The sequence below is a fragment of the Hemicordylus capensis genome, chromosome 8 (assembly GCF_027244095.1).
Source record: "Hemicordylus capensis ecotype Gifberg chromosome 8, rHemCap1.1.pri, whole genome shotgun sequence".
Taxonomy (NCBI): domain Eukaryota; kingdom Metazoa; phylum Chordata; class Lepidosauria; order Squamata; family Cordylidae; genus Hemicordylus; species Hemicordylus capensis.
Window position 1 is genome coordinate 15,060,009 of NC_069664.1, and position 72,089 is coordinate 15,132,097.

General features: G+C 45.5%; 1 protein-coding gene across 1 annotated transcript; it reads left to right on the forward strand.

Moving 5' to 3' along the window:
- The first annotated feature begins 29,413 nt into the window (after positions 1-29,413).
- LOC128333821 (uncharacterized) lies at positions 29,414-49,798 on the forward strand. Its single transcript, XM_053269833.1, has 4 exons — positions 29,414-29,456; positions 31,346-31,477; positions 31,921-32,120; positions 49,156-49,798. The coding sequence occupies exons 1-4, from the start codon at positions 29,414-29,416 to the stop codon at positions 49,408-49,410; spliced, it is 630 nt and encodes a 209-aa protein (XP_053125808.1). The 3' UTR covers positions 49,411-49,798.
- Positions 49,799-72,089: the final 22,291 nt, after the last annotated feature.

Sequence of the window (72,089 nt, forward strand, 5' to 3'; positions counted from 1 at the left end):
AGTGGATAGTGTTTGATATTCTGCCTTTGGCACCCTGAGGTCTTGAGCTGCCATTGATAGAATGGATTTGGAACCTGTGTCAAACCATTACAAGACTAGCTAAAGCAGAGATTCTCAACCTTGGGTCCCCAGATGTTGCTGGACTTCAACTCCCATAATCCCCAGCTCCAATGGCCTTTGGTTGAGGATTATGGGAGTTGAAGTCCAACATCTCAGGATCCAAGGTTGAGAACTCCAGAGCTAAAGACTTACAAAGCCGCTGAAGCAGTCAAGGGACTTCAGTACATAGTAAAAAATGGTGGTCTAAGCATGTCCTCGATTATTCCTTGCCAAAAGATGTATTTTGGCAGCAGAACCAAGATGGTAGTAACATTTGTAGGAAGTTGCCTTAAACCAAAGTGTATTTCAGGGTTCCTCCCATGAAGAACTTGGGGAGACTTTTCTCAGATGGTTTTTCTATAACATTTCCCAGCCCTACCTGTAGATGCCAGAGATTGAACTGGGCACCTTCTCCAGGCAAAGCAGATGCTCTCCCACTGAGTGATGCTTCTTTTCCATTGGCCTGGCTAGTTCAGCATGTCTACACCAGGGCTGCTCAACTTCAGCCCTCTTGCAGATGTTGGCCTCCAACTCCTATACTCCCTGGCTATTGACCACTGTGGTTGAGGATTATAGGAGTTGTAGCTGAAAAATGTCTGGAGGGTGTAAGTTGGGCAGGCCTGAGTTAGACTTTGGTGAGAAGAACAGCTGGTGAAACCAGACCTTAACTGACTCTTGGCATACATCATAGACTTGCAATGCCTAGAAATAACTGGCAGTAGCTTTTTGGGGTTTCATGTGGGCAGGGCTGTCCTTAGTGGGATGCAGGACCCAAATGAGAAGTGGCGATGATGGGATGGAGTCACTACAGCAGTGCCGCATGGGTGGAAGGTAGCATTGGAGAGTGGGGTGGCAGATGCAACCAACCTCCATTGCGTCTCTCTCTACCCACCCTGCCACGGCAACCCCCACCTCTCTCTCTTTTCACCTTCCCATTGCTGTAACTGGCTCCAGGCTGGATCATGAGTGGAGTGGAGTGGTCCTGATCAGCGAAGGATATTAATCTGCTTGCAAAATAATAGGAACATAGGAAGCTGCCATATACTGAGTAAGACCATTGGTCCGTCTTGCTCAGTATTGTCTTCACAGACTAGCAGCGGCTTCTCCAAGGTTGCAGGCAGGAGTCTCTCTCAGCCCTATCTTGGAGATGCTGCCAGGGAGGAAACTTGGAACCTAGATTCTCTTCCCAGAGCAGCTCCATCCCCTGAGGGGAAGATCTTAACAGTGCTCACACTTCTAGTCTCCCATTCATATACAATCAGAGTGTACCCTTCTTAGCTAAGGGGACACGTCATGCCTGCTACCAGAAGACCAGCTCTACTCTCAAGAGATCGGATCGGATCTGTACTTCTGGGGGAAGTGGCAGTTAAGGCTTTAGCCCTGTGCCTGTTTCCTGATGCAGATCCCACACCCAAAGCAACTATTTGCCCTGTAGAGGAGAACATACAGTGATAAACATGATACACAAATCATGTTGAGGTTGGCCCTCAGCCAACCCTGGTGGTGTATAGGCAGGTCTAGGATGGCGCAATTCTGATTTTTTTGCTTCTGTCACCTTATAAGGCGGATGATCCTAGACTTTAATCTTTTCCGCCACATAATCTTTGGAGAAGAAGCATCTTGTTCCAAGCAATCCCAGGGAAGAACTGTAGGTCAGTGAAAACTCACTGCTTTGCATGCGCACAGTCCCAGGTTCAAGCCCTGGAAGACTTTTACACCCGGCTTTTAGTTTGAATCTCCTCCAGAACAGAGATGTGCAATCACATATCGGCCAAATTAACCCAAAGTCCCTGCGAGCTATCAGGGACTCCAAGGGACTTCCCATAGAATTCGGGTTTTTCATTGTATATTAGAGTGTAGCCCGATTTATATCTGGGGTAAAAAAATAAATCCCACTTTTTGCATCAGGTTTTTTGGGCAAACTTTGGGCTTGCAGTAAAACCTCGTGGAAAACCTGCGGTCAAGACTGCTGTCTGGGAAAGGTCCTGGCATCTCTAGGTAGGGCTGATAAAGACTGATCTGAAACCCAGGAGAGCTGCTGCCAGTCAGTGTAGGTAATACTGAGCTAAATGGACCAAGGGCCTGACTCAATATAATGCAGCTTGCTATGTAACCTATGCAGTCAATCAGGTTCTCATCCATCTCGACGATGTTGCAGGCCAGGTGAAAAAATGAAAGTGGAGTTGATCCTTGCACAGGATGAAGGGATAATGTGATTACTGAAGGGGTTATATGATTACTTCACTGGTAGGCACAGCTATATTCACCACACTCCCAACATAGTTCCAGGGGTGGCCGGCTGATGTGAGCTGAGTCAAAACACATTTTATTTATTTAATAATTAAAGGAGCTCAGGAGGGCAGCAAACAAGGCTTGCTGCCTGCCTCCCCATTTATTCTCCTAACAACAGTTGAGAGATAGCAATTGCCTCAATGTCACTTAGTGAGCTTCATGGCTAAGTCAAGATTTGTACCCAGGTTTTGCTTAGAATACGGGAAGCTGCCTTCTACAGAGTCAGACCCTTGGTCCATCTAGCTCTGTATTGTCTACACAGACTGGCAGCAGCTTCTCCAAGGTTGCAGGTGGGAATCTCTCTCAGCCCTAACTTGGAGATGCTGCTAGGGAGGGAACCTGGAACCTTCTGCATGCAAGCTGGCAGGGCTCTTCCCAGAGCAGCCCCATCCCCTAAGGGGAATATCTTATAGTGCTCACACATGTAGTCTCCCATTCAAATGCAAACCAGGGTTTACCTACTTAGCAAAGGGGACAGTTCTACTTAGCAAAGGGGTCTTCTTCGCCATGAACCACACAGTCCATTGAGATCATCAGGAGAAGTTCATCTGCAGTTGCCACCAGCTCGTCTGGTGGCTACTCGGGGATGGGCGTTCTCCATTACTGCCCCGAAGCTTTGGAACACACTTTTGGAACACAAATAAGAGCCTCCCCATCTCTTACAACTTTTTAAAAGGCAGTCAAGAGACATTTATTCACCTTTTAATTAGGTACTGTTTTCATTGTGTTTTAAAGAGTTGTAATGTTTTAAGTTTTAAATTGTTGTAATTTTTTAACCTTTTCATTTGTTGTTTTCATGGTTTGGTTGTAAACCACCCAGAGACTTGCATTTTGGGCTGTATACAAATGTGTTAAATAAATAAAATAAAATAAAATAAAATAAAATAATGCTTGCTACCACAAGACCAGCAGTCTTCACTGCGAGCTTCCACTTTATGTGTACAACACTATTAGCAGCAGTACTATGAATATTTACCCCTACGCATATGAACCCTACCTTTGATATTGCACTTTTCCTCCAAGGATATGTTTATCCTCACAGTGTTGCAAGACAGGTTAAGCTAAGAGATAACTGAATGGCCCAAAGTCATCACGTGAACATTAGGCCAGAACAGCGATTTTAACTCAGGTTTCCGGGGTCCTAGTCGGACAGTGGAACCATTGCATCAACTTGGCTATACTGTTGTAGAACCTTACTGCAGCTAAAACTGCTAGGTCTGGTTAGTGCCTTGATGAGAGACCACTTGGGAATTCTATGTATGCTACCTTGAGTTCCAGAAAGATGGGATATAAATAATATAAAGACTGTCAAACAATGGGCGAGGACTTTGGCATTCCTAGTTTGCAATTCACACAAGCTGGTGCCTGCTGAACAAGAGTTAGGGCACTTGCACACGATCCGAAGGAGGTGGTTTGGGGCTGTGAGGAGTCCTTACTCCATCTTGAACTGATGCTGGGTTCTGCAACCCTGGGTCTCAGACAAGTGCTGCAGGGGTGAACATAGAGCAAGGAAGGCCACCAAGAATTGGGAGAATCTTCCCACAATGAACTGGCGACCTCTGGCTCACTAGGCAAGTTACTTCCCCGCTGCGCCATTAGGTGGCCGTGGTGTAGGAGTGGCCTATGTAGGATGAACAGGGCGGGGGCAGTAAACAAGCCGCAGGCAGGGTTAAAGCATTAAATTCTCACTCCATTTCATTCCATTTATTTATTGTATTGTTAAATTTATATACCGCCTTTCATTAAAACAATCCCAAGACGGTTTACACAAAAATTAACAACAAGACTATTAAAAATTGACACTATTAAACTACTAAGATAAAATATAAACAAATCTGATTAAAAAGATTTAAAATACAAGCGTAAAAACTGTACAAAATAAAAGAAGCAGCAGTAGAGACAATCATATAAAAGCCTGGGTCAAAAGTCAAGATTTAATACGCATTCTAAAAATGGTGATGGAGACCGAGGAGTGAATAGCCACCGCTGGGAGTGCATTCCAGAGTCCGGGGGCAGCAACAGAGAAGGCCCTGTCCAGCATGTATGACAACCGAGCCTCCTTCATTGTTGGCACCTGGAGCAGAGCCCTCTCAGATGACCTCGTCAAGTGGGCAGCAACCCTTGGGAGCAGGTGGTCCCTCAGGTATCCTGGGCCCAAACCATTAATGACTTTAAAGGTCAAAAACAGCACCTTGAATTGGACCCGGAAACAAACTGGTAGCTAGTGCAGCTCTTTCAAAATGGGTGTGATGTGCTCCCACCAGGCAGCTCCAGATAAAATCCTAGCTGCCACATTTCACACTAGCTGCAGTCTCCGAATAATCTTCAAGGGCAGCCCCACGTAGAGCGTGTTACAGTAATCCAGCCGTGACATGACTAAGGCATGAATAACTGTGGCCAGATCTGCCTTCTCAAGAAAGGGACGCAGCTGACGCACTAGCTGAAGCCGTGCCAAGGCACCCCATCCCAGCTGCCATGTTAACCCCCAGGCATGTGGGTTGCTCATTCGTCCAGTTCCCCAGCCCAGATAAATGAGCAGCCTGGAGTTAACACTGTGGTGAGGAGGAAAGGCAGAATGAGGCAGCCAGGGAAGGGAGAGTTGAGTGGGAGTGAGTGGCACTTGCGCCTCATTTACCACCCCTCCTCCACCTGTATGGGTTCCTACTGCTGTGATAATGTAGTGGTTAGAGCAGAGGTAGGCAACCTTGGCTGGCCAGCTGTTGAGGAACTACAACTCCCATCACCCCCGGCTGTGATGGATTGCCTCTCCCTGAGTTTGAGTGTCAAACTAGGCGCAGGGAAACCAAGAGGTGTGCTACCTACTGGCTGGCCATTCATCAGGTAGAGCTATGAAGGTGCACTGCCTCCACAGGAATGAGAGCCCTGCTGCCTGCAGACTGGCCATTCTTCAGGTAGAGCGGCTAGAGTCCACACTGCTCTTCCTGATGGATGGCCAGCTTGCAGGCAGCACGGCTCTCGTACATGCAGAGGCGGGACAGGATGGGAGAAACAGGTGCAATCGGGCTCCCATAGAGAGGAGAGGTGGTCTTGTGGTCGCAAGCATGACTTGTCCCTTAGCTAAGCAGGGTCCACCCTGGATGCATTTTGAATGGGAGACCACATATGTGAGCACTCTAAGATATTCCCCTCAGGGGATAGAGCCGCTCTGGGAAGAGCAGAAGGTTCCAAGTTCCCTCCCTGGTTTCTCCAAGATAGAGCTGAGAGAGATTCCTGCCTGCAACCTTGGAGAAGCCACTGCCAGTCTGTGTAGACAATACTGAGCTAGATGGACCAAGAGTCTGACTCAGTATACTCTTCCTATGTTCCTATGCTCTTAACCAGAAGCAGCTGTGCCACATTTGGTGCCCCCTGCCACCCCAGCTTGTTAGGATGAACCATTGCTGCCTATGCCTACAGCATATACACAGGTTCCTAGGCAATCACGTCTATCCACACATCCAAATACACGCACAGAGGCAGGAGTTTACAAGCCTGCCTTTATGAGCTCCCAGCCCCTGAGCGGGTGTGCACGAGGTTTTCTTTCCTGCACACATGCTGAGCCCTCGGAGCTGGCTGGTCTGTTTTATAACATTGCTGTTTCCTGGCTTCACTTTATTACATCTGTTCTTTGGGGTATGGTGTTATAAATTAGGTATGTGATGATGTGTAATCACTAACTGGAAAGCCAATACATTTTCACTGCCACAGCAGTGAGACAAAGCAGGGGAGAGGCAGAGACTGCCGCGGCTTTGACAAAGGGGGATATATGGAAAAGTGGGTTGCAAATTGAAAGCAACGCTCCCCTAATGTAGGTGGTTTCATCAAGCAGGCTGACACTTTCTGGAGGGGGCGGGGGGAAGGCCTGAACTTTCAAGAGCCATTTTGATTTCCTTGATCCCCCTGTTGAAAACCTTATAGTTCCCATCACTTCTCCCTCAGAGCTCAAGTTACATTGGCAACTAGAAGGTGGGGAGAGGGGGAGGGAGTTGAGCCGGCAAGGACCAGCATGCACCAGGAGATCCGTTTCCCCATTTTTCCTTTGAAACCGCCCAGCGGATGCAAGTCCAAGCTGTCTCCCATTGTTTTGGACGGCTCAGCACAAAAGGTAACTGGATAGCATCACTGTAATTCCTGAGCATCGGTGAAACACCAAGGAAGGATAGAATCCTTTTCCTAACAAACGTATTTCAGTGGACCTTTGCCTTCATTAGAGAAAGGAGCTGGCTTGTGTCACTCTGGCTTAAGAACAAATTATTTGTGTCCGACCAGTCATGCCGAGTGAGTTGGAAATGTGAGGCAAGCTTCATTATATGGTCATCTCTCACCAACTGCGATTTCGAGTATCCGCGATGGGGAAATTGTGTCTGGTCTCGTCACCCTTGACCTGAGTATCCATGTTTGGCAGGGTTTTAAAAAAATGTTTTTGGGGTTTGTTCTTTTTAAAAGTGATTCTGAGGGTTTCAGAGGTTCCCTCTTGGTGACCCGTGGGACCACAGGAACATTGGAACATAAAAAGCTGCCTTCTACCGAGTCAGACCATTGGTCCATCTAGCTCAGTATTGTCTACACAGACCGGCAGCAGCTTCTCCATGGTTGCAGGCAGGAGTCTCTCAGCCCGATCTTGGAGATGCAGCCAGGGAGGGAACTTGGAACCTTCTGCTCTTCCCAGGGCAGTTCCATCCCCTGAGGGGAATCTCTTCCAGTGCTCACACATGTGGTCTCCCATACAAATGCAACCAGGGAAGACTGTGCTGAGCTAAGGGGACAAGTCATGCTTGCTACCACAAGACCAGCTCTCCTCATTCCATCCAGCAGTTAGATGGCAAGCAGCACATTTCACCTAGGTGTATAAGCCCTATCCACGCATTATGTTCATCACCTGTGTAGTCTGTGCCCAGTGTACACAGTACAGTTATTCACATGCTATGTTGAATGATCATCCGGGACAAGCTGCAGTGGGAGGATTGTGCAGGGCAACGACCGTGGAAGGACAGGTTTCCTTCCCGACCCATATGTCATCAGAGTGAAGCTGACAGTCGGACATTATGCTGTTCCTGAAACCCAGGAACTTGAAGCAATTCTAGCTGAACTTTTGCAACGGCGAAACAAATAGCCCTACTCATGTTAGAAAGCAAATAAATCACACCCAAATGAGAGCTGTAATTCCCAAAAGTACACAAGGAATTGATTTTGCTATGACAGTCAGCATGATGAACTGGTGCCGCAGCGTGCAGGCATGTCTTAAGCTGCAGTTGGTTAGTTAACTCCTTCCCTTTGTCTTCTTAGAACCTCTCTGCAATAGTATAGAATAGCAGGGAACAGCTAATGAGTTTTAATCCCAGCGAGCTCAGATTCCATGCCGGAACAGCTGCCAGGTAGGGAGGTGCACGGATGGCTCGGGCAGCCATGGAAGTGGTGGGGTGGGGGTCGGTTCCTTTAAAAAGCAGGTCAGCAGGATCTTACCTGCTCCTCCGCCTCCCCACCATTTTCCCGGGCGTGGCTCTCACTGCTCAAAAGGCTGTGCGTGGCTGCAGTGCTGCCCCCAGCAACTTGTGCACGGCGTCGGCATGTACATGGCCGCCGTGCATGCGCTGCCCTCACCCCACCAAACTGGTTCGAATGCCAGTGCCTGAACCGGTTTGAATGCCAGTGCCCCAACCAGCTCGAATGCCAGTGCCCGAACTGGTTCGTATGCCAGCGTCCGAACTGGTTTGTATGCCAGCGTCCAAACCGGTTTGAATGCCAGCACCCGACCAGGCTTGAATGCCAGCTCCTGAACCAGTTTGAATGCTAGTGGCCAAACTAGTTTGAATGCCACTGCCCAGACCGGTTCGTATGCCAATGCCTGAACCGGTTTGAATGCTAGTGCCTGAACTGGTTCATCATGTGCATGCAGACTGCTGGGAGTAGCATTGCAGCCACGTGCAGCCTTTTGAACAGCAAGCTCCGCAACTGGAAAAGTGGTGGTAAGGTAAGGTCCAATTTACTGCTTTTTAAAGGAACTGACCCCCACCCCACCGAACTGGTTCAAATGCCAGTGCCCAAATCAAAAATCAGCACCCAAACCGGTTTGGCACTTTCCCAAGGAGGCACCGAACCAGTTCGGGCACATCCCTACTGCCAGGGGTATGGATAGGGCTTGTGTGCTGAAATCCAGCAAATCAAGCCGTACAATCATAGGGTGGGAGAGGTGTAAAGGCAATCTAGTCCAACCTTCTGACCAGGGGGGTCGTTGAGGGTGGCCAATGGGGCACAGGCCCCCAATGAATGGCTCAGAGCTCCAAATCACATCAGTCACTTTCCTCCTGCATGGCCTCTCCCAGAAAAAACGTGCAGTAGTGGAAGCACCTGCATGGAGCCTGGGAGAGATCTCCGAGCCTCATGTAACTCTCTGCTGCTTCCACCTTTGTAGGTGCGGTAGAGACTTAAAAACCCCCCAAAACATATGTGATTATTCTTGGGGGGTGGGATATGAACCAGAGCCATAATTCCAGCAAGAGAGCCATGAAAAATGACATTGTAGTATGAGGCACCAATGACCCATCTACATAACAGGCAGAGATTTTCTGCTCACCTTTGATCCTATAGGGAGCTGTTAGGTGCCCTTTGCACATTGTGGCATTGTCATGGGAGCCACTTCTCCATGGGTTCATTGCATGGTGCTGATGTATCATATAAAGGCCCAGCCCCATATGAGTAGGGTCAACGGTGCAGGTCCTTCCTGGGCAATTGCTGGTTGACTGGAGTGGAGGGTGACACTGCAACACCCTCCCAGAAGAGCTTTTCCATGCTCGCTCCCTCCGTGTTTTAAAACGGCTCCAGACACATATCTTGTTGAGGTGTGTGTGGGGCGGGAAGATTCCTAGGAGCAGCATGGAGTGAGATTTATGCTGTCTCCAGGAAACTAGGGCCTAGGTAGAGAGAGTAGCCATGAAAAAAGGGGAGGAGCTTAGGAACATAGGAAGCTGCCATATACTGATTCAGACCATTGGTCTATCTAGCTCAGAATTGTCTTCACAGACTGGCAGCAGCTTCTCCAAGGTTGCAGGCAGAAATCTCCCTCAGCCCTATGCCAGGGAAGGAACTTAGAACCTAGATGCTCTTCCCAGAGCAGCTCCATCCCCTACATACAGTGCTCACACAACAAGTCTCCCATTCATATGCAACCAGGGGACTGCTTAGCTAAGGCGACAAGTCATGCTTGCTACCACAAGACCAGCTCTCCTCTACAAATTCACCCAGAACCAAGGCCCCCCATACTTACGCCTCGGCCCTACCAAGGGCTAGATTCTTGAAGTGCGGACTCCAGAAAGGGTCCTTCCTTCCACCCTTCTGATTTCCCCTGCAAGAAGGAAAAGAGCCTCCTAATGAAACCTCCCACTGACATGGAAATAAGGGAAAGGAAAGCATCAGTCTCCAGGGAAAGGACAGTTCTCTTGGGAGTTCCTTTCAAGGCGGGCCTCTGACCAGCCTCCCCTTTCTCCATGCACCAGCTCAGAGAAAATCCCCTTAGTTATTTCAATTACATGGATGACTGGCGAGAGTTTGAACACAAGTAATAGAGTCGGCAGCCCTTGATTGAAGTTTTTCTCACTAGCACCATTCGAATTGGCATCATTGACCTTCAAAGAGGGGGAAGCACTAATGCAGGGGTTAACCTCCGTGCCACTCATTTGGGCCTGTCGTTAGCACTTAAGCCCATGGCAGGTGTTTTCTGTTGTAAGCTAGGAGGCCTGACACCTCTTTGGTATTGGGCGCCCCCCCCGCCCTTCCCCTCTCCCTCTCCCTCTCCACCCTGTTCCAGTGAAAGAGGCATTTTGTGATCAGCATGTGACAACAGCATGTGACAAGCTCCAATTATGTCTTTCCATAGATGGTCCTGTGCATTACCGAGCTAGGCTGGTCATTCTCTCGTCTCACACCTACACAGGATTCTATGTGTTGCTAGGATCAAGAGGGGACCCACAGGTGTGAAATTTGCCATAGGAGAATCGACACATCTCTATTGTCCATTACAGAACATACAGGCTCTCATGTTGATCAAGCACAGAAGCATGTTAGGAAATGCAGAAAGAGTCCTGAGAGATCAGACCAAACATTCATCTAATCCAGCATCCTCTTTCCCACTTTGGCCAAGTGGAACTTTCCCCAGCAAGTGGTATTCAGTGGCATCCTCAACATGGATGTACCATTTGGTCTTCATGGATAAAAGCTGTTGCTCAACATCTCCCCCATGAATTTGTCTAATCCCCTTTTAAAGCTGCCTAAGCCACCACAATGTAATTGACATCCTTACCAGCAATTTGAATGCTAATTCAGTCATCAGTCTTACTTTTCCCTCCGCACATCAGGAAGGTTGCCTACTTTGTCTTTTTGCTTAAAGTGTCCACATCAATTTATTCAATTAAACACTGATTTATCACTGTAATTTTTTTTTTATGATCCATTTTTAATTTTTTTTTACAAAAACCTGTTCCAGATATTTATGTGGTGGGTGGAGGTGGGTCTATGATGTTACTGGCAGCAGCCAATCAGTGCTCTACACATCCAGCTATTGCTGCAGGATTTGAATAAATAGTTAGCCTTGAACTCAATGCTGGAGATACAGATTGTGCAATGGGCTTCCAGCAAGGCCACCTTTATGCGGCTAGTGGTGAAGGCAACATGTCCTCACTGCCACCCACCCACCCTGCACAAACCAGGAGCTGGCACAGACTTTGTCCTACCTTCCTCGCTGACCCCACACTCACTTCATCAGCCCAGATGCCACCCTTCTTCCACCTGCACTGGCCTCACCTCACCTTCAGGCATGATCTGCCCTCTGGATAGCCCAGCCTGTGCTGCTGTTTACAGCTCCAGCTCATAGCTGCAACATCCCACTGGCCTCTTGTCAGTCAACAATACAAAACAAGAAACCAGTAATGAGATTTAGGAGAAGAAATTTTACCGGCAAAATAGCCAGGAGGAAAAATCACTCATGCTCAGAAACACCGCCCCCCCCGCCCCGTCTATCTAGCTCAGTATTGTCTTCACAGACTGGCAGCGGCTTCTCCAAGGTTGCAGGCAGGAATCTCTCTCAGCCTTATCTTGGAGATGCTGCCAGGGAGGGAACTTGGAACCTTCTGCTCTTCCCAGAGCGGCTCCATCCCCTGAGGGGAAGATCTTACAGTGTTCATGCATCAAGTCTCCCATTCATATGCAACCAGGGTGGACCTTGCTTAGCTAAGGGGACAAGTCATGCTTGCTACCATAAGACCAGCTCTCCTCTAGTGTGAAAACACTAACAGAGAGGGGGTGAAGTGAGCTCCCACTGGGGCGTATCTAGGGGTAGGGCAGGCAGGGCACGTGCCCTGGGCGCCACTTGAAGGGGGGTGCCATTTTGTAAAATTAATTTTTTTTAAAAAAAAAGGCTGCTAAAAACAAAATGGCCACTGTGCATGCTCAAATGGCCTCTGTGAGGCCCTAGGTCTTTCCAGGCCTTGCAGAGGCCATTTGAGCATGTGCGGTGGCCATTTTGTTTTCAGTAGCCATTTAAAAAAAGATTTTTAAAAATGGCCACTGCACATGCTCAAATAGTCCCTGCGAGGCCCTAGAGGCCAGTGGGGGGAGGAGGAACCTTTGGGGGGGAAAAACCCAGCCTTTAGGAAGCCCCCCAAAGGGGCTACAGGTAAAAAAATAATAATATATAATATAAGTCACTGTACACATATTCAGATTGGCACTATGTACAGAGAATCAGGGCTTGTGAATACTGAGCTGAAGCTTATGAGCTAGGATTGTATTCATTTGCTCTTACTTTGCTTCTTGTGATAAGTGAGTTAAATGTGATGTCTTGCTAATATGGCTATTAATGGTGAATTTGTCTTTGAATCAGTGTGAAATCCTTAATATTAAGGACCACTGGGAGTTTCTTGCTCTCTTTCTCTCATTTTAACTGTCTTTCTGAAAGACTAGAATATATTCCAAGCAGTGACACAGTTTACTCTGCATATCCTTTAATTATTTACAGAGTATCTGGGAAAAGTCAAATTCTCCATTTATTTAAAAAACTTATGTAATGGTGATGCTACAATACATAGTAGAGAATTAGATAGGCACTTCTGTTTAGTTTTCCAAGTACACCTCCACATAATATTTGGGTATTTCATGAGCCCTAGCATACTGAAATTTGTAGTTTTCCAGCATTTTTTGGTCTGGCTACGTCCACTGCTAAAATAGTTTTTGAAAGATTAAAAGATTAACAAGCTTGACTTGTATTTTTGAGCTGATGTTATGGTAAAGTTATCTCAAAGATGGGTGTCAGATGCTTGGACAGGGGGCGCAATTTCAGTGTTTGCCCTAGGTGCTATTTTCCCTAGATACGCCTCTGGTGCATTGTAAAGTCTTGGTGCCCCTCTGGAAAAGGCCCTGTTTTGTGTAACTCCCTTTCCCACATTGTATTTAATGTGTAGTCCATGGACCACTGGTGATCTGAAGGTGGTCTGTATACTGCAGGTGGTCTGTGGGTAGGGGCGTGCACGAATGGTTTGTCTCAAACTGGTTTGCCTCAAACCGGGGCCAGTATGAAGGTTCAATTGTGGACTGAACCAGGGGTAGTTTGGTCCATGATTCAACCGAACCAGGCCAAACCAGTTTGGGACAAATAGGGGCATTCTTGAGGCAGTGGCAGCAAGAGGGGGAAAAGCTGCTTATCCTGGCCGCTCACCACCGCTTGCCCTCCTCGCCTTGCCATGTTCGTTGTGTGTGTTCTCCCCTCCTTTACTGAGCCAGCATGCACCAGGAGCTCAGTAAAGAAGGGGAAAGTGTGTGCGGCAAGGCCGGGAGAGTGAGAGACAGTGAGCAGCCGAGGTAAGCAGCTTCCCACCCGCCCTGCCGCCACTGCCTTAGGAATGTAAAGGAGTATATCCCCCAAAGTGGTTTGGCCCAGTTCGATGGCTGAACTGGACTGGACCCGGTTCGAGTGGACATGGAACCATACTGGGCCAGGTCGGTTCGAATCCTGTACTAGCTCAGTACTGCATAAACGATCAACTGGAAATCAACTATCAAAAAACCACAGTTATGGCCTTTGCCAGAGGTCCCACGACCCTCTCCTGGAGTATAAACGGCCACAAGATTGAGCAGGTCACCTGTTTAACATATCTGGGAGTGGTCCTGCTTGCCCCCAGCTCAAGAAAGGCCTACTGCAACTATGTCACCCTTACTGCCCAGAGGACCTCCACCACCATATTAAAATTCCTATGGACCAGAGGGGTACAATACATACCTGCCGCACTCAGATTATTTGAGGTCAAGATGCTGGCACAACTCCTCTATGGGGGCCCAATCTGCCCCCCTCCAATCTTGCCGCTTTGGAGGCAAGGTATATATTTTAAGTGTGGCCATATTTTAAGAGCGTTTTTTAAAAGAGCTTTTAAAAAGAGCGGCCATATTTTTAAGAGCGGCCCTCCAAGTCCCTCGTTGTGCCTCAGATGCTTCCCTACGCTTGGAAACAGGCATGATTAAGGTTGAGGCCAGAATGCGACTGTCTAGTCAGCCTCCAGCTTAAGCTATCCCTCAGCCCTCAGGGCCTGCCCGCCAACCTACAGGACAGTTTTCAATCTTCTTGGAAAAGACTCTGGCTCTGTGAAACATTGACCTGGTTCACACGATCATTCACATCTAGGTTTCACGTGGGTTACCAACATTAGCATGATTGTGTGAACTCATGCCCGGGTGGAGAATCTCAGAAATCACCTTGGCGTGGGCTTACACAATCGCACTAATGTTGATAACCTGCATTAAACCTAGTTTCAAACAATTGTGCGAACTAGGCTGTTTTGTTGTATCCTGCACCTGATGGCATGCTTCCTCCTGGTATGTACAACAGTGGCAAGCCCCAATCCTGCCCAATGCATTTTGTATGCATCTTTGCAACATCTTTGCAAATTATAGACATGTAGGTTGGTACGTGTGGTTGGAGATTGTGTATTTGGTAATATAGTTTGCCGGAGACCTTTGCTAAGAGGGTTTTTTTCATTCCATTCACTTTCACAGCAGCTGCCCCATGACACATGCCCTCTTTCCTCCCACACCACGTCTGATGAGTTCCCTGACGTCGAGCACTGCATGCCATAAACAGTTAATTGTGCAGAGTGCTTTAGTGGGGTTTGATTAATGTGTCAGATTTCAGACAGGAACCAGGTCTGATTACCCATGGGGATGCCACTTCTGGGCGTTTTATTCCCAGAAAAAGTGTTGAAATAATCTGCATACGCTGGGAAGGGTTAGTGCTCTGCAGGCTCTGTAAAAAGGGCATCTCCTTTTCTGGGAAGATGATTTTGTAGACATGAGCCTGCTGGAGATCCAGCTCCATATGACATAGACCATTTGTACCGATAACCCTAATGACCACTAGGGGCATTGGGAGTAGAGATAGATAGTCATGGTCTCCTTCTCTTTCCTGTTTATCTCTTTCTCTATGACCTCTCAACTGATAGAATGTCCTCCTCCTCTTCCTCCTCGCCTCCCTGACCACCACATAGCTAGCAGCTAGGGTATAGGTCTTTCCTACCATCATGTACTTTTTAATGTAGATTTGTTTAACCGTAAATCAATTTCCATGCTTATCATTGATATGCTTATCAGGGGCTGTTGCCCCGAGACCCTGCTAATTTCTGCTGTAATGTGAGTGAGTTCGCTCTTGAAATACTCTGCACAGCGGGGAAATAACTTGCCTAGGGAGCAAGAGGTTGCTGGTTTGAATCCCCGCTGGTATGTTTCCCAGACTATGGGAAACACCAATATTGGAAAAACGCCTCCTGTATTCTACCGAAGAAAACTACATGGCTCTGTGGTCGCCAGGAATTGACACCAACTTGACAGCACAACTTTACTTTTTATTTTCTATATATTGAAGTAAAGTAAAGTGTGCTGTCCAGTCGATTTTGACTCCTGGCATCCACAGAGCCCTGTGGTTGTCTTTGGTAGCATTCAGGAGGGGTCTACCATTACCTCCTTCCATACAGAATGAAATGATGCCTTTTAGCATCTTCCTGTATCACTGCTGCCCAATATACATGTTTCCCATAGTCTGGGAAACATACCAGTGGGGATTCTAACTGGCAATCTTCTGCTTGTTAATCAAGCATTTCCCCGCTGTGCTATTAGGTGGCTGTATATATTGAAGCTCCCTTGAGAAGTTTATAATGCTGGAGGAAAGGGTTGAAGGAAAGAGAAGAAGAGGACGGCTAGCAGCAAGGTGGATGGACTTGATTACGACAGCATTGAATGCACCACTGAGAGACCTTCCAAGGCCAAGTTGAAGACAGATCAACCTGGAGAGAATCTTATCTACGTGGTCACTAAGAGTCGACATCGACTTGATGGCACTTAATCAATCAGTCAATTAATATATTGAAGTTGCTCTCCCATATACCCTTCCAGTTTTGGGCACCCTAGGCTCATACTTCAAACATTCCTGAATTCTCCGGCAGAGCCTCTTTCAGGTGACTTCTCCCCACCGCAAAACTAACACACACTCACTTGAGTCCAGGGATTCTCAAAGTTGGGTCCCAGATGTTATTGGACTTCAACTCTCATAATCCCCAGACAAAGACCACTGGGCCTGGGGATCATGGGAGTTGAAGTCCAACAACATCTGGGGACCCAACATTGAGAATCCCTGCACTAGACTGTGCATGCATGTCCCCCACATCAGAAGACACGACACAATAGAGGACTCAACGCACCTGTATTTGTTTGTTTGTCTGTTTATTTATATACTGCTTTTCATTAAAATAATCCCAAAGCAGTATACAATCTGATTATAGCAATGGACAATTCAAATACAAAAAGTACAGATATTAAATATAAAGTAATATATCTCTATTTAGAAGTTTAAAACCCTATATCACCCAGTAACAGTAACCTAGGAAAAAAACCCCAGTAACACACAAAACACAAAGCAGCAGCAGCAGCAGCAGTAAAAACTGTATTGCTTGAAAGGGACACAACTTTAATAAACATTTAACATTGTTAAATGCAGAAGCACCTAAACTCCAGCCTCAAAGAGGGCCACTCTAACTTAGGTTGGAGGTCAGACAACTGTGTCTTCTTCCCGCCACCCAGGCTATAATTAGAGTGATCATGTCCTGGCTCAGAGCAGAAGATCAGGATGATGATCTTTGCCAACTCCATGAAGGGTCTTTTTTTTGGGGGGGGGGGGTCATCCCCAGCAAGCAGTTCAGCCTGTAGGCTGGAGGAAAATGTTGTGGTTTGCTGCTCTCTCTCCCACCCCGCCTGAGAGCCCCACTGCCTGCAGGCTGACCATTCGTCAGGTAAAGCTGCATGGTTCTATCTGAGCTGGTGGCATTCTGAAATTTAAGTCATCTTGCCTATTAAATTAATGGTACACCACTCCAAACATCTGTCTCAGGGCACTTCACTGTAACATAAAAGAAATTAAAACAGAAATTAAAATCTTAAAACAATTTAAAACCACAAGTCTAGTTAAAAAGCTTGGGTGAATAACTGTGTCTTTAGAGACTTTTAAAAAGTTGTCAGAGATGGGGAGGCTCTTGTTTCAGCAGGGAGTGCATTCCAGAGTCTTGGGTAGCCTGAAAGTAGCTTTTGCCACTGAGCTGACTAGCCTCATTCAGACATTATAAATTCGGTCCACTGTAGACTGGATCGATCCAGTTTCACGATCACGGAAGTGACTGCCATAATGCTTTCAGCTCCTCCCTCTTTAGACAAGCACCTGCTCTAAGCACGAGTGGCAGGGCGGGGCATGCTGCTGATTGACATGGTGGGGGCAGGACTTCCTCTCACTCCACTCCACTGTACACAGTGTAATGTCTGAATGGGGCTCCTGAGAAAAAAGAAAGCAAATGTGAGAAATCTGGTTACTTTTGGCAAACTCGAAGCCTTACTTTTCATTCCTCCAGGATGTTTAATTCTTGTGCTTGGATGTTTGAACCCAGCTGTGGCTCATGCTCTGTTTTTAACTCGCATATCTGTATGCACATTTTGTCATTTTAAACTGATGTGCGGCTTATTCAGAGGCCTTTGTCTGACAAGATTTGATATTTAAACAAACACACCTACATAAAACACCAGTTTGCCAAGCAGTCAAGGCCAGACGTTGTGGTCACTGGTTATGTGCAGTTAGCTGGGGGAAGTTTGTTTGTTTATGATATTTGTATACTGCCCCAGACTTACATCTCTAGGCAGTATACAAATATACCAAGTTCTGTCAGGCCACTCCAGTGTTGAGAGCTGGTCTTGTGGTAGCAGAGGCGTATCTAGGGAAAATAGCACCTAGGGCAAGCACTGAAATTGCGCCCCCTGTCCAAACATCTGACACCCATCTTTCAGATAACTTTACCATAATATCAGCTGAAAAATACAAGTCAAGCTCGTTAATCTTTTAATATTTCAAAAGCTATTTAGCAGTGGATGTAGCCAGACCAAAAAATGCTGGAAAACTACGAATTTCAGTATGCTGGGGCTCATGAAATACCCAAATACTATGTGGAGATGTACTTGGAAAACTAAACAGAAGTGCATTGTAGCATAGCTATTACATAAGTTTTAAAATAAATGGAGAATTTAACTTTCCCCAGATACTCTGAAAATTATTAAAGGATATGCAGAGTAAACTGTCACTACTTGGAATATATTCTAGTATTTTAGAAAGACAGTTAAAATGAGAGAAATAGAGCCAGAAACTCCCAGTGGGCTTTAATACTAAGGATTTCACACTGATTCAAAGACAAACTCATCATTAATAGACATATTATTAAGACATCACATTTAACTCACTTATCACAAGAAGCAAAGTAAGAGCAAATGAATACAATCCTAGCTCATAAGCTTCAGCACAGTATTCACAAGCCCTGATTCTCTGTACTTAGTGCCAAACTAAATATGTGTACAGTGACACACACACACACACACACACACACACACACATTACCTGTAGCCCCTTCGGGGAAGCTTCCTAAAGGCCATGTGTGTGGGGTCTGCAAAGGTTCCTCCTCCCCCTGCTGGCCTCTAGGGCCTCGCAGGGAACATTTGAGCATGTGCAGTGGCCGTTTTTAAATATATATATTTTTTAAATGGCTGCTGAAAAAAATGGCCACCTTGCATGTTCAAATGGCCTCGGCAAGGCCTGGCATGGCCTAGGGCCTCACAGAGGCATTTGAGTATGCACAGTGGCCATTTTGTTTTTGGCAGCCATATTTTAAAATTTTTGTTTTTTAAGAATGGCGCCCCCCCTGCAAATGGCGCCCGGGGCACGTGCCCTGCCTGCCCCACTCTAGATACGCCCCTGTGTGGTAGCAGGCATGACTTGTCCCCTTAGCTAATCAGGGTCTGCCCTGGTTACATATGAATGGGAGACTTGATGTGTGAGCACTGTAAGAGATTCCCCTCAGGGGATGGAGCTGCTCTGGGAAGAGCATCTTGGTTCCAGGTTCCCTCCCTGGCAGCATCTTCAAGAGAGAGATTCTTCCCTGCAACCTTGGAAGGGCCGCTGCCCGTCTGTGAAGAGATAATACTGAGCTAGATGGACCAATGGTCTGACTCAGTATATGGCATCTTCCTATGTTCCTATGAGAATGTGAACAACCTAAATACAGCTGATCCAACATCACACACAGAACCTTCTCAACATGAGGAACCTCAACAGTATGATATCATAATATGTGATGGACCAGCTGTTGTTCACATCGTGAAAGTAAAACCTGTGGAGGAAAATTCAGGCTATTTTCAAAATTCAGGCTAAAATTCAGGAGAGCTGGTCTTGTGGTAGCAATTCAAACATGACTTGTCCCTTAGCTAAGCAGCGTCCACCCTGGTTGCATATGAATGCAACGTGACAAGCTAACTTGGCAAAGAGGCAGCTTTTAACATGGTGATTCTCTTTATTTAGCAGGGGGAGAGTAACTGGCCCTATCCACCCTCAGCACAGTACCTCCAGTGACTGTTGCTGGTGTCTATCTTATGTTTATTTTAGATCATGAGCCCTTTGGGGACAGGAATCCGTCTTATTTATTTATTATTTCTCTGTGTAAACCGCCCTGAGCCATTTTTGTAAGGGCGGTATCGAAATTGAATGAATGAATGAATGAATGAATGAATAAATAAGAAGAAGTGTGAACACTCTAAAATATTCCCCTCAGGGGATGGAGCCACTCTGGGAAGAGCAGAAGGTTCCACGTTCCCTCCTTGGCATTTCAAAGATAGGGCTGAGAGAGATTCCTGCCTGCAACCCTGGAGAAGCTGCTGCCAGTCTGTGAAGACAATACTGAGCTAGATGGATCAATGGTCTGACTCAGTATATGGCAGCTTCCTATGTTCCTATGTTCCATTGCTGCACTGGTCTATCCTTCTTCTGCATGTGAACCTTTGATTGAAACATGATGGATTCATTAGTCAATTAATCTGTTGAAAGACAGGTGACGGGTCTACTATAAACTCTTTAACTGCTCAATAGTTAAAGTGATAAAAAAAAGAAAACATCCCCCCCTTTCTTCAAAAGGATTGTCCCTCATTTTCTCGGCCTGCCTTTTGCTTTTTAGTTATGAGGCAAGAGCAGTCACTTCCCATCTCCTGTCTCTTCACAATGGTTTGATGTACTGACTTCTCTTTTTCTTTCATATCATTTCTAAAGTTAAGAAATTGCCTATGGGGGGGGGGGGGGAGAGCGAGAGCTGCAATTTGAGACACAACACGGGTTGCAGGCCTACAGGCCCCTCTTTGGAATGACATGCAATAAACGGCCGGTGAGGCAACCCATTAAGTTCATTGAGGATGAGTGAGCTGAATAGACAGCTGAACATGTTTATGAAGTGACAGGGGACAAAAGGAAATGGAAGAGGCTGGGGTGAGATGCACTTAGAGGAGAGAAAGAGAAGCCTTTATTATGCACCCGCATCTCTTCCTGCTTTCATCTGAATTCATGGGGAACTGCTTGACGTCAGAAAAAGGACTTTTGAAAAGGTCTTTCTTTGTGTTCTTTAAAACCGGCATTTAGTTGTAATTAGACATGCCTATATTTCAGGTGGGTGATGTTTTAAGACTGGGACACGCTCTCCTGGCTTTGCAGACGGGCTCTCCTCAAAGGGTTCTTTGGAGCTGGTCTGGTGGTAAAGGTAAAGTGCACCGTCAAGTCAATTTCCACTCCTGGCACCCACAGAGCTCTGTGGTTTTCTTTTGGTAGGAGGGGTTTACCATCGCCTCCTCCCGCGCAGTGTGAGATGATGCCTTTCAGCATCTTTCTATATCACTGCGGCCTGATATAGGTGTTGCCTATAGTCTGGGAAACACACCAGTGGGGATTCGAACCGGCGACCTCTGGCTTGCTAATCAAGTCATTTCCCCACTGCGCCACTTAAGGTGATGGTCTTGTGGTAGCATTGTCCCCATTGCTAAGCAGAGTCCACCCTGGCTTGCATTTGAATGGGAGACTTCACGTGTGAGCACTGTAAGATATTCCCCTAAGGGGATGGGGCCACCCTAGGAAGAGCATCTGCATGCTTGCATGCAGAAAGTTCCATGTTCCCTCCCTTGGCATCTCCAAGATAGGGCTGGGGAAGACGTCTGCCTGCAAACTTGGAAAAGCCACTATATACCTGCCACAAAAGCTGCCACACAGCTGCTGCCAGCCTGTGTAGACAATAGTGAACTAGATGGACCAATCTGACTTGGTAGAAGGCAGCTTCCTAGTTTCCTATGAGACTAGATCATTGTAAAGCGCTCTCTGTAGATCAAATGGCACCCCAGAGGCAGTTCACTAGTGAGTTGCTTATTTTATTTTATTTTATTTTATTTTATTTTTTCATCAAATTTGTACACTGCCCCAAACTTTCATCTCTGGGCAGTTAACAATAACATAAAACAAGTTAAAATATATACAAAAACTCAAAACAATTTAAAAAATTTAAAAAGCAATCAGACATTAAAACCTAAAAATTTAAAAAGCTGAAAAAGCTTGGGTGAAGAGGTGGGTTTTCAGATGCTTTTTTAAAAATGGCAGAGAAGGGGAGGATCGTATTTCAGTAGGGAACGCATTCCACAGTCTTGGGGCAGGAACCGAGAAGAGGAACCGTGTGGCCACTATCCGAGCTGGCGGGAGCCGGAGACGAACCTCTCCAGATGACCTCAATGAGTGATATGGCTCATAATGAAGAAGACGTTCTCTTAAATACCCAAGGCCTAAACCGTTCAGGGCTTTATAAGTCATAACTAGAACTTTGTATTTTGCCTGGAAACCTATTGGCAGCCAGTGTAGCTCTATCAGCAAAGGAGTAATATGGTCTCTCTTGGATGACCCAGAGACCAACCTGGCTGCCACATTCGGGACCAACTGGAGTTTCCGGACTACGTACGAAGGCAGCCCTGCATTGCAGAAGTCAGGTCTGGAGGTTATCAGCATATGTACCACTTTTTTGAAGTCGTTCATCTCAAGGAACGGACGCAGCTGGCATATCAGCCGAAGCTGCTAAAAAGCACCTCTGGCCACCGCCTCAACCTGAGAGACCAGGGAGAGGTGTGGATCCAGACCTGGCAAGCTGTACTCTAGTGAGTGGCTGATCTGCTCTGATGGCACAATGAGCCTGGGTAGGCACCAGTGTCAGGTGTTCATTGATCTCTAGAGAGAAGTTGTTGGGCAGCCGGGTGGGACTTGGAGAGGCCTTAAGGTAGGAACTGCAGGGTCAATGACGACGAGCAAACTTTGATGTATTAGACCACATAATGTTTGTGGTAATGAGCCACCCCATGGCGCAGCGGGGAAATGGCTTGACTAGTAAGCCAGAGGTTGCTGGTTCGAATCCCTGCTGGTATGTTCCCCAGACTATGGGAAACACCTGTATCAGGCAGCAGTCAGCGATATAGGAAGATGCTGAAAGGCATCATCTCATACTGCACGGGAGATGGCAATGGTCAACCCCTCCTGTATTCTATCAAAGACAACCACAGGGCTCTGTGTTCACCACGAGTCGACACCAACTTGAGGGCACAACTTTACTTTACTTTAATGTTCGTGGTAATGATGGCTGACATACTGCACAAGAGTATGTCAGCCTAGCAATACACTGTTCATGTAATGCACAGGTGGTGTAAGTTATGCAAACAGTATTACACAGAAGAGTGAGCCCACCGGCAATTATGGGCTTACTTTTGTGTAATGCAAATTGCACAGCTTTTGTGCTTGCACAACTGTTACTAGGCTGATGTCTGTCCTGTGCAGTATGGCCAGCCTTCATTTTCACTTTTCTGTAATGATTTAAAAGTGGAGGCACTCTTATAAGGTTATCATTTCAGCTAATGCCAGCTAGAAAATCTCAACAACCCCCCCTCCCCCTCCCTCCCCCCCTCTCTCACACACACACTCAGGCACACACACATAAGGCACCCCAGTCCTTATTCAGATCACAGTGTCCCCCTGCCTAAGGTTTTCTAGAGCAGGGATTATCAATATTGGGTCCCTAGATGTTATTGGACTTCAACTCCCATAATCCCCAGCTCCAGTCGCCTATGGTTGGGGATTATGGGAATTGAAGTCCAATAACTTCTGGGGAGCCAACAATGAGAATCCCTGTTCTATTCAGGTAATCCAAATTCTGCATTCAGAAAAGTTGGGTCTTTTGCTCTGTACACATTATGCATATTGTTGCTTCTACTAGCAGGGGCATAGCAAGGCTGGAGTGGGGCAAAGAGAAGATGGACCACTTGGCCCCCTGGCATCTGGCCTTCTTCACCTCCCCTCTTTGTATCATTCCTGCAGATGTAAGGACTTGGTGAAAAAGAAAACATTTTTGGCATGCCCTTTGTCTCTCTCCTATGCAAATTATACCACTTTTTCCTAGGGTTGCCACATTCTGGCTTGCCAAATCCCGGTGCCAAATTTGTTTATTATGTAAATTGGATTGGACATAATTTTTGAGCAGAATAGGGACTGCACGTTTTGCTCCATAACTCTGCTTCTACGAGGGCTGGAGCTTAGCTTTTTTTATTTTTTTTATTTTTTTTTATGAAAGCTGAAATCCAGGCAAATCTGGGTGGGCTAAGCAATCTGGGTAAGATGCTTAAAAACCAGAAATTTCGGGGGGCATGGCAACTCTACTCTTTCCCCATGCATACAAACACACACAAACACACACACGACCTGCCCTTTAGCTGATGCCAGATGCAGAGTTATTACCCCCTTTCGCGCACATTTTCAAACCAGATGCATTATGCCTGTATTGCTAGCCCACGGCCTCACATAGAAAGGAAGATACTAAGCCTGAAAGAACATACTGGAAAAGGGGGGGGGGTTAGAATGGGGGAGAAAGCAGGGAATGTGGGCCCTGTGGGAAAGAGCTCACCCCCTTGCTTCTGACCCCTCACCCCGAACTGTAACTCCATCCCCTGGAGATCCTGAGGAGGAGGCTGAAATCCTGATGCTTCAGTTTATACCTGAGACTTGGCGACCTCAGCAAGATAATCACAGCCTATACACACGCCTTCTTATACCTTCACATCATGGAGAGATTTATTTTCCTGCACCACATCTTTGGCAGTGAGTGTCCTTCTGGAAATCTTCCCATGCCTTTAGTAATCTGAACTCCAACAGCAGACCAGCCATCTAGGATTTGGAATTAATCTCCATATTTCTGTTTTCAGTAGACTCGTGCTCCCCTCCGAGCCCACACCTCCCTTCTGCCATGGACTGCAAATCCTCTGGACAGAACAGGCAGGAGCTGGGAGCCCAGATGTGTCTGCTACAGTCAACATATGCTGTAAATTTCGTTTTACATGTACACAGCCCATATAATACAGCCTCCGGCGTGATTGCTGGGCAAGTAGAATCCAATTAAAAAGTTTCATTTCCTTATGCTGAGTAGTGTAATTTCAGACACCTCATCTGTCCTGGGCAGATTGCAGTGCTAAGCAATGTGGCTGCTTGCTGGCTACCTTTGCTAACCCAAAGTGAATGCTGGCTGCTTGCTTTCCAGCTGCATTCACAGCTAGATTTCATTCTGCACGTGGCGTGTGTGTGTGTGTGTGTGTGTGTGTGTGTGTGTGGAGGGGGGAATCAGGAGGGATGACCTCATTCCAAGTGCTGGATTAAAGGCTGTTGTCTAGTTAAAGAAACCAGATGCTCACCTTCCAACATCTCACAAAGGAAAATAAGGACATTCTCATAACACCCATGGTTTCAGAGCAAGCAGTTCTCCCCCACTACACTGTTACACTTGAGCCCGATTCAGACATTATGCTGTACAAATGTGCAGATGTCTGTGCACTCTTACATGTGTTTGTATGAATGGCTGTACCTGTGTTCATTTAAATAGAAACGTGGATACAGGCCCTTTAAATGCAGGGTACAGATAGCACCACCCCTGTGGTCATAGGAAAGGAAAGATTGTGACGTCGAGTCAATGTTGACTCCTAGCAATTTCCCATGTGATTTTCTTGGTAGAATACAGGAGTGGTTTACCAGTGCCTCCTCCCATGCAGTATGAGATGATGCCTTTCAGCACCTTCCTAGATTGCTGCTGCCCAATATAGGTGATTACAAATGTATTTACTAGGCACAGTCTTGGAAGCACACCAGCAGGGATTTCAACTAACAACCTCTTGCACTTTAGGCAGGCTGCATCCCTCCCCTCTTCACCTTCACAGCTGATGAGGACAAAGGGCTAGACAAATATGAACAAACAAATAAACCAGAAGCATACTTCTGTATCTGCGTTCAGCATAACATGTGCATGATGGTACCTGTCTACAGATCTGTACGTGTGTACACTGTACACTCGTATGTGTGTTGAACAGAACGTGTGAATGGGCCTATTAGCTGTTGGAGATGTGACTCCATAGGCATTGACTCTTAACAACACCTATAACTTCCGTTGGCTACTAGGGACATTAGGAGTAGATGTCCCTAGTAGTCCTCCACCCACTAACTGGTCAAAGAGGCACTTTTTGTGCGTATCCTCCAAGGAGCCCAGAGTGGTGTACTACATACTTAGCTGTCTTCTCACAACAACCCTGTGAAGTATGTTAGACTGAGAGAGAGGTGACTGGCCCAGAGTCACCCAGCTAGTATCATGGCTGAATGGGGATTTGAACCTGGTTCTCCCTGGTCCTAATCCAGCACTCTAACCACTACACCACGCTGGCTCTCTTTGTAGTAGTAGAACAGAGGCTGAGAGTATAGGGCTGCCCTCTTGCTCTCTCTTCTTTCTTGTGTCTCTGCTCTAATTATCTTCTGCTCTCCCGCTGCTCAATAAAGATAATCACCACTTTTAAAAGGTGCCTCTTTGATGGTAAGGCAGGGGTTATGCAGTAGATATGGCGCAGTAGATATTAGGCATGTTCGCACAATCTTCAAGATCAGGGCAGGAGGCAATTCTACCCTCGTCTGCATGATTGTGCGAACTCACAAAAATACTGCCAACCCAGGTTGCTCAAAGCAGGATAGCTCAACATTTGTACCCTTCACTTAACCAAGGTATAAGAGAGGAGAACTCTCCTATCTTGTCTTTCTGGTGGTGTGAGTCCATTTCCTTTTCTATACAACTATAGGGACCCAGCATGCCTTGAAACCATAGAGAGCTGTGAAACCATAGAGAGATCACATGACCCAAATAGTCATGTGATCAGATCTCCTATGCATTTGCGGGGACCTGGCAGACTGATCCTCTGCCTTTTACCCCTCCAGTTGCTGTGGTGGTCTCTTGCATCTGGACATGCACCACTCAGAAAGATGGAAGAGCAGTGCTAACAACAGCCAACACTTCCAATCCTTGCAGGATGTACCACTCTTCTTTAAAAAGTCCGATTTTCTCCCTTAAATCCATGTGATTCATATTAGAGAAGTGAATAAGAAGGAGTTAATACTCTAGGCACATGAGCAATTGTGCTATAACTTGCAGTACAGTGGCTGTGAATATAGCCAATATTACTGAGTGAGGTCATTTGGCAAATATTTTTGTAAGGCCAAACTGAGAGTAAAAGGAACACAGAAAAAGAGTCTATTTTGGAGTTCACAAGGGCTAAAAGCTACAGCATTTAGACCAGCAGTTCAGGCTGGGCTCAAACTGGCCTGAGCGGTTTGGCTCTACTTTGGACCAAACTGGACTTGATTCAGTCTAAGGTTGAGCCTTTGTACTGAACTGGTTTGAGTGTGAACTGGCTTGATTTTGAGCCTGTTCGCACATCCCTATAGTGTGTCTTGAATGTACACACATTCCTGTATTGCCTTCTTAAGTCCCACTCTTGCTTTGAAACACATGTCCACCTGGGGGCAAAATCTAGTCTGCTGTTAGAAGCATACTCTATGTTCTAATCCGATCTCTAAATGGATGTGTGTTGTGGACGTGCCTGAACTTCTATGAATTTCTCTTTGTACCCTTCTCCAGACAAGCCTGTTAATATTCATGCTGGTTTCTCCATCCCATGATATTTAAGTAAAGTTCAGGCAGACCATTCCTATATAAATCTATCAACTACTGGGAAACTGAAAATCATCAAAATATGAGTTACTTTCCGAGTTCAGTTCTGGAGGTCTGTTGGTCCAAAGGAAGCAGAAAGAACTTTCAATCTTCATAAGGAAAAATGACTAATATAAAATAGCGTGAAAGTCAAATGTCTAACGCAAATGAATTGTTCACTGGCTCTTCAGACTTCTTATCTTAGTGTCCTTTTTCCAGAATTACAAAGATAAGGCAGAAGTGAGGAGTGGAATAAACAGTAGGGATGTGCAGAACGTTCTGAGCTCAGAACATTTTGACTTGAAATGGGGCTTTTTGTGGTGTTCCAAGTTTGAAAAAGAATGCTCTTCAAATGAAGGGCCTGTTTTGAGCTTGGAATGGAATGACTCCATTTCATGTTGGAATGTTCCGAGCGCCATTTTGGCATGCTGTTTTTGGCACTGGCTTCCAATCAGCTTGAAATCTCCTTGTTTTTTGGTTGGCTTGTTATCATACAAATCAACTTGTGTACACACACACACAAAATGTACAGCCCCCCAATATTTATATTACACACACACACACACACACACATATATATATATAGGCAAGGTTCCTCCATTCGTCCATGTTTGATTAATTGATTAAGTGCCAACCACATAGATAGATTCTCTCCAGGATGATCTGTCTTCAACTTGACCTTTAAGGTTTCTCAGTGGTGCATTTATTGCTGTTGTAATTGAGTCCATTCACCTTGTTGCTGGCCGTCCTTTTCTTCTTTTTCCTTCAATTTTTCCCAGCATTATGGACTTCTCAAGGGAGCTGGGTCTTCACATAATGTGTCCAAAGTATGATCGTTTGAACCTGGTCATTTGTGCCTTGAGTGGAAATTCTGGATTGATTTGTTCTATGATCTATTTGTTTGTTTTCCTGGCTGTCTATGGTATCCTCAAAAGTTTTCTCCAACACCAAAGTTCAAAAGCATCAATACTTTTTCTTTCTTGCTTCTTCAAAGTCCAGCTTCCACATCTATAGAGTGTCATGGGGAAGGCCATTGTCCAAATTATTCTAATCTTTGTAGGTATAGACACGTCATGGCATCCAAATATCCTTTCCACAGCCTTCATTGCAACCCTTCCAAGTGCTAGTGTCATGTTTTGCTGATCCCAAATATTAGTAAATAGTTAATTATGTTATTCCCAAATGTTTAGAGTCTGATTCTGTTATAGTATCTTGTCCTCGACACTGTTTCAGTTGTTATAATAATGATATATGAAAGAAATTCATCTACATTTTGAAAGAGAATATTTCATGAATGTTCAAAAAAAATATCTAAGCCCAGCATAGGGGCTGTTGTGGTGTGTATGTGTGAGGGGGATATCTGCCCCATTTGCCGCCTTCCCATTGCTGGACCCCTGTGATAACTTGAAAGAAACAAAATATTTACTTCTTCATTATCAGCAATCAATATGTATACACCAAGCATAAATCAATATAAAGAGCAAGTCTCCAGGGATTTATTCCCATGATATTTAGAATGGGAGCATTTGTGACGCATTGGGGTCTCTTTGTCCTATTGTCCTTATGATCATTTCCAAATTTTACCCTTTCATCTTTTGGATGATCTGGAACGTTTGAACCCTCAACCGTAGGGATGATATTTCTTGAACCAAATGCTCTACAGTTTCTGCTGGCTTTTCCCTGGGAGTCAGTTTAAAGGCTACTCTGCAACCATTTTAATGTTAAGGCCCAGTAATCTAAATCCATTTTGGTTCAAGTGAAGCCCATCCACTTTCCACAGGCTCAGCTTGTCCAATGATCCTTTCCAGTGCCAAACAAAGCCAGACCCCTCCCTTCAGCACCACCATATCATCAATACGTCAAGACCCCCCAGCTTGTCTAGCTGGCCCTGCATGTGGAACAGGTAACATTTCTAAGAATACTACTTTGGAGGTCCTGGATTTCACATCCTACTAAGCATGCTTAATTTGGCTTCCAGGATCACCCAACTACATTTCCCAATGCCACTGGTGATGACATGCATCATGAACTCTGCCTCCTCCCCAGCACTGGCCTGGTTCACACAATCATTTAAATCTAGGTTTAATGTGGGTTACCAACATTGACATGATTGTGTGAACCCATGCCAAGGTGGCTGATAGCCCGAGACACCCCCCCCCCCTTGGCATCACACATGGGGCAGAGCCACCATTGTGCGGATGAGTCCAAAGGACCCGGCCACCACTCCCTGTAGAGCCGGCCCATCCAACCTAGCCACGCCCCCTCAATCTGACATCCAATGCAGGGGGCATGGCCATATGCAACAATGGGGCCATGTGGCCCCGTTTGCTAGGCGCTTCAGCCACGCAGCCCCATTTGTGAGAAGCTTCAGCCTGGTTCCCAGACTGGCTGGGAATGCTGCTCTCTGCCTTTCAAGGTGCTGAAAATCTAGCACTTGCCTTGCAGACAGGGCCTCGTGGCCCCATTGCCACATATCATCATGCCCCCTAAGTCTGATATCAGATGCAGGAGGCATGGCTAGGGCACCTAAGGGCTGCCGCTGGTGGGTTGCACCCATGCCGTTGCCAGCTTCCAATGCGCCTGATCCCACAAATGTTGGTAATCCACATGAAACCGAGATTCAAATGACTATGTGAACCTGTCTATCTAGAAGACCCATGATCTGCAACCTTTGCACTAGGCAGGCAAGACATCATGTGGTCTACATGCCTGTCACAAATCCATCTCTAGCTTCCTGATGATCAAATCGCTGTGACTAGGAGACCCCTAGCCCCGACCTCTGGAGAAGTCTCCTCAGTGTGAGAAGATATGGGTTCATATTTCAAGGAATGGTCCTTTGTAAAGGTTCTCTTCTTCTTCCTCAGGAAGGCATCCTCCTTCCCCAATATTCTCACTCTCGGATTTTTTAAAAACAGTTTTTATAATGTTTTGCATTGTATTTTGTATTGTAAGTTGTTTGTTGTGTTCTATGCATTTTTATTGGCTGTTTTTTTTAAAAACATTCTATTGTTGTGAGCTGCCCAGGGAAAATTTGCTATGGGGTGGCTAACAAACAAACAAACAAACAAACAAACAAACAAACAAACAGTTTCAGTTTCAGTTTCTCCTCCTCCATGACAGTAAAGGAGCTACCTGCCTGAGAGTGGAGTGTCTCTATAACATCCCTGAAGATCTCATCCACATGCCTCTCTGGTTCTCTCATTTCCCGCCGTTTCTGCAGACACCACTTGGATGAAGCAAGCACTACATTTTCGTTTCCTGCATCCAAGAGAAAGCAATACCTTGTGCCCTCTGCACTGCCAAAAGAGGTATTCTGTAATGGAACTATCCTGCATTCCCTCCTCTCAAAATAATATGCATTAACAAATAAAGCAGAGCATGCAGTAAATGGCCACTGAACCATGAGCAGAAAATGGGGCCTAGACCATGGACTACATTATCTACTAAAAATCTGTTTACTAAGCCCTCCTAACCAGATTCATCACCTTGGAAGGCAGAGCCCTAGGGATGCAGGAGGTGTTCCAAATCCATTCGGCAAGCTGAGACAATTGTAGAAATGGGAAAGTGGCCTCCTGGATTGTGCCTGCCCTGTTCTGTCTTCAATCCCTTGTTAAGCTCCAAACATATTTCTAAAGTGAAGAACAATATTGAAGCCAAGGTGGTACCTAGAAAATGAGAGAACCAGAAAGGCATGTGGATGAGATCTGTAGTTAGCACTGCAGGGGGGAGATAAGTGGAAGATCTTGGCAAGGAATGGAGTTTCTCATCAATGGCGTACTGGTCCTTTCCATTCCTTTGTAGATAGCCGTAACCCATGCTGGAGATTTTTGTGTGTGCATTTGCATATTTATTTTGCAGTGCTATTTATTCTCCATTTATCCAATCCACAACAGAAACATGGAATCTGATGAGTTCTCCTTATGCGAGGAATGGGCTCACATGCAGAAGTCTCACCTATGGCCAACCATCTGAGGGGCTGTAAATATGTGATTGAGCTCTTTGTTTTATGTTGTGTTGCTCCTGGAGGTCTGTAATGAACTTACTGACCTAAGGCCAAAACGACCCAAACTGAAGCACAGCATAAACGGTAGCTAACCTTGGAGTTACAATGAAGCTAATTGGAGACTTTTGGCTGGCCATTCTCTCTCAGCCTCACCTAGCTCATAGGATTGTTGTGAAGGTTAAGTGGGGGGCGGGGACCATGTATGCCACTCTAAGCTCCTTGGAGGAAAGGTGGGGAAAGAATGTAATAAACTCAAAACCATCAGCTGAAAAGTGTTCACAATCAGCGGCACTCATTGGATTTGTAGTATTAATGCAAATCTAACATGTATGTACAAAAAAGCTCCCTGTGTCCACCCTGCCCCCATCAGTCTGCAGAAAACCATGTCAGTTTGACCCAGATTGCAATCTCTGATGAGATCAGAACCTGGCATCACTTCAGGAAGCTCTCAAATATCTTTCACAGCATTTGCTGCTGAGTCAAGGTTTATTTGTTGGAAAGCCAGTGTTACCCTTTGTCATAGGGTTGTACACCATCCAGAGATTGTGTACCTTAGGGTGCTCTTGGGACAGAACAAACAAACAGAACAAAGCTTTCTCTTCTTCTGCTGGTGGCTGTGAGTAGTTCCCTCCCAGTCCTCTGGATTGGTCCTTTTGTTTTGGTTTTCCCAGGCTTTCCCCCTTATTAGGAAAGGCCCAGACTCCTGGCAGTTGCTCTAAGTGAGGTTTAGTCCTCCCTCCATCACTACACCCTTTGCTAAGCTGGGCTTGCCTTGGTATGCATTTGAATGTGCACATGTGAGCACTGTCTACTGCAAGATATTTCCCTTAGGAGATGGAACCATAGCTCAGTGGGTTGAGCATCTGCTTTCATGCAGAAGGTACCAGGTTCAATTCATGGCAGCAACTCCACGTAGGGTTGGAAAACACTCCTGCCTGAAACCTTGGAGACCCATTGCCAGTTGGTGTAGGGAGTATTGAGCAAGATGGACCAATGGTCTGACTCGGTATAGGCAGCTTCCTATGTTTCTATTCACATTTCTTTTGCCTCCTATCCCAGTGGCTTTGCACTGCCAGTACACTGGAAAGTCTTATGACATCGGCAGCTGCCCTCTGATTGGCCACGAGGAGCAGGAGCCAGATCCAGCCCTGCTGAAGTGGCTCAAGCAAGAGGATCATAGAGTGTGCTTTGCAGAGTGGTGCATCCATGGTCAGCAGTCCCTGAAGTCACAGCTCTCTGTTATTTCCAGGATCGAAAAGGTGAGAGGGTTCACACAACCAGAAAAGCAAGGTAGGAGGGCTCTCTTTTGCTCCTACCTTGGTTAAGGGCAGGGTAAAGAATCTGGGTTTTCCAGAAACCTGAATTGGAGGGTGGGTTTTTTTTGTTTTTTTTTGTTTTTTTTGAGAAACCTGGAAGGATTTGTGTTCCCAAACATTGTGAACTCACAAACTGTGAGTTGCTCAACTTTTAACCTGCTTTTGATGACTGTGTTCACCAGAATTAAATCGACAGCCGAGGGAAATGCTTCGACAGAGCTCCTTCCCCACCTCTCACTGCTGCTGCTGCTCTGCTGGTTTCCATTAGCTTTCCCTGAGCCAAACATGAGTTGCCTAATAGGGAATAATAGCCAAGTGCGAAAGGGGAAAGCCTTGGACTCCTTTTTTCCCTGAGCTAATCCTCTGACAAATTCTACACAGCTCTCCTTTTTGGTCCTCTTGTTCCAGGGCTGCTTCTGATTTAAATGGAAATATCCCCCCTTCTGTCCTCACTCTTAAAGGCAAAGCTGAGCTGTGTCACAAAGCTGTTTTTCTTTTTTAAAACGTCTGTGTACTTTAATTGCCACCCTTCCCTCCCAATGCGCTTGCCATCTCAATAGCTCCAGGAAACGGAGCTGCCCATAAACCCTTTTCATTCAGAGCTTACTGACTGACTTTGTCATGAAACCCAAATACCGCTGATGGTTATCAGAGGCCCACATCAAAGCTGCTCAGGTCATAAATCTCCCTGCAAATGTTATACAGAGCCCTAAAGAAAGCAGGCTGTGGAGCTAATGGGTAACCCCCACAGAGCTAGCGAAGGGGGAGTAGCTGCATGTGACTGACAGAGATCAGGAAAGAAGGGGGAAAATATGGGTAACGTAGTGATGATGGAAGGGTGGTGAGGGATGGTCAAGAGAGGAGGGAGAGGGCTAGCACTAGAGAGTTCTAGGGGAAAGGTCCTGGCAGTTCTACCCAGCATGCTGGAAGAGCACATGATATTTTGGGAAATTAATAAATGTGGCAAAATCGGTCATGTGATCTGCAAGGAGCATTTACAATAAGCTTTGCTGGGTTTCATTGGGTGGTCAGGAGAAAGGCTAACTTCTAAGCTTCAAAGGTTTGCATTCTGAAATAGGACTCCCTCCAGTGTCCATCCAGCACAACCCCTCCTCAGCTTTAAAAATGAACCGGATAAAATATCCCCGCATCCTTTTAAAGTCAGCGGTTCCCAACTATTGGTACTCCGGCTCTTGCAGAACTACAGTTCCCATCATAGCCAGTCACAATAAATGGTGGCTGGGAATGATGGGAGTTGTAGTTCAGCAAGAGCTGGAGCCCCGAAGGGAATTTGGTGATGGGGATGGAACTCCAGGAGCACCAGCTCTTGGTTCCTTCTATCCTAGTGATCTAATGATTCCTAATGATTGCTAGGAGAATTAGGAGTCATGTCAGTGAGGAAGGGTCTTCCTCTTTATTTCCCTCTTGTTGTCTCTCTCTCTCTCTCTCTCTCTCTCTGATCCAGTTTTTTCTGATTGGTAGACTGATATTCTTGGGGCCTATTGATCCACCCTTCTTGCTCCCAAACTGCTTGTTGCTTCCTGCTCTGCTGAAGACTCAGTTAGCCACGAGGCATCTCTCTCTCTCTCTCTCTCTCTCTCTCTCTCTCTCTCTCTCTCCTTTATGCAGGTGCTCTTCCCAGAGCAGCTGCATCCCCTAAGGGGAATATCTCACAGTGCTCACACATATAGTCTCCCATTCAAGTGCAAACCAGGGCAGACCCTGCTTAGCAAAGAGGACAATTTGTCCTTGCTACCACAAGACCTGCTTTCCTCCCCAAGGAGAGTCTTTTAAAAAGACTCTTAGGACCCATTTGTTCACCCAAATGCTTTTAACTAGAAGTGTGGTTTTGACCTGTTTTAATATCTTTCATGTTTGTTGTCAATCACCCTGAAACACGAGTTTGGGGCGGTGTCTAAATAGACACAAACCAACCAACCAACCAACAAACAATTTATTTATGTCTTTAGCCTAGTGCATGGGAACTCTCAAGTCTAGCTCTGTGTCCAGACAGGAAGGCGAGAGGCCGTCACTTTAGGAGCAAATGTTAGTACGTTACCAACAATGTCTTACCAAAGGATGCTCAGATGTGGCGCTGATCTGAGAGCAGGAAAGGCATCAAATGCATCCCGAAACTTTGCTGAGCATAACAGTGACAGGCGAGTCACATGCTAACTAGCAGTCTCCGGTGCCTGCTGCGCTCCAAACCTGCAACTGTCTTCGAGGGCTGAGGCGCTTTGCCGTGACTCGTGAAGCAGCTTGCATGTGGCAGGCAACTTCTTTCAGTACTCGGTGCATCTTTTCTTTTTTCCAGTCAACATGGCAGTGATGCTGAGATCTTGACGAGCCGGGTTTAAAATGCAGAGGCCTACTGAGTGCTGCCAGACATTAATGTAACACCTTTATTTTGCTCCCCCGCCTCCTGTTGTCTCCCTTGCGTGGCTTTGATGTTAACTTCTTACACACTTGGAGATGACTGCAGGATTTGATCAGCAAATCAGGCATGCAAATGGAAAGGGACAAAAAGGAAGCTGCATTCCTCTCACAATGCTGGGACACATTTGTGCCAGGGGCGTAGTTATCATTGGGTGACAGGGTTCAAAGAACCCGGGCCGCTGCCCCTCAGAGGCCGCGCCTCATGGCCCTGACACACACCCAGCATCTGATGTCAGATGTGGGGAGGGGGCATGGTTTAGCTCTCGATTGCGGCTGCCTGGAGTTTAATGGCCAGCACTGCATTCATAGCATGACCAGGAGCGGCTCCTGGCAGGAACAGCCGCTTCTGGTCCTGCTGTGAATGCAGTACTTGCCTCAATCTAACTCCCCAAAGGGGCTATATGGCCCCGTTCAGGAGCCATATGCTATATGTGAGCACTGCAAGATATTCCCTTTAGGGGATGGGGCTGCTCTGGGAAGAGCATCTGCATGCTTGCATACAGAAGCTCCAAGTTCCTCCCCTGGCATCTCCAGACTGGGCTGAGAGAGTCTCCTGCCTGCACTCTTGGAGAAGCTGCTGCCAGTAGACAATAGTGAGCTAGATGGACCAATGGTCTGACTCAGTATAAGGCAGCTTCCTGTTTTCCTATGTGAGCCAGCATCCATCCTGGTCCTGATGGCAGGTTGCAGTCTATGGTTCATACGCATCTGGCCTCTCAGCCAGACATCCAACCTTCTAGGAAAAGGAGGTGAAGTTGATGAACAGCAACTCTAGGGAAGAGTGCAAATAAGGCAACCTGCAGTCTTTTCCTCAAAGGAAAAATATGGACAAAATAGGGAACTGATGAATCAGAGAAAATAATGACTGTCTCTGGTTGATAGGGGCTATTGGCCAGTCTTTGTATACAATATTGGGCTAGATGGAAGAGTGGTCTGAGTCAGTAGAAAGCAGCTTCCTATGTTCCTATGATAGATGAGGATATTTCAGTCAGTGCAACGAAACACATCCCAGTGCTGGGAAGATGGGAAAAACTGCGTTGGCAAAATTATATTTCCTGTAGTGAGCAGGGGGCTGGAGTAGAAATCATAGGAACATAGGAAGCTGCCATATACGGAGTCAGACCATTGGTCTATTTAGTTCATCATTGTCTTCACAGACTGGCAGCGGCTTCTCCAAGGTTGCAGGCAGGAATCTCTCTCAGCCCTATCTTGGAAAAGCCAGGGAGGGAATGTGGAACCTTCTGCTCTTCCCAGAGCAGCCCCATTCTCTACGGGAAATACCTTACAGTGCTCACACTTCTAGTCTCCCATGCATATGCAACCAGGGTGGATCCTGCTTAGCTAAGGGGACAAGTCATGCTTGCTACCACAAGACCAGCGCTCCTCTCAAAGACCCCTTCCAATATGAAAGCACGAGACCTACCCTTGGATGGCTAGCCCTCTCTGTTCAAGACCTACATTTCACTGCCAGCTTCAAACCTTATAATGTTTAAGTGAAGTAATTTTGAAAGTCAATTGTTCTGCCAAGAAAGCTGGGCTCTAAATTATTTATATTTACTGTATTATCTTTTCTAAAGTCATTTGGGGAAAGGTGGCAGGTGAAATGTTCATGGAGGCAGACAAGCCACCCGCCGCTCAGATGAGAAGGGAGGCAAAGGAAGCTGCCAAACGGTGACAGAGCTCATTTCAGGTTGGTTCACTTAAGCATCAATGAAATAAAGGGAAACCAAAAAGGCTTCTCTGAGGGAGAACTATGGCTATGTACAAACATTATACAGCTCAGGATCCACTGTGGTGGCTCCTCCTGAACTCTGAGCCACTTCCCCCCTGCCTTCCCCGCTTTGCAACCTATTTGACAGATGTACTGGCCGGCAAACTGAATGCTGATTCAGTAGTCTGTCTTGACCCTCATGCATCAGGCAGGCTGTCAGCTTTCTTCTCTTTTTTAAAGCACTGTAATACATTTTTGAATTACATGTCACTCATTCCTTACATGTCACCTTACCAAAAAAGAAAAGAAAAAAGAATCAATATTTTAAATGGTTAAAAGTGGCTGTGGGGAGGAAGGGAGAAGTGGGAAAGTGAACGTTCCTAGCCAATCAGTGCTGAAAGAACAGGTTTCCCCAGTGGAGGGGAGAAAAAAATTATCAGTTGCATCCCAGCTAGTGCTTAAGAGCAGATACACAAGGGCCTGGTTCAGACGTAACACAGCACAGCAGGTCCAATGGAGCCATGGTTCTGTTCCACCTCCCCCTGCTCTCCCATCTGTGTTTGGACATTGAGGAGAGCTACCTCACTGCAGTGAACGAAGTGGGGGAGCTGGCTGTGTGGGTTTCTTTCTTTCCTGAAGGACAGCCTGCACAGCCAATTGGGCCAGAGTGAAGGAGGAGCGTCCTTCCTCAACTTCAGTTCCATGGGGCCCAAACTGTGGTGCCAGTGTTCGGATCTAACGCTGGCACCACAGAAATGGAATTTGTGGCAGAAAAGCTCCACTCTGACCGAAGGTTCAAAGAAAGGGAAACCGTGGGTTGCTTTCCACCGAAAACTCCACTTCCTTGAATTCAGACATTCAGGTTAGGAAACTGGAGGTGAAGGGGCCTCTAGTTTCCTGTTACATCTGAACTAGGCCAAGGAATGTGGAGGGAAGGGGGTAATGGGAAAAACTGGCCTCCTCCTCTGTGGAAATGGGACTATATCTGTCTGTGGAAGGATTCATTGGGGTGCATCTCCATATGTCTGAGTGTGCTTCCATCTGGACGCACCCCACATTTTTTGTACAGGTGCAGGCCATGATTGTGGTTGAGCATCTGAGCAGATTCCGGCCTCATTTAACCTTTGTGAGCAAGCAGCACCTTTGTCTGGCAGCCTGCTTCTTGCTGTCTGAGATGGCTTCAAAGGATGCCACAGATGGATTACCATCTGTGCTGAGCCAGGGTTGATGCAACAGTTATGGCATGTTTACATGGCTGTGTCTGAGATCAAACATCAGCATTATTACAGCACTTGTTTGACCCCCTCAGGAAACCGTCAATCTGGCAACGGCGGCACGGAGACTGAAGCACTAGCCATGAGGAGTCAAGGAGCTGGAAAAGGGCGTGTTTGCTTATTGATTTGTTTAAAATATTTATTCTCTGCCAATGAGCCCAAGTTCTCTAGATCAGGGATTCTCAACGTTGGGTCCCCAGATGTCATTGGACTTCAACTCCCATAATCCCCAGACCCAGTGGCCTTTAGTTGGGGATTATGGGAGCTGAAGTCCAATAAGATCTGGGGACCCAATGCTGAGAATCTCTGCTCTGGATGGCTTGCAATAGAATACAATAAGCAGAAGTATAAAAGACAAGTACAATACAACAGATGCCTGTGATGTTGAGAGTCCCTCCCAAAGCAGGACTTCTTCACTCAGGATGCCAAAGATACCTCTTCTGGCTCTTGGCTTCCAATCATCCCAAGAAGCCCAGTTGGTCCATTCTCTTACACCCCACCCAGGGGTGTAAGAATGGCAGGCTAGCCATTCGTCACATCAGGTGGAGCTGTGGAACATAGGGACATAGGAAGCTGCCTTCTACCAAGCCAGACCATTGGTCCATCTATCTCAGTATTGTCTACCCAGAGAGGCAGAGCCTTCTCCAAGCAGGGATGTGCAAACTGGCTTGATCTCAAGCAAGTTTGAGCTTGAGCAAGTTCAGTTCGAGGGCTCAACTTCAAATCAAACTACGCCCGGTTCGGCTTAAGGTCTTGGGATTGTTTTAATTAGAGGCGGTATATAAATGTAACAATAAATAAAATAAATAAACCCCACGCCCCAGACTGTTTTGGGCCCGGTTCAGGGCTGCCAAGTGCCAATAAATCTGTGTTTTTTTAAAGGTTGACTTACCGCCACTGAGGGCTTCTGCAGCCTCGGGGCTGTGGCCATGAGCCTCCTGCAGGCACCAGAGGCTCCCTCTCCCCTTGCCAGCTTCCCCTCATCTCCCCATGGGCCATTTTGGCCCATTTGGGGGCCTTTTCAGCCCTGTTTGTGCACGCACTGGCTATTTTTTGGGCCATCATGCATGTGCATGGGCCATTTGAGCAACTGAGTCATGACCTGGGTCTTGCAAATGGTTTGTGTGCATTTGCAGTGCCCAGAAAATGGCTGCTGTATGTGTAAACAAGGCTGAGAGCCTGGGGGGAGATGAGGGGAGGCCCGTGGGGAGAGGGGGAGCCTCCAGAGATCCCCTCATGGCTGCAGCTGCACCCCCCGAGACCAAAGAAGCCCTCAGCAGTGGTAAGTCAACCTTAAAAACAAACAAACAAATTGATTGGCACCCAGCACCCCCTAACCGGGCCCAAATCGGTTTAAATTCAAATCGAACTGGGCTTCCTGTTCGAGGGTGCCAAAACCGAACATGCCCGGTCCTGTTCGAGTCTGGTTCAGATTTGAACCGAACCGGGCAATCTGGTGTTGTTCACATCCCTATCTCCAAGGTTATGGGAAAAGGTAACATTCACATGCAAACCAGAACATAAGAACAGCCCTTTTGGATCAGGCACAAGGCCCACCTATTCCAGCATCCTATTCCAGCACCCACCAGATGCCTCTGAGAAGCCCACAGGCAAGAGGTGAGCCCTTTCTTCTGCTGTTGCTCCTCTGCAACTGCTATTTAGAGGCATCTTAACTCGGACAACCCTGCTTGGCAACGGGGACAATTCATGCTTGCTACCACAAGACCAGCGCTCCTCTGTTTTCTCTTACTTTTCTCGGAGTTAAATAACGCTGCAGGTAACCATGCAGCTCTACCTGATGAGTGGCCAGCCTACAGGCAGTACAGCTGTCCGGTAGGCCAGGAGAGAGAGAAACAATCTGTAGGCAGCAGTTTCTTTGGTTATTTTTTATACTGAATATACAAAAATTATAGGCTTGGAACACTGGCATTTACACAAATAGGAAATCCATGGTGGTTGCCAACATTTGAAAATCCAAAGAAAGGTGATTTTATGCATGGACATGCTGGTTTTCCTTCCCTACCTCAGGGGATTCCAGCACACCTGATCCCCTTCATGCTGCATCAAATCAAAAGATTGCTCGCACTGAGCTCCTACCTGCTGTTGAAAACTATTGTGGTGCAATAATTAGAATGCTGAGCTTGAATGGGGGAAAACCAGATTCACTCCCCACCCATATACAAACATCAGATTTTGTTTGAAAAGAAAGTTGAGGAAAATCTCAATTCCCCTCTCCAGGGGAGGAGAGCTGATCTTGTGGTAGTCAGCATGAATTATCCCCTTTTCTAAGCAAGGTGCACCCTGGTTTGCATTTGGATGGGATACTATATGTGAGAACTGTAAGGTATTTCCATTAGGGGATTGGGCCGATCTTGGAAGAACACCTGCATGCTTGCATGCAGAAGGTCCCAGATTCTCTTCCTGGCATCTCCAGATAGGGGTAGCAAGCATGACTTGCCCCCTTAGCTAAGCAGAGTCCACCCTGGTTGTATATGAATGGGAGACTTGATGTGTGAGCACTGGAAGATATTTCCCTCAGGGGATGGAGCTGCTTTGGGAAGAGCAGAACGTTCCAAGTTCCCTCCCTGTCTTCTCCAAGATAGGGCTGAGAGAGACTCCTGCCTGCAACCTTGGAGAAGCCGCTGCCAGACTGGGTAGACAATACGGAGATAGGTGGACCAGTGGTCTGACTCAGTATATGGCAGTTTCCTATGTTCCTGTGTTCCTAGACTCCTACCTGCAACCTTGGAGAAATGGCTGCCAGTCTGTGTAGACAATATGGAGCTAAGTCTATCTATCTATTTATTTATTATTCCTCTGTGTAAACCGCCCTGAGCCATTTTTGGTAGGGCGGTATAGAAATCAATCAATCAATCAATCAATCAATCAATCAATCAATCAAGTGGTCCAATGCTCTGACTCAGTAGAAGACAGCTTCCTATGTTCCTATATGTGCCTATTTTTGTATCATGGAACAATGACATAAATGAAGGATGCCTTTTACAACATTAATCAGGTAATCGGGTGTGTTTCTCTAAGGTTGAAACACAACTGAAGTGTTCCAACCATTGTTCCCTATAACAGGGATTCCCAGATGTTGTTGACTACAACTCCCATAATTCCCAGTTGCAATGGCCTTTGGCTGGGGATTGTGGAAGGGAACCCTGGTTCCAACCTCAGGTGTGTCACACTAAAGATGCCACCACCATTTTGTTTTCCTGTTGTTTTTAGGGTTTTATTTTAATAGAAGGAGAGATTTGGGGGAGAGGGAAAAGGAGAGAGACAGAGAGACAGAGAGACAGAGAGGAGGAAAAGGAGATTGGAATCAGGGACGGAAAGAGATAGAGAGAAGCAAAGATGGAGAAAAAGAAATTGGTTCCCACATATAGGCTAAGGTTAAAAATGGATCTCAGGTCTGAAAATGTTGACAACATCTGTCCTACAACATCCATGTCACAAATGCAACAACTTGGATCATATGAGATGTTTCTATAGCAACTGTCCAAAATGGCTGTGGGCATTTGCTGGGGCATCAGACAAGTAAAGGCCCTCCTTATCAGGAGTGTTCTGAAATCAGACAAACAGCTTTCCTAGATATAGCCAAGTCTCATCACACTGTATCTATAGCAAGATAAGGACAGGGTGTTTGCCAATGATGATAAATCTTTCTGGATGAAAAGATCCCTCAATCTGACTTTTAGTTTCCTTTTGGTGATCAGAAGTAAGTTGGGGGGAAATCAAAAGCTTCAAATGATGAGGTAGTCATTTTTATCCACCTATGATCAATAATCCAAAGTCCTGGCCATTTAAAGTCCAACATGGTTTAGGACTAGGATATTTAAAGGACCCCTTTCCTTATGGCACAGCGACGAAGTAGTTTGACTACCAAGCCAGAGGTTGCAGGTTCAAATCCGCTGGTATGTTTCCCAGACTATGGGAAACAGCAATCTAGCAGCAATCTAGGAAGATGCAGCAGCAATCTAGGCAGCAGCAATCTAGGAAGATGCTGGAGGCATCATCTCATACTGCGTGGGAGGAGGCAGTGGTTCTGTATTCTACCAAAGACAGCCACAGAGCTCTGTGGGCGCCAGGAGTTGAAACCGATTTGACGTCACACTTTACCTATTATGTGCAATTCAATCTTCCAAGAGGTCTGCTTCCCACATTTCTTTGGCATTTTGGTATGTGGTTACATTTAGTTTATTTCACCATGCTTTTGGTTAACTTCATTTCTTCCCCTGTGGTATTTTTTCTATATTTTTTAATTTTTGCAGAAATGTACAAATGTACCATATCTATCTATCTGTCTATCTATCTATCTATCTATCTATCTATCTATCTATCTATCTATCTATCGACAGATAGCATCTTTTTATACTGTCCACAACGTGGTCGGTATAAATGTCCTATTTTTGCAGATTATCTTTAGCTGTTTCTTTTTCTGTTCTTCTTAATGGCTTTTACGTATTTATTCATAGATTTTAAATTGATTGTTGTATGCTGCCTTTGGGGCTTTTGGGGCCCCAGTGTATAAATATTTGTTCATTCTGTCATGGACCCAAATCCACCACAACACCATGCAGAGGTGGATAGTGAGAGTTCAGAGGACAAGGCATCATCCTGGACTCTGAGTCCCCTGGAGACATCCATACAATCCAGCCCCAAGGTTCCCCTCTGGATAACTTGTGTATCACCAGCCACATGGGGACAGAGTAAGGGAAGCTCTGAGGTTGTGGAAACCGAAGAGACACTTGTTCCCAAAGAGCCTTCACCCATGCCTCACCCGGAGGATACTCCATTGCACATATCCTCTGACTCTGAAGATGACCTTGACCCTCCTCCAGTAGCTAAAGAATCGCCTCCTCTCCATAGGAGCCTGCAGTTAAGGAATAGAGATCAGCCCCAAAACAGCCACAGTGTCTGGAAGAGGGGGCGGAGCTATGAATGCGATGAATATGTATATTATACCACTTTAGACTGCAACCAGCTACAGACTGTAACCAGCAGTCAGACTATATAAGGGCTCAGTCTGCAGCAAGCAGTTGCTGAAGCAACATTGTTGCCAAAGTGACTGTCCGTTATTCCTTCTTAGGCTTGACTCCTGGTTAGAGGTGTGCACAAAACAATTTTTTTGATTCATTTCAAATTCAAATTGAATTCTGAAAATTCATTTTAAATTTGAATCAAATTCAAATCTGGCCTGAAAATCTGATTTGAATCCAAATCAAATTCAAATCAATTCAACCGTGTTTTGGAACCTTTTTTTAACCAAACAGGCAGCCTGAATAGTTAAAAAAAAACACACACGTGCCAAACAGCTCTCAAATTGAATTCATATCCCCTTTAAGCCCTTTAAGGGGTGGTTCTGTTCAAATTCCATTCACTCAAATCACCCAGATTTGAGTCGAATCTATTCAAATTCAAATTGATTTCCACGTCCTGGTTCCTGCTCCACAGCTTCTCTTTACCATGCTCTTGTCTGCTCCTGTGGGTTGCTCGATATAGACTCCTAGTTCCTGACTCTCAGCTTCCCTTGACCACTCTCTGATTGTCCCATGTGCTCCTGCGTATTGACTCCTAGCGTCTAACACAAAGCTCTCATGAAGAATGCCTCACATCTCCTCCTGGGTTGTTATATGGCCAGGTGGAATCGTCACTGCATAATACAGTTCTGGGAGGGGAGGACCCAATTGGCAGCTGGTCCCAACAGAGCTGCTAGAAGGGCCTTCACTGGCTGGAGGGGATGTACCTCAATGGCAGAGTACCTGTGTTGCACAGAAGGTTTCGGGTTCAATCCCTGGCCGCTAGGGTTGGGAAAGATCCCAGTCTGAAACCCTGGAAAGGCTCTGCCTGTTAGTGCTAATCTAGAAGAATCAATGGCCCGATTTTGTACAAGGCAGCTTTGGATGTTTCACCTCTCCTTCTGATGCAGAGATGAACTGAGAATGCAAATTCCGGGAGACAATTTGAGAATACAGAAGTCTGAGAAATCTCTTATCCTCCATGGCTTGAGTTTTTAAGGTATAAAATTATAGTTAAATTATTATAATTCAACATGCAAGAGCAACACAGTTTGGCATTCAAGAGAACAGATGGTATTCCTTTGGATGAATCTAATATAATTTCTCAGGACATGACTTTGACAGATTCCAAATCTGGACCACTGCAGCCCTAAATAGATAGATAGGTAGATTTTAGTGTCCGGGATATGAATGAAAGGGAAAACATATTCCCTGCCTTGGGTTCTCCAGATTTAACAATGTTTGGTTTTAGATTTTAGTTGCCTGAACACAGTTTTTGCCTACTGCCATGTGCTCAAAATATCACCTCCAGATAACAATAGGACAGACATGTTCAATTCTCTAGTCATCAATGCAGCACACAAGGAAAGATGATTTTCTACCCAAAACAACAGCCTTTGTTTTATCATAATTAATACCCAGCTGTTCAGATTTAGAAAAGTTTCCCAGAGGTGATAACAGATGCCTCGAGCCAACTTATGCGTAGGAGCACAAGATTATATCATGGGTGTAAAGCAAAACTGACAATTTCCTCCTGCTACTAGAGATAGGAAAGAATTCCTCCCCCCCGCCCCAATTCACAAATGACATCATTACTATAAAAGAAAATAAGTGAAGCAATCTAACAGCCCACCCCAAACCCTGGTAGTCAGAATACTGTCACACAAGCAGGAAAAGAGGCTATCCCCCCAACCCCAAATATGTCTCTGTACAGAAAGCTCTAATCAGAAACAGAATCCTGCAATCAACATTTCTTCTTTGCAATTTAGACCATGACCTGTCTGTATAGCACAGACTGCTGCTTTCAGATCCACAAACTAATATCTCAATGGGACATTTCTTGCTCTGGAGTATTTATTAATCATCAAAGATGCCAAAATAAACAAATGTGGAGGGAAACAATTTTAAAATCTGGGGTTTTTAAAACCTATTTTGTCTTTGGGGATAATGTTATTTGTATAGAACCAAACATCTAAATTCTAACTAAATGGGACTCTGTGCCCCCAACGTTGGCTGGATTGTTCCCCATAGATTTCATGATAATCATGTCCCTTCCCCTCTCCTTAATTCTCTGTACTGGTTCTCTATTGCTTTCCATATTAACCTTTTAATTCTACCATATATACCTGAATAGAAGACAACTCTGAATTTAAGATGACCCCCTTAAAAACAGAGGTTAAATAGAGGTTATGCCTGTATTAACCAAAAGGAAGAGGACTCTGAATTTAAGATGCCCCCTTGATTTCTAATGTCAAATAATGTGGAGAAAACCTAATCTTGGATTCAGGTAAATACAGAAATATTATTTATGACTCTTTGCCCCTAAATTTCTGCCTTTCCCCCGTGGCCTCCCCTCCAAACAATCCCATTCCTTTTTCAAACTTCACCTTCTATCATGCTGTTCCTCTCCTTCCTGGATAATCTCCTTGTCCCTTCTCAAATTTCTCTGTCCTCCCTACACTAAGTTTTTGCTGGTTCTTTCTGTACTATTTGTTACTGGTCAGGTGTTATTTCAGTCTCGAAGTCTCTTTCTGCATCTACGTGTTCTTTTATAGGTTTGGCTGATGGAGAAATGTTTCCTGGAGAAAAGATACCTGGCCACAGTCATTCATGCCCTTGTGTCACCTCAATTAGATTATTGTAATGTTCACACAATGGTGCAACTGATGAAAAGTTGCTTGGAAACAACAGCCGATCCAGAGAATATAGCTGCCAGAGTGTCCATTGCAGCAAGCCACATCTAATGCCAGTTTTATGACGCCATCATTGGCTTCCAGCTGGTTTCTCCCACGATCCCAGTTTAAGGTGCTGTTTTTGTCTTTTAATGTCCTAAATGGTTCTGTCCCAGCAGGAGTGTCCCAAAATCTTAGGGTACCCAAGACATGGCACCAAATACCACCCGTCTGGCCCAGCCTGCCACATCTCAGTATCTTCCCTGTTGACTTCCTGCAATCACTGCCCTCTTCCTCTGCTGCGACCTACCTTTGTGGCAATGCACAAAAAGTTGCCCCACTCTCTCCTTGTCATGCTGAATTTGAACAAGAGGAGGATGGAGTGGAGAAAAAGAGGCAGTGTGGAGGAGCGGAGAACTAGAGCGTCTCTGGGGAGACACTCTAGCCAGTCTTTCTCTCCTCTATATTTCCTCTGATCTCCTCCTTTTCAAACACAACATGGAGGAGAGTGGAGTAGTTTTTTTGTCTGCAGCCTGTGAGGGAAATAGCCATGTAAGAGGAGGCAGAAGAGGAGGAGAAGGCAGAGTGGTAGCAGGTAAAGCAAACGAAGGTAGTGGACAGGGGGGAGAGAAGGGGGCAGCAGCTGCAGATCCATTCCCCAAAGCAGCTGCACCCATTGGCTGCCCGTCTATGGGCCTATCCCTCTATCTTCCCAACCAGCCCAGAAGCTCAGTTAGGCTGAGAGATGATAACAGGCTCAAGATCACTCAGCAGGTTTGGGGGCTGGGTGGGATTTGAACCTGCAACCCATCCACCCCACCTGTGGCTGAAGCCCATCAGATCATGTTGGCTCACAGATGTATTGGTTACAGTAATACAAGCCGTAGCACTGAGGAATGCCTTTTAGAGAGTGAGTCATCACTCTGCCAGTGTTTACCTGAAACTTCCAGATCTACCTGGGCTGAAAGCATCTCACAAACAACCTCTTCCTGTAAATATTCGGCTCCTTGTGATCCACCCTGCACACCCAAATATTTTCAGCTGGCCCATGCAGGTGGCTCGTTTCCCTTCCATTCAAGGAGATGCCAGTGTCTCCTCTTGCTCCACAACCTGGGTGTGTTACTGCCTTTTGCAGCTGGCTGCTGGGATGATAGATGATCCCTCTTGTTTATTCCCTAGGGATGTTGTGTGCTCATTATGCTTTGCATGCTGATTTATGTCTTGAGGTTAGGCTACATCTGACACATGAGTGAGGATGCATGAGAAAGGGGCAGTCAGCATCAAAGGACAGAAAAAGCCAGAGAGGGCTTTGTGGCTGGCTGAAGGCTCCTTTCTGGGAAGAATTCATCTGCAAAACAACCACAGAGATACTGTCAGAGGAACATAGGGACATAGGAAGCTGCCATATACTGAATCAGACCATAGGTCCATATAGCTCAGTATTGTCTACACCAGGGTTTCTCAATGTTTCAGTCCCCAGATGTTATTGGACTTCAACTCCCATAATCCCCAACCAAAGGCCACTAGAACTGGGGATTATGGGAGCTGAAGTCCAATAACATCTGGGGACTCAATGTTGAGAATCCCTGGTTTCCACAGACTGGCAACGGCTTCTCCAAGGTTGCAGGAAGGAATCTATCTCAGCCCTATCTTGGAGATGCCAGGGAAGGAACTTGGAACCGAGATGCTCTTCCCAGAGTGGCTCCATCCCCTAAGGGGAATATCGTACAATGCTCACACATCAAGTCTCCCATTCATATGTAACCAGAGCAGACCTTGTTTAGCTAAGGGGACAAGTCATGCTTGCTACCACAAGACGAGCTCACCTCTCATCACAAGTGCTGTGATTTTGCAGTTTGCATTTGAATGGGAGACTACATGGGTGAGCACTGTAAGATATTCCCCTCAGGGGATGGAACCACTCTGGGAAGAGCACCTGCCTTCTAGCATGCAGAAGGTTCCAAGTTCCTACCTGGCATCTCCAAGACAGAGCTGAGAGAGACTCCTGCCTGCAACCCTGCAGAAGCCGCTGCCAGCCTGGGCAGACAATGCTGACCTAGATGGACGAATGGTCTGACTCGGTAGAAGGCAGCTTCCTATGTTCCTGTGTTAAACTTCAGTTGATGCAAGATGTAGTAGGAGCCTGATTGTTTTATTTGGAGCATAACATCATACCAACATCATTGACTCCATCTGTTTGCAGCTTAGCTAATGGGACAAGTCATGCTTGCTACCACAAGACCAGCTCTTGTTCAGTTCAAGCAGAGGGATAAAGCAAGGAAATCCACCCATCAAGGGGTCAGAGGCAAGGGTAGAAAAATGGAGCTAGAGGAAATCTGAGGCCAGTGATGGAAGCAATAAGGCAGGGAGAATGAAGGGTACCAAGGAGTCCCAGGCAGCAATGACCTGTGGTGTTTTTGGTTAATCCATTCCTTGATCCAGGCCAGTTTTTGAATGGGGCTTTAGTTACTTATATTCCAGTCCTGGAGTAGAGGCGGGGCTAACAGCCAGCCAGCAGCACGGTCACTGAAAAAGCAGTCTCCACTCGCCTCTCTGTACAGCATATCTGTTTCATTAAACCATTCATATTCCTGACTCCACTCCAATGCCTTGTCCTTGCATATCACAACTCTTTGCCTCGGATTCAACATGATCAAGACATTGGCTTGTTGTCTAGAAAAGAGTTTTGGTAGACAAAAAGCAGGAGAGGGCGACCAGGTGACAAAACCCATTGGGGTAGAGAATATCGTGTGTAGGGTGAGAACCAGACACCATTAAAGCAGAAAGGAGTTCCAGACCTGATCCTGGATCATTGTCAGGACAAAGAGAATGTCCTGAAAAGGGCAGCTGTGGATCTGTGCTGCATCGGTGTTGACCATATTACGTGCAAACGAAAGCCTCTGTGATCACCCCAGTTTGCCTGGATAAACTGTGTGCTTCTTTGGACGGGCGTCTTGTAGTAATGAACTCCTCAATCCCATCTAGCTCTCTTGTCAATTTCAGGCATGACACAGACACAAAGGTACCTTTTTATAGGTAGGAAATTATAGGTGCTGGGACTTCAAAGGCTTCTGCAGCAAGAGCTTTTCCTTTGATAAATGACAGCATTGTTAATGATGATTTATTGCAGGGGCTAGCTCAACAAACCCAAATAACCTGTTTCCATACATTGGCTTGGGAGTAGGCTATTTCTCCACCCCCCCACCCCCCCACCCCCACCCCCCTCTGCATCTTGCTTTGGGCTACCCATCACCAGGAGATGGCTGGTTAACAGCTGTTTAAGTACTGGTGAAACATCTCATTTATTAACTTGTCATCACCTGTCAAAGTTTAGCCAAATGCAAAGTGATTGTGCACTTAAGTCTGAATAATTACCCTGTTATTAAAACAGGCTTACTTCAGTTAGCCTTGTGGAGATTTCACTTACCTTTGTTCTGCTTATTTGGAAAGCAAAGCCAGTACCAAACTGAACTGATCCCCCTTTGCTACACAGCTCCCTTCTCCTTTGTCTGCATGAAGTGGAGAGGAGGAATAACTATGGATTACAGGCAAAAACATAGAATAAAGCCACCCAATGGCTGCATCTTTTAGGTTAGGGTTGCGTACAAAGCTGTGGACTGAGTGGACAATTTGGGGTGTGTGTGTAGCAAAGTGCTGAACTTTCCCTCTGATCTCCATTTTCTGCTGCAACTTCCTTCTCTGAACCCACTCTTCCTCCCATCAGTTCCAGACACAATATGTATCTTTCAGACATGTGTCTGAAACCCTGTGGGGGGAAGTGGTTGGAGGAGGTAGCTACAACATAAACATAAAAGACAGGGGGAGGGTTAAACATGCTTCTCCTCTGCTTCTTTTCACCTGCAGATTACCTCTGTGGATCCTCCCCTCGCCACTTTTCTGCTGCAGCTCTTTCTCGCCCTGGCCACATCTCTCCCAGATAGAGTTCCAGATAACAGGTTTACATCTATGTCACATCGATGGACCCACTGGAGTGGCAGAAGAAAAATGATGCACAGAGGCTTGCAGGGGGTGATTATATTGATCTCTATGGGAGCTTTACAGGGTACAGAATTGCAGCCCAAGAGATACAAAATGCTATCACAAATTTCCAGTTTTTAAATGGCTGTCTGTAAACACTGTCTATTTTTTTGTTAAAAAAACTCAGTCTTGATTTCCCCCCCTTCTGCTCTCTCTCTGCTTTCTGCCATTTCATCTGTTTACCATACTTCTTTGATCCCCTGCGTTTTTACCCCATTCTTCCTCCAGAGAGCTCAGGGTAACATATAGGTTTTGGTCTGCTAAACATCGAGGTTGTTCTCATGACCAGCCTAACCCAGCCTGGGGCAGCCTATCTTGGGTTAGGCTGGTCGTGAGAAGGGGAGGAATCCCCACAGATCCTGATGCTTCCCGCATATCTAACTCTTCTAAACAATACGGCTGATAGTCAAGGTTAAAGGGTGCATATTATGTGTCTCCTCAGGCTGAGTTCAGCCCAAGGAGACACAGAGACAGGTGTATAGAGCGCCCGTCTGATGGGGGAATTCCCCAATGTAATGTGTGTGTCATGCATTGCATTGTGGGATGCCCAGAGGCCAGAACAATGAAATCCAGCCCTAGATTCCACCACTCTCCTCTCTGCTTAATGGAGCAGGGACAGTGGTGGAGGGAGGCCAGTGGCAGTCTGTGTACGGCTACTGCAGCCCCTTTGCCCCACCGTGTTTAGCCACACACCCTGCATCTTATGTCAGATGTGGGGTGTATGTCAGGGCTGCGATGGGTGGCGGCCCGGATTCTTTGAACCCTGTTGGCCAATGGTGGCTCCGCCCCTGAGCAAGGATGCTCATGTGGAAGCACGGAGCCCTAGCTCCCAGTGGTGACGGTAAGCATGGTGGCACTCCCACCACCAGCCCTGGATCCTGGTGGTGATTGTCTATGGAGAAGGTAAGCTTTTCAGAGCTCCACCCACCTTCTCTTGACAACCATGAGAATTGCCTCATTGTGTCTTCACAAAAACTCTGTGAATTGGGTACAGATGTGAAGGTTTGGGAAAAAATGGGGGGGGCATTTTTCCGGGTGCGGGAGGAGAAGAACAAACCCTGTTTTTCCCTAGGTTTCCCCCCCTTTTGTTGACACCATCCCTGGCCTGCACATCTCTAGGTAGGTTAAGCTGAGTGTTGACAATTGATTCAAGGTGTGTGAGTTTTGGGGCAGAGTGAGGATTTGAATGTGGGTCTTTCTAGTTAAGCCCAGCACTTTAGTTCCAACTCCACACTTGCTTTCATTTCACCTACTCTTCCTCCTCCTTTTCTCCTACAATATGCTTTGGGGGAGAAAAGCTACTTGTCATGCTATATTTGAAAACGAGGAGGACGGAGTGGCAATAGAAGTGTAGAGGAAAGGAGAGTGGTGGGTTAGAGCATCTGTCCAGACACAGTCTAGCTCACCACTCTCCTTTCTGCCACACCTCTTTTTCTACTCCCTCCTCCTTTTCAAATATAGGGTGTCAAGGAGGAGTTCAGCGTGGCTGCTGAACCAGGCAGAAGGGAAGGGAGACAGCTTCCCCACAAACACACACAATCTAACTTGTCAAAGAGGCACCTTTTAACATGGTGATTCTCTTTATTTAGCAGGGGGAGAGCAACTGGCCCTATCCACCCCCAGCACAGTACCTCCAGTGCCTGTTGCTGGTGTCGAGCTTATGTTTATTTTAAGATTGTGAGCCCTTTGGGGACAGGGATCCATCTTATTTATTTGTTATTTCTCTGTGTAAATCGCCATGAGCCATTTTTGGAAGGACGGCATAGAAATCAAATTCTTCTTCTTCTTCTTCTTCTTCTTCTTCTTCTTCTTCTTCTTCTTCTTCTTCTTCTTCTTCTTCTTCTTCCAGATTTAATTTGTTTCCAGTGCTCTTGAAGATTTGATTTATTTTCTGTGGTTTTTCTAGGTGAATAAAAGATATATTCCTTGTGTAATAAACAGAGTTAATTACAATGTGCTGATGTATTGTGATGTATGTGCCACTCTGATTATTCGTTTGATGATCCGTTTGAGATGGCGGTGAGGAATCTGTCCTAGTGGTAAATGAAGAGAAACTTTTAAAAAAGGTCTGTAACAGCATATCATGCTTTATTGACAGCCCCAATCCACTTAAGACTTCTAGTCCTGTCGCCTTCTAACATTCATAGGCATCTAATAAACCCAACTTAAAGTAATAATAAATATATTTTCAACCTTAATGCATATCTGGAAACATTCCGGGGGGGGGGGGGAGTGTTTTCCTGATTTAAGCACCTTCTTTATCCCCTGTGGATCATCCAAGGTCAGTCAAAATGAAAACAACCGCAAATATTAATAATTAAAAAACAACAACTCCCCACCATCACACATCTCTCCCTGGTATTCTTGTGTATATTGATAAGAAAAATCCAGCCAATCATAAATCCGTCCTGCATACAGCAAGAGGTTTTGTTTGGCAATTAACAAGCTGGGGTGGTACAGTAATTACAAACAAGGTAAAACTTTAATTTGCATATCTTCCTCAAGTAGGCCAGTTCTTTGCTGGCAGATATGCTAACAGTATGTGTTGTGTGAGTCTATGTCACAGCACTACGGAAAACACAATATTTGTGCCATGCCCATGGGTTTCTTCTTCCTGTTTCTTTCCCTATGCATTAACAGAATGAATTGCTAGATGGACACAGCTATACTTTGAGGTGTAATAGATGAAGTTGATGTTATGTTAGGGCTGTGTGAAGCGGCTCTGCTTCAATTTGGGGACCACCGTGATACTGCAGAAACCCCGCTTGCTTTGGGGCTTCAGTAGGGGATGCTGTTTTGCTTTGGACTGGCCTCTTTCGCCCTCTGAAGCGTTATTTTGCACCCCACACCAGTGGCGCTCTTACCCCTGGACTTTGGGGCTGAAGCCCAGGGCCACCACACCCCCTGGGGCCCCCGCAAATCCTCTTTAGTTTGCCGTGGGTGCTGTGCTCTCCACAGCCCTGCACTAAAGAAGGTGCACCGGGTGGCCGAGTGTTATTATGACCTGTTCTGGGTGCACTAGAGTCAGAGAGGGGAGTGGGGTTGGAAATATGTGGGATAAGAATAGGGAGATGATGCTTAACTTGCAGCAGAGTGGGGAGCTCCAGCAAAGGGGGCTCCCGAGACCTTTAGTCCAGGTTCCAAAATTAGCTAGATGCACCTCTTCTCCCAACAACCCATCACAACGAAAACGACTTACAGGACCAGGCACAGGGCAGGACAAAGTTTGTCTTCTTGCATCTCTGCTCCTAGTTGCAACGGAGAAGGTAGCATCTTCTGTGGTTTTTATTTAATATGACTTCCCCCGCACTTACTGTTCCTGGGAAGGGAACCCTGGGAATGGAACCCTGGGAATGGCATGGATTCTTTTGGGAAATGTAGTCTTTTCTGAGGCTTCAGCCATGACTGCAAGACAAGAAGAATCAGCAGCTTATATGACGAGCAAAGGAACATAGGAAGCTGCCTTCTGCTGAGTCAAACCATTGGTCCATCTAGCTTAGGATTGCCTACACAGACTGGCAGCAGCTTCTCCAAGGTTGCAGAGATGGGAGTCTCTCAGCCCTCCCTGGAGATGCCAGGGTGCGAACTTGGAACCTTCAGCACACAAGCATGCAGATGCTCTTCCCTGAGCAGCCCCATCCCCTAAGGGGAATATCTCACAGCGTTCACACATGTTGTCTACCATTCAAATGCAACCAGGGCAGACGCTGCTTAGCAAAGGGGACAATTCATGCTTGCTACCACAAGACCAGCTCTCCTCCCTGTAATTGGTGCATACCCTACCCAAGATCACTAAATACAATTTGGTATGCGAATTCTGTACCTTAAATAAGTGCAGTTAAATTATGTCTTTTGGATGAAGCACCTTCCCCACCACAGGGTTGCAGTGATGGGAGAAACCGTAGCAGTCACAGTTCTCCCTTCCACAGTGCATTGCATGATGCCCATTATTTCTCTTTGCTCCCCCACCCAGAACCCTAGAGTGGAATGCCCCATCCCCTTACGTGTTCTGTGATGTGTATTATAGTTGTTGTTCCAGTTTCTGCTCTTTAAAGGTTCTATAGTGACCCTGGTGCTGGAGAAGACTTTCCTGGACAGCCAGGAAAACAAACCAATGGGTCATAGAACAAATCAGTCCAGACTTTTCACTTGAGGCACAAATGACCAGGCTCATACTATCATACTTCGGACACATTATGTGAAGACCCAGCTCCCTTGAGAAGTCCATAATGCTGGGAAAAGTGGAATGAAAGAGAAGAGAGGACAACCAGCAGCAAGGTGGATGGACTCGACAGCCATGAATGCACCAATGAGAAACCTTCAAGGCTAAGCTGAAGACAGATAATCCTGGAGAGAATCTATCTATGTGGTTGCTAAGAGTCAATAATGACTTGATGGCACTCACTCACTCACTCACTCACTCATGACCATAGGGGAAATCCCACCCCCAGGGTGTTCTATGTAATAACCAGGCTAGGCAGTCACAGATGTCTCCAGGGAAGAACTGCTTCACACATGGCAGCAGCATAATCCATGACTCCTGACCCTTCCTGGCAACACTGGTGGTAGATAAAGTTCCTAGGCAGATGATGTCGTAAGATATCCACTCTTCAGGCCAGGGGTAGGCTAGGCAATCTTTGCTCTCCAGCTGTTGCTGAACTACAACTCCCATCTCCCCCAGCCACAATACTTTGAAGTTTGGGAAGATAGAAGTTGTAGTTCAGCAATCACTGGAAAGCCAAGGTTGCCTACCTCTGCCCAAGGTGTTACTGCATTGTTTTGGCATTTGGCAGAGACTTGCATTTTGGGTGGCATACAAATGTGTTAGATAGATAGATAGATAATCAATTAATGATTAGAATTGTACATATCAGGTGGAATAGAAACATGATAGATAGATAGATAGATAGATAGATAGATAGATATTTACAAAATATCTTGTGTTTTGGGTGAGATATTTAACATTGGTATCTATAAATGGTACATTCATATATTTTATATTTGTTGGTATGTCTATATTTGGGGTTTGGGGTATATATAAAGGCCATATCACTATATCACTAATGAATTTGACCTGACTTTACCTGACTGACTCTTAATTTGTCTTCCTTTGCTGTGAAACTGGCCCACTCAGAAGTCATGAGTAAGATTATTTTGACAGCACAGACAACCCTGATAATTAAGGAATGGATTCTGGGACGGAATATATTCTATTTAAGTCAGGGCTGCAAAACTGAGTCATCATTTGGTTAGGTTCATTGATTAAAATCCTTTTGATTGATTAAGAAAGCTCACTCAAGTAATTGGGCAGCTGATTTTTTTTTTAATGTTCAGTATCGCCATCAGGAGAGGTTCATCTGAAATTGCCATCTGTTCGTCTGGTGGTTAACTACGCAGTTCTCCATTGTTGCCCTGAGGCAATAGGGGTGTGCATGGAACCGGCTGGTCCAGTTCAGATTGAGTCCAAATTGGACCTGAACCAGACCTGGCCACTTTGGTCCAGCACCCCCTTGAACCCCCTTGCTTTGGTCCGGTTCGGTTCACAAACATTTTTATGTAGAAATTTGTTTTACATTTTTTTTAACTTACCCCTTTGGGGGGGATGTTCTCTGAGGCAAGCGGGGGGTGTCTAGCACTCTGCTGCACCCAAGAAAACCCTCAGAAATTCACAAAAAATCAGCCCTTTGTCCGATCCCCCTGAAATTGGGGTGGCAGCCTACACCCATTAGGCACTACCACCCCACCCCACTCTTTTGGGGCAGATCCACTTTCTGCCCCCCCATCTGCCCCAAAGACACAAAAACTTCAGAAATTCACAAAAAATCAGCCCTCTGTCCCACCCCCCTGAAATTGGGGTGGCAGCCTACACCCATTAGGCACCACCACCCCACCCCACTCTTTTGGGGCAGATCCACTTTCTGCCCCCCATCTGCCCCAAAGACACAAAAACTTCAGAAATTCACAAAAAATCAGCCCTTTGTCCCACCCCCCTGAAATTGGGGTGGCAGCCTACACCCATTAGGCACTACCACCCCACCCCACTCTTTTGGCTCCAGGGTCCTTTTTGCTGATCCGAATCAATTCGGATTCAGATTCAGATTAAATCAGAATCCAAAACGAAACGGGGGTGATTCGGGTCAGCAAAATTCGGGCACAGAACAGAACAAGGGTGATTCGGCTCGGGTCCCGAGCCAAATCACCGAAAACCCGAAATGCACACCCCTACTGTGAGGCACTGTAAGATATTCCCCTTAGGGGATGGGGCCGCTCTGGGAAGAGCATCTAGGCTCCAAGTTCCTTCCCTGGCTTCTCCAAGATAGGGCTGAGAGAGACTCCAAGGGCCTGCAACCTTGGAGAAGCCGCTGCCAGTCTGTGTAGACAATACTGAGCGAGATGGACCTATGGTCTGACTCAGTATATGGCAGCTTCCTCTATGTTCCTATGTAAAGAAATGATTTGCCTATCAATTTCTTAGCGTGGAAGGCTCTAACCCTTGTCATCAAATTATAGCACTGGAGAACTGCATGCATGGAAAAGATGCCCCGTCTCTCTCAACAGCAGTTTCTGTTGCTGCAAACAACACTAATTCCATATATATTTGGGGGTTTTGTGTGTGTCAGCAACAGAGGCGGAAGGTGACATCCATCAGGACAGCCAAAGTCCTTTCACTGTCAGCTGTGGTCTAGAAGTTGTTTCTATAGGGCAAAAAAATAAAATAAAAAATAGCAGTTTACAATGACCAATGCAGAATTTTTGAAACCATCTTTGTGAACACAAACAAGAAAAAAACCACTCCCTAGACTCCCTAGGTTTCCAGAATTTTCCTTTATGCATTGCCACTGAAAGCTTTTCTGGGTCACCACATCAGCAAGCCATTTTAAACATTTTAACCTAGTCTATGGCTGATGGGAGTCAAACTTACATATTATTTATTTTGTTTATTTATTTAGCACATTTTTATACCGCCCTAACCCTAGGTCTCAGGGCGGTGACATATCAAGGGATATTAAAATCACAGCTATTTCTAATGTATGCTAACCCACAAACATAGTGAATTACACTGTGAATAATAATGTAACATCAAATATGATACATGAGATTGTATTATTATTACATTATCATTATTTTTCCCCCACCCCACGGACTGCCTGCAGTACCATCACGGACCACAGGTTAGGAACCACTTCCCTAGATCAATCAAATGAATAGCCATACGTTTAGGGCTACCACTAAAAATGGGTGTTAACTCCATTATGTGCTCCAGGAACTAGTGGCTGACATCCAGAGTAAGGAAGCACCAGTGCAGTGAGAGGAGCAGTCCCTGAGGGCTGCACAGCCCTCAGGGATATATTTCCAGATGGCTTCCTGGGGATGAGGAGGGTGTCAAAAATTGCCCCTTCCCTAGTGCACTGGTGCTTCCTTGCTCTGGGTGTCAGCCAGTTTCTTTTCTTATTAAATACTTCTTCTTCTTCTTCTTCTTCTTCTTCTTCTTCTTCTTCTTCTTCTTCTTCTTCTTCTTCTTCTTCTTCTTCTTCATATTATTATTAATTCAATTTCTATACTGCCCTTCCAAAAATGGCTCAGGGCGGTTTACACAGAGAAATAATAAATAAATAAGATAGATTCCTGTCCCCGAAGGGCTCACATTCTAAAAAGAAACATAGGATAGACACCAGCAACAGTCACTGGAGGTACTGTGCTGGGGGTGGATAGGGCCAGTTACTCTCCCCCTCCTAAAGAAAGAGAATCACCATGGTAAAAGGTGCCTCTTTGCCCAGTTAGAAGGGGTCACAGTGATACTGCTCTCCTGTAGTCTGCAGTCCTGTATTTGCCGTTTTACTGGGTGGCACAAAATTTGATATCGCCTGAGAGAGGGTCACCAGAGACTTGTTGCATATGGTGCTGACATCTCTAAGTCTTTGCTTTGCACCAGAGCAGAGCTACAGCTTCGATGCTGAGGGAGTGAGCCCCAGATCTCCCTTCTCTCTGTCAACAGCAAATAACAGGTGTGGTGCAAGCCTGGAGGATAACGTTGTCAGGCTGGTGATGAGGAAACACAGCAGCTTGTCAAGCGGCTTTGCCTGCAGCAGAGAGACAGGTGAGATTAGTAGGTATTGTCTCACCTGTCGGCAGCCTCTTCAAGGCCTGTTCCTTTTGACAGGGTGGAGGTGTGAGAAGGATTCTCTCTTGATCCCACCCAGGGTTGTGGGGGAGAGTTCAGTTAGCATTGCTGAGATGATACGCTTTCTTTGGAACGGAGTGTGCTAGGCATTGCTATGGCTGCAGACTAGCGTAGCTGCCCAAAACAAGGGCTGAGAAACGCAGAAAGAGTGAGCTCTTTGCTGAGAACCTTGCCCTTTGCCAAGCCTACATGGTCAGGAAGCTGGTGGCAAAGCATCTGGGTTCATGTAGGCCTGAAGATGTTCTGGTGGGAGATCATCTCCACTTGTTCTCCAAATGTCCCCATTTATCAGTGACAGTCTCGGGATTGTCCCTGCTAAATCAACGGTCCCTATTTTGTCCTGCTTTTGCCTTTACAGCATGCTTTCTTACAGTTCTGCTAGTGCGATTTGTCAGAGGTGTTGTTCTTTGGGTTTCAGCCCCTTTCTCTGTGTCTCTAGTACAATGAGAGTGGGAGGCAGAGCCGTCTTGTCTCTAGTGCACATGTGCATAAATGCACCTGCATGAGCACTAAGGCTCTCGTGTGGTTCTAAGCCTACCATTTCACATTTGCCAGTCCATGAGGTTTTCTGCTGCTGATAATCTGCTTAGGGGCAATTATTCTTTTAATATATATATATATGTATTCTATATTTGCACACCACCTCAAACTCATGCCTCTGGGTGGTTTTTAACAGAAAACCAAGTGAAACTAAAATTGAAACATTAAAACAATTTAAAACCAAGTTAAATAGTTAAAATGCTTGGGTGAATAAACATGTCTTTATAGATTTTTAAAAAGCCAGCAGAGATGGGGAGGCCGTGCGGTAAGCATATTCCAAAGTCCTGGGGTGGCAGCAGAGAATGCCTGTTCCTGAGTCGCCACTAGATGAGCTGGTGGCAACTCCAGACAGACCTCTCTGGATTATCTCAATGGCAGGGCTGGATTAAGGGCAACTGATGCCCTAAACACAGCCCAACAATGGTGCCCCCCTCGGCCCCCTCCATTGCTTAACTGACAAGACATTAAGACTCAAGCAAATTATTTACTTATACCTCAATATTTATTTAAATTTTTTAAAAGTTTTCTTCTAGATTTTTTAAGGTAAAACAAAACAGTTCCACTGCCTATAATTGCTTATAAATAGCTGCAACAGAAGGAATGATTGAGAAAAATATTTCATCTTCAAGGTCAGACATCATAACATTAGACCATCTTTTCCTGAAGTTTTATCAATATGTTGTACTGCTCTTTACAGTAATCTTTCACAAATCAATGACTTTTTACTTCAGATACATAGTTTAGTAGATTCTCGAAACTTTAGTTGCTCACCAAGCCAAAGAAAACGGTTTTTTAAAAACAAACAAACAATGCAGAGTAAAGTTGAACACGTCGGATAAAAACAATTACAAAAAATCGACTAAAGTTGAGTGTGGTTGTGAAATACAAGGTGACAATAAGGGAGGTGAAAATAGAGTCTGAGGAACATTTTGCTAAAAGTATCAAGGGGAATAAGAAAAACTTATTTAAATACATCAGAAGCAGGAAACCTACCAGGGAGATTGTTGGACCATTAGACAATGAGGGAGTGAAAGAGGTTATTAAGGAGGATATGGAAGCTGTAGAGAAGCTCAATGAGTTCTTTGTGTCTGTCTTCATGGCAGAGGATACAGAGCATATACGTGTTCCTGAACCAGACTTTTCAGGGATGGAAGCTAAAGGGCTGAGTCAGATAGAAGTGATAAGAGATGATATTCTAACCTATCTCAAAAAACTGAAAACTAACAGATTGCCAGGGCCAGACGGCATTCATCCAAGGGTCCTTAAAAACTCAAATGTGAAATTGCTAACCTCCTTGCCAAAATATATAACTTATCCCTGCAATCAGGCTCTGTACCGAAGAGCTGGAAAGTAGCAAATGTAACACTGGTTTTCAAAAAGGGATCCAGGGGCGATCCAGGAAATTACAGGCCGGTTAGCTTAATGTCCATTCCAGGCAAATTGATGGAAAGCATCCTCAAGGAAAAACTTGTAAAGCACATAGAAGAACAGGCCCTCCTGGGGGAGAACCAGCATGGCTTCTGCAAAGGTAAATCTTTCCTCACCAACCTTTTGGAGTTCTATGAGAGTGTCAATAAGTGTGTGGATCAAGGTGATCCAGTTGACATAATATACCTGGACTTCCAAAATGCTTTTGACAAAGTTCCTCATCAAAGACTCCTGAGGAAACTTAGCAGTCATGGGATAAGGGGACAAGTACATGTGTGGATTGCTAACTGGTTGAAAGACAGGAAACAGAGGGTAGGTATAAAGGGAGAGTTTTCACAATGGAGGGAAGTAAGAAGTGGGGTCCCCCAGGGATCTGTACTGGGACCGGTGCTTTATTCATAAATGAGCTAGAAATAGGGGTAAGTAGCGAGGTGGCCAAATTTGCAGATGATACCAAATTCCTTCGGGTAGTGAAATCCAAAACGGATTGTGAGGAGCTCCAAAAGGATCTCTCCAAACTGGGGGAGTGGGAGACAAAATGGCAAATGTGGTTAAATGTTGGCAAGTGTGAAGTGATGCAAATTGGGACAAAAAAACCTAACTTCAAGTATACACTGATGGGATCTGAGCTGTTGGTGACTGACCAGGAGAGGGATCTTGGAGTCGTGATGGATAGCTTATTGAAAGTGTCGACTCAATGTGCAGCAGCTGCGAAAAAGGCCAATTCCATGCTAGGGATCATTAGGAAGGGGACTGAAAATAAAACTGCTAATATTATAATGCCCTTATATAAAATTATGGTGCAGCCACACCTGGAGTACTGCATACAATTCTGGTCACCACATCTAAAAAAGGACATTGTAGAACTGGAAAAGGTGCAGAAGAGGGCAACCAAGATGATCAGGGGCCTAAAGAACCTTTCTTATGAGGCAGGGCTACAACACCTGAGGCTTTTTAGTTTAGAAAAAAGATGACTGCGTGGAGACATGATAGAGGTCTATAAAATCATGCATGGTATGGAGAAAGTGGATAGAGAGAAATTCTTCTTTCTCACACATCACTACAAGCAGGGGTCGTCCCATGATACTGATTGCCGGGAAATCTAGGACCAACAAACGGAAGTACTTTTTCACACAATGCATAATCAACTTGTGGAATTCTCTGCCACAAGATGTGATGACAGCCAACAACCTGGATGGCTTTAAGAGGGGTTTGGATAACATGGAGGAGAGGTCTATCATCAGCTACTAGTTGGAGGGCTATAGGCCATCTCTAGCCTCAAAGGCAGGATGCCTCTAAGTACCAGTTGCAGGGGAGTAACAGCAGGAGAGAGGGCATGCCCTCAACTCCTGCCTGTAGGTTCCCAGTGGCATCTGGTGGGCCACTGTGTGAAACAGGATGCTGGACTATATGGGCCTTGGGCCTGATGCAGCAGGGCTGTTCTTATGTTCATTGAAAGAATTAAGGGCATGATAGCTAGGGGGGAAACTCTGTGGTGCCCCCCTTCCCTTGATGCCCTAAGCACGTGCTTGTTTTGCCTTATAATTAATCCAGGGCTGCTCAATGGGCTATGGGTCTCCTAGTGAAGCTGTTAGAGCTTTTGACTTTGGCTGGCCATGGTGAAGCCGATATTGGGTGGAGGCAATGCTGAGCTTTTCATTCTATGTAGATGATGTGGAATTCTGTCCTAATGCTCTGTGTGTGTGTGTGTGTGTGTGTGTGTGTAGCTTTGGAAGTTCACTGCTGCAATTTGATGTTTAAAATGTTTGGGATAGGAACATAGGAAGCTGCCATATACCTAGTCAGACCACTTGTCCATCTACGTCAGTATTGTCTACACAGAGTGGCAGTGGCTTCTCAAAGGTTGCATGCAGGAATCTCTCTCAGCCCTATCTGGAGATGCCAGGGAGGGATCTTGGAACCTTCTGCTCTTCTCAGAGCGGCTCCATGCCTTAAGAGGAATATCTTACAGTACTCACACATGTAGTCTCCCATTCATATGCAACCAGGGTGGACCCTGTTTAGCAAAGGGGACATGTCAAGCTTGCTACCACAAGACTAGCTTTCCTCCCATAGACCAGCTCTATGTAAGGTGGAATAGACATGAATGTAAATAAACAGTGTGGGGATTAATTTTTCTGACAAAGATGACAGCCATTCCTTACTCTCCTGAGCCAATCTGGCTCATGAGAGCCGACACTCACTCAGAAAACCTTCTGTGGGAATCCACACTGAAACGTCAGACAGTGGGATCTCTAGAGCTGGCTGGTAACACAAGAGATATTGTTTTGACTCCACAAAGCTTGCATGATGTGCTCACAACCTTAGAGAGAGGGAGTCCCTGTCTCGTCAAAAAAAACCCTTGATCATCATCAACCATGACTGATAAGTAATTCTCAAAAAAAACCAAAAACAAACAAACAAACAAAAAACCCGAGGCTAGTTTTTATTTGATGAACCATTGACCAACTTTAGGTGAAGGGCATTTCAGGGCAACATTCCCCATCTCGCAGGAGCACTTCTTAGTGTGCTTTTCATTAAAATGCTTTTCATGTCAGTGGAAAACTGGGGCGGCCCTATAAAGTGTTCAAACATTAGTCTATCAAATGGAGATCTGATTTGTAAGTGCTTGACCCCAATTTTGCATGCACAGAGCAGAACCTTCCCTTGAAACTCCAGTTCTAGGAAAAGAGCTGAAAAGCATGTGGTTTTGGAAACAGCATTGCTGAAAGTTTCTGGAGATCCTTTTGGCTGGCATGCCATCTCTGATTACATCCGTCGAATCACATTATGCTGCTGATACTATCTAATAAGAAGTGACGGATAAGCTTAAAGAATGACACTGTAGCCTCAAAATGGCTGAAGATCTTTTTTCCCCTTTGCTCTCTTCTGAGAATTGAGTTTTAAAGGCTGTGCAGATAAGGGGGACTGAATTTCTCCCTCTCCCTCTCCCATATTTCTACGGTTACCAAATGAAAGAAATTGGCAATGGAGCCAGGATTGTATAGTGGTCAGTGCTGGACAAGGATTGGGAAAAAGAAAATCCCCACTTGGCTAAAAGCTTTAGGCCCATAACTGTATCTCAGTCTAGCCTACTTCACAGGGTTGCTTTAAAGTTAAAGCTAGTGGCTTACCTCCTAATTAAATATACTAGAGGAAGTCCTATTGAAATTTAGTTGTCAGAACATTCCTGAGTAGTAATACTGAGAAATTTAGTCAGGATGTCAGCCAGTAGTTGGCAGGCATGATGAGGAAAATTACTCATAGTAGTCCCTCTGAAATAACAAATAACAAATAACAACAACAACAACAACAACAATAATAATCCCCAGTGAGGCACTACCTTGGTGTGGTTGTGGGGCTTGTGTGCTCTGAGGAAGGTGAGAGCTATGCCAGAGGTCCAACCATACTGGACAGGTCTCACCAGAGGAGCCAGACAAAGAGTGCCTCCCCCATCAACAATATGGTGAGACGTAACTTTAATAAATCTATACTGGATCGGTCGTCAACCGCACCAGGTGCTGGAGTCCCTGGACATCTGGTGGCAAGTGGGCTATAGGACTCAGGATCTTCAGCTGAGCAACCAGGGCTAGAGACTGTAAGGTTACTGGAAGAAACATCACTTAACCGGAAAAAATATACAAAAAATGCCAATAAGGAAATAATGATCTGCTATTACAAGTCTAGTCCAACTAGAAGAGGTTATTTAAAAAGAACGTACCATATTTGAAAAGAGAAGCATCCAGATACAGAAATAACAGAACAAAGGCTAGCAGACCAGAGAAGATTCATAATAAGAAATAAAGTATTCACAGAAGTTGAGCTGGAAGAAGTACAAAGAGCAACACAGGCTCAAGATATGGAAGAAGAATTACCACCAACTGAAGCTGTTGCTCAGGCACAGGTGGAGGAGGTGTTGGAAATAGAGGATGCCACTGTTGCTGAACTGTTTCAAAATCAAAACCAGGCAACCTCCCCTTTCCCTTCACCTCAAAAACCCAAATGCCGTTTAACAGAAAAGCAACAAGAACTAAAGCAAAAAATAACTGAGTGAAGCATGAACCAAACAACCACCAGAGTTCGACTTCCAGCTCTAAAAACAGTTGCCAAAAAACTACTTGCTCAGGCATTAAAAGATGTCAATGCTGCACTTGCAGAAATAACAACCAATAATTGGCAAGAAACAAACCAACTAATGTACAGTGCAGCAACAATAACAACACAAGAGCTCGGATATAAGATCAGTGGACCTGTAAAAAAAGAAGGTAGTACATCACCTAAATGGAATATTAGATTAGAAAATAAAATCGCCAGACTTAGATCAGATGCTAGTAAATTGAAAGATATGAAAGACAAGATGCTGAAGAATGAAAACACCAAACAGTATCTGATCCAAAAATACAGTACCACCTAGATTCAAGGAAAAGAAGAGGTCCTAGAAATAATAAAGCAGCAAATAACAGCAGTATCAAAGAAGATTAGCAGATACGAAGCCAGAATTACACAACACAGGCAGAATCTCCAATTCCAGTTGAATCAGAGACGTTTCTACCAAAGCATAGAAGGAGAAACTGCAAGAAATCTAGAAACACCAAATAAAGAAGAAACAGTGCAATTCTGGGGGAAATTATGGGACAATCCAATAATTATAATAAAAAAGCAGGCTGGATGAAAGAGGTTGAAAAATGTAACCAACAAATGCCAGATCTAATAATAACACCAGAATTAATAAGTGAAAGAGCAAAGAAAATTAAAAATTGGACTTCACCAGGCGATGATGAACTGCATGGCTTTTGGTTTAAACATCTAACAAGCCTTCATAAACAACTATCAAAACCATTCAATCACATTTTGCAAGGAGGTGATATTGGACAATGGCTAACAACTGGCAAAACTCATTTCATAATGAAAGACCCAGCAAAAGGTGCAGTTCCAAGTAATTATAGACCGATAACCTGCCTGCCAACCATGTTCAAATTATTAACTGGAATAATAGCAGATGAAGTAATGCAACACTTATTAACTAACAAACAGCTTCCAGTTGAACAGAAAGGAAATTGCCCAAACACCAGAGGCACAAAAGATCAGTGCTGACTGACAAAATGATTTTAGAAAATCGCAAGAGAAGAAAAACAAATCTAAGTGTTGCATGGATTGACTACAAGAAATCCTTTGAATCATTGCCTCACACATGGATGCTAAAATGTTTAGAAATAACTGGTGTCAGCAGAAACGTTCAGATATTTATTAAAAAAGCAATCAGCATGTGGAGTACACAGTTAACAATCAATGGTGAGACACATGGACAGGTAAGCATGAGAAGAGGTATTTTCTAAGGGGACTCACTATCCCCTCTGTTGTTTGTAATCGCCATGACCCCACTTTCACAAATACTAAACAAAACAGGCCTCGGATACCAAACATCTAAAACATCAAGTAAAATCAACCATCTGCTGTACATGGACGATCTGAAGTTGTATGGAAAGTCTCAGTCAGAAATCAAATCACTACTAAACACTGTCCGTGTATTCAGTAGTGATATAGCAATGGAGTTTGGACTAGACAAGTGTGCTGCATTAATAATGAACAGAGGGAAAATAACAAAAACAGAAGGAATAGAACTGCCCAATGGAAGCAACATCAAGAACCTGGAAGAGAAAAAACATTACAAATACTTGGGCATACTCCAGGCTGATAACATTGCACACATTGAAGTTGAAAGAAAAATAGGAAGTGAATACATCAGGAGAGTTAGAAAAATCCTAAAGTCCAAACTCAATGGCAGGAACACCATACAAGCCATAAACACCTGGGCTATACCTGTTATCAGATACAGTGAAGGAATAATAGACTGGACCCAGGCAGAGCTAGAGATGCTAGATCGTAAGACCAGGAAAATAATGACTATCAATCATGCTCTGCACCCCCAAACTCAAAGCAGCCCATTATCCCCTATTGTGGAGCACCTAGGGTCACAAAAGTGGGGTGCCTATCACCCACCAAACCACAAGGCATTCAGACACTCCTCTGATTATGGGTGAATTTTAAAAGTATTTTTTAATTCTTCATAGGGAATAATGAGGATTCCAGCAAATGTATCGCTTCACGTCGGGGGGAGAGGGGTGGCCTAGAGCGGAGTGTGGTGGGTGATAGTTCCCAAGGGGGGCAAGGAAGCTACCAGAATTATTTGAAAGGAATTGGGCAAAGGGCTGATTTTTAAGTGATTTTTGAAGTTTAGTTTTTTTTCTCCATAGGGAAGAATGGAGGTTTCAGCAGCCCCATAACTGCACTTGGGGGGTGCTGGGAGGTGGCCCAGAGTGAGTGGTGGTGCAGTGCACACAGGGTGCCAACCACCCCCATGGGTTGCTAACCCATGGGGTACAGGGTTTAGTTGTTTCTGAGGTGTTCTGAGAGTAGATTCTCTGGTTGCAAATGAGAGTGGATTCATGGTTTGTCATTGAAAATCTCAGGGTTTATGGAAGGGCTACTTCAATATATTGATTGATTGATTGATTGATTGATTGAGTGCCGTCAAGTCGGTGTCGACTCTTAGCGACCACATAGATAGATTCTCTCCAGGATGATCAGTCTTCAACTTGGCCTTTCAGGTCTCTCAGTGGTGCCTTCATTGCTGTCGTAATCGAGTCCATCCACCTTGCTGCTGGTCATCCTCTTCTTCTCTTTCCTTTATCTTTCCCCAGCATTATTCTCAAGGGAGCTGGGTTTTTGCATAATGTGTCTGAAATATGATAATTTGAGTTTGGTCATTTGTGCCTCAAATGAAAATTCTGGATTGATTTATTAATCAATTTTCATTACTTGATCAGTTTTATTAACTGATTAAGTTATTAACAGTTTTATTAATCAGTGTTTTTACTTAGGCTTTTATGTATTTCTGTCTTCTCATGTCTTTAAATCTTTTTGCATTCATTTTTATGCCCCCCTTTTAATGCCTTTTATGCACTTTTATGAATTATATTACTTTTCAGACTTTTATGCCCTCATGCTTCTGGTGTACCTTCTACTTTTTTTTTTGGTTTTTAGTCTTTTTAGTATTATTATGTACCTTAAGTACCATTCCACATATAATCACTTTTTATCTACTCTAACTTTTAACATGTAATCACCCTTATGCTTTATGCTGGTCTATGAGCATAATAAAGATTGATTGATTGATGCCTTCTTCCCAGAGGCCCAAGGGGACAGCATAGAGCAAGCGGTGAGCAAGCAAAGAGCAAGCCCTCTCTCATGGCCCAGGGACTTTGTCCCTCTTTTCCAATAGTAGCTATGTCCCTGGGTGAGGCTTACCCAGTGGATGGGATGGGGGAGAAGTGGCAGAAGTGAAATGAATCTTGTGGCCGAGAGCATCACACTGCCATCAATGTATGAAGATTATGAGCACAAATGTATTCTCCAGGATTGTCAGTGGCCCCTTAGATAGGAAGCTGCCAGATACCAAGTCAGACCATAGGTCCATCTAGCTCAGTACTAGCTCCAGACTGGCAGTGGCTTCTCCAAAGTTACAGGCAGGAATCTCTCTCAGCCCTATCTTGGTTAAGCCAGGGAGGGAACTTGGAACATTTGGCTCTTCCCAGAGTGGCTCCATTCCCTGAGGGGAATATCTTACAGTGCTCAGACATCAAATTCATATGCAACCAGGGCAGACCCTGCTTAGCTAATGGGACAAGTTATGCTTGCTACCACAAGAACATCTCTCCTCCTGAAAGCTACCCTACAATCAGGGGCATCATTAGGGTTCATGGGGCACGGGTTCCAAAATTAATTTCTCAGAGCCCCAACTCTCATCCAACACCTCCCTCCTCCTTGGCCTCTCCCAGAAAGGATGTGCAGCAGTGGAGGCACCTGCACAGAACCTGGGAGAGAGCCCCTAGCCTCACCTAGCTTTCATAGGGACATAGGAACATAGGAAGCTGCCATATACTGAATCAGACCATTGGTCTATCTAGCTCAGTATTGTCTTCACAGACTGGCAGCAGCTTCTCCAAGGTTGCAGGCAGGAATCTCTCTCAGCCCTATCTTGGAGATACCAGGGAGGGAACTTGGAACCTCTCTGATGCTTCCACTTTCAGAGGTGCAGTATAATAATGTTAGAGACTTTAAAGAATGTATGTAATTATTTTTTGGGCAGTTATGATTGAGTTTAATTGTTAAAAGGAGGGCAGTAGTCCTGGACCCCAGAACTTTTAAGTACCGAGCAATGCCCTTGCCTAGAATGAGAGGAGAGCTAGTCTTGTGGTAGCAAGCATGAACTGATCCCTTTGCTAAGCAGGGTCCACCCTGGTTGCATATGAATGGGAAACTACATGTGTGAGCACTGTGAGATATTCCCCTTAGGGGATGGAGCCACTCTGGGAAATGCATATGTCTGCTTACATGCAGAAGGTTTCAATTCCCTGCCAGGCTTCTCCAAGACAGGGCTGAGAGAGACTCCTGCCTGCAACCTTGGAGAAGCCACTGCCCAATTGGGTAGATGATACTGAGCTAGGTGGACCAATGGTCTGACTAGGTATATTGCAACTGCCTATGTTTCTATTAGCCACCTAATGGCGCAGTGAGGAAATGACTTGACTAGCAAGCCAGAAGTTGTCCTTTCGAATCTCTGCTGGTATGTTCCCCAGACTATGGGAAACACCTATATTGGGCAGCAGAGATATAGGAAAGATGCTGAAAGGCATCATCTCATACTGTGTGGGAGATGGCAATGGCGAACCCCTCCTGTATTCTACCAAAGACAACCTCAGGGCTCTGTGGTCGCCAGGAGTCGACACCGACTCAACGGCACACTTTATGCTCCTATATGTGCCTATTTTCTTATACAATGAAAGAAACGAGGGATGTGCTTTACAACATTAATCAGGTGTGTTGCACCAGAGATTGAAAGACACCTGAAGCTGTGTTCCGGCCTCAGGTGTGTCACACTACAGATGCCACCGCCTTATTTTCCTGTTGTTGTCAGGGTTTTATTATAATAGAAGGCAGCTTCCAATGTTCCTATTGCTGGCCCTGCAGAAAGGCTGTTTCCCCATATTCCATTAAACTTCCTAGGCTGGAAAAGTCCTGGGTTCAGGCTTGCCTTGAATCCTAAATGTGCAGAAGCTCTTTCGGAAGTGTGCAATTCATCTCTTTTCGCTTTGCTGCAGCGTTTGAAAGGAAGAGGCCACCCGACAAAGCCCTCAAAGGAGAACGGTGTTTACAAAGGAGAGGAGCTAGGAGTTGGTGGCGGCAAGTGCTATCTCATTCCCCAGCTAACACCCTCTTCTTGTTGTGCTCCTGGCAAGAGCCTGATTAGCAACTTGGAGACTAGTCTACAGGCCTCTGCTCGCTCTTCTTCCTGCAGCCACCGAAAGAGAAGACAAGGCAGGGGGAGGAGAGAGGAAGGTGCGCTTGACAGCTGAAGAAAAGGGTGCGACAGCCGGGGCTGTGATCACTCAACAGAGCAGCCTGTCAGCTTTCCTTATTGAGTTGTACTTGAAGGGCTGAATAGGAAACAGACCGGGATGCTTTTGAAGTCGCAATTCTTTGTTGTGATTTCGTCGTCGCAAAGCCGACGGAAATCTGGCAGGGCAATAATTGTTGTTGGTTCTGTGTTTTCTATGCAGACACATTGTTGGGCGCCAGGAGGAGGAGGAGGAGGAGGAGGAGGAGGAGAGAGAGGGAGGCTTAAAAAGAGGGCAAAATAGCTCCAAATGGGGAGCTTTGGCAAGGGGTTTTGCCAGGCCGTGACTCACAGTTACATGCCATCATGAGCCTGGCTCTGGGATCCCCCAGCTGGTGGACAAGGCAGATATTTCAGGGGATGGGATGACCTTGTTGGAGATGTGCCTCCATGCCCTTCGACTCTCAGCACGCATACACTAGGAATAGAGGCACCCTTGTCCTCTCTGACTCCATCAATCTCTGCTCTCATTCTCTTCCTATAGGTAGACTGATCTTCTTAGGACACGACCTTCTTCTTTGTTCCCTCTGTTCCTAGTTCTTCTTTCATAGGAACATAGGAAGCTGCCATATACCGAGTCAGACCATTGGTCCATCTAGCTCAGTATTATCTACCCAGACTGGCAGTGACTTCTCAAAGGTTGCAGGCTGGAATCTCTCTCAGCCCTACCTTGGAGATGCTGCCAGGGAGGGAACTTGAAACCTTCTGCTCTTCCCGGAGTGGCTCCATCCCTTGAGGGGAATATCTTACAGTGCTCACATGTGGTCTCCCATTCAATTGCAACCAGGGTGGACCCTGCTTAGCTAAGGGGACAAGTCATGCTTGCTACCACAGCTCTTTTCTCCATAGACCAGCTTTCCTCTCTACTATGAGGTAGCTAGCGCAGGGTGCAAGCTTTTTGGTCTAATTTTGTAACTTTTTCAAATACATCTTCACTTGTTTTAGACCTTAAGCCGTTCTCTCCAGTAGGGGTGTGCGAGCCGGCTCAGTTGTATAACTGAGCAAACTGTGTGATCATGCAAATGGCCTCTGTGCATGTGTAGAAGACACAAAATGGCCCCCGCATGTGCACAGAGGCCCAAACCTGGCTGCTGCTGGCCCGGGCTACTCAGGGAAGCTGGTGGGGGAAGCGGCCACTGCCTCCCTATTGCTGCAGCCACAGCTTGTACTTGTGAGTGCAGATTTACTTCCCTCCCACTCCCTCTATAGTTAGGACCGCCCCCCTGCTCCTGTACTGGTAAAGGGGAATCATCATGGGATTCCCCTTTACCAATATAGCTCTAATCCGGTTGAACCAGCTTGGTTTGAACTGGATCCAGCTCAACCGAGCCAAAACCTAACTGGGCCAGTTCAGCTCGAATCTGTTTCAGATTTAGGCCAAACTGGCAAAAGCAGTTTTGTGCACATTTCTAATCTCTATGAGGTTTCTTCTCATCCTACAGGGTTTCTCTGCAAAATAAGGGGTTGATTCATTTCCCCCCCTGCAGACCTTACAACCCAGAAGCCAGGGGGCTCTGGGATCCTCACCCCAGATCCTCTCCCCCGGAGAGCCAGGGGAACCTGAACCAGCACTTCCACCATAACCCTAGGAGGCAGCCCTGCTTTCATCCTCTGGCTCAGAGAAATCCCCTGAAGGGTGGCCAGCCTTAATACAGATTCCCCAGCTGGTTCTTAGAAAATCAGACAAGGCCCCTTTAAGCAACAGAGCCCTCCCTAGGGATGGAGCAGGGACAATTCACTCTGCCTGGCATCACCATAAAAACTCTGCTCCAAGAGCAACATCTACTGTATGTTGCAAAACTCAGATTTGTGTAACCAGCTGAGATTCTGACTCCTTTCCACATCTTTCTGTTCTTTCCACTGACAAGGTCTGTGTCCCACGCAGATCCTTGCTTGTGGGCCTCCCAAGCACTGGAAACAGAATGCTAGACTAAATGTTCCAATCTAGCAATGAAGCTCTATGTTCCAGTTCACAGAACTGCATCTCACATTCTAAAATTTCAATTGTTCCCCTTCCCCCAAATTCTAAATTTCAATGTGTGTTTTTATCTATAATGATATTTATCTTTTTATGAATTGTAAATGTTTTATATTTTTTAATTCTGTACTTCCTAGAGATTTCTACACTATGCGGTATATAAATTCAATAACTAACTAACTATATAAAAGACCCAGGCCAAATCATAAAACCATTCCTTTTTCAGATTTGGGAAACTCTGGTTTAATTTAATTTAATTTTTTGCCAGAGTAACCCAAATTCTCTGCAAAGTGAAGCTGAGTTCTGTGATCTGTAGAAATTGTTCAAATAGATGGATATTGAATGCATTTGCACACATTGATTACACACATCTGCTAGTTATGGGGAGAAGCAAGGAGATTCTGGGCACTACATTTCTGCCCCCTATGAGATTTAACCAAACATAGCCCACAAGTTTCCAAGCTTGTCATGGTGTCAGTGTGGCCTAGAAACTTGCTATTAAATACATAAACATCAACAACAAAAAACCCACGAGTTCTGATGTTTTGAGGATGTTTTCTTCTCAGCTGAATCTGTTCTTTGCTTTTACTACACGGAATACAAACCTCTCTGTCTTTACAGAATTCAAATGTTGCTGCAGTAATTCTTCCAATGGTAGACTACATTCTTATTTGGTATCATGCTTCTCTGACCTTCAAGGTCTGTGGTTATTGACATCTTGCTCAACTGAGTCAATATTAACTTCTTAGGCCAATGGATAACAAATAGGAAAAAAAATAAGCAATGTACAGTTAATATTGATTTATGATTATTTGGGGCCTTTGCATGACTTTCCCACGCACAAGCCAACTTTCAACAAGCAGGGATTAAACAGTTCTTAGTGCCAAGAGGTGAAACAAATAGTGAAGAAAATCTGTTCCAAGGTTAAATATACCATCACATAGATCGTTTAGCTGTGGTTATGGTGAGTGAGCCTGAAGACATGGTTTATATCAGGAGTTCTCAAACTTGGGTCCCCAGATGTGGTTGGATTTTCAATTCCCATAATCCCCAGGGGTTTATCTGTGGGTTGTGGGACTTGAAGTCCAACCACATCTGGGGACCCAAGAAGTTTGAGAACCTTTGGTTTACATGATGCCACTTGCAAGTCCTGGAGTTGTTTCATATGGCTTGTA

Bases quoted from the DNA above. Each gene is read 5' to 3' on its own strand.
- LOC128333821 (XM_053269833.1), top strand. From the start codon at position 29,414: ATGCCGTTGCCAGCTTCCAATGCGCCTGATCCCACAAATGTTG. The intron at 31,478-31,920 runs GTGAGTAGTTCC...CTCCTATCCCAG, and splicing joins CTCTTCTTCTGCTGGTGGCT to TGGCTTTGCACTGCCAGTAC. The intron at 32,121-49,155 runs GTGAGAGGGTTC...TTTCACCTGCAG, and splicing joins TTATTTCCAGGATCGAAAAG to ATTACCTCTGTGGATCCTCC.